The following is a 72,089-nucleotide window of genomic DNA, read 5'->3' as shown; positions in this document are numbered from 1 at the left end:
GTTAATTATAAAAGTTTCCTAACTTAATGTCAATCGTCATACTCGTAATAGGGGCGATAGCTAGTTTTAATCTCTAACCACACACCTTAGGCTGAGTTGCACCGCCTAACTTTATTTATTTATTTTTTATTTGTGGCAACCAAACCTCTCTGGGAGGTTTATTTCTGCCAATGTCGAGTGAAAAATATTGACATAGTTAACCGTGACTATAACGATAACCGGTGTATTTTGTATGGACTTTGACAGATTTTTGATGTTTGTTAATGTCAAAGTAAGATGGTGCAACCCAACCTTAGTGTTGTAAAACCCCAAAACTATCAAATAATTAAAATAAACTTAAAGCTGAAAATCATTCCTCGTATGCTTTCCAAATATAAAAGTTGATCATCGGCAAAGCATTTCATAAACGTTTCTCACTATCGGCATTACAGTCTATCGCCAACGCAATCCGAGTTTTGTTTATAGCAATTACAGAACCGAATCACTGCAGCAGGTACCGCAGAACAATAGCCCCGTTTCTACATAAATACAGCCTTTGGATGTTCCAATTGGAATGTATACGTACATCCTCCCGCTAAAGGTCAGCACAAGGCCAGCTAAGGAGTACAACACAATGGCGGTTAAAATTAAGCAGAAGGTAAAACTATCGAACGTTATTGCCTCCCTTGCGTGAGCCAAAGTGTAATGGGTTTTTAAACGGATCTGCATAGGCACTCGAATCAATTTTTATTAGTCTCGGCCTCGCGGATGACCCAAATTACCCTTCTATCAATTACTCATGGAGAACTCTACAGTGATATAATCAAGTACATGCTAAATGAACTTTTGATGCACCTGCGGACTCATATGACTCATTCTTGTTTGTGTTTACTTCAATTTTATTATTGCGATGAGTGATCTTCTGTAACGTTTGTTGCCCATCTCATCAAGCAAAGCTTTTTATTCTGATCACATCTGTAAACTCACAGTAAGTAACTCACACAAAAATGAAATTGTTTTCTTCACGAACATTTGTTGTTGATTAAGGTAATTTGTGAGTTACGTGGAAATTATACTTGAAATATCACAAAAAAGTGTCTGCACAGACTGCTTAATGTTCCAGGCTTGTAGCGTGCCATAACATGGCTCAGCACGGACATGTTGTAAGAGCCAAATTAGGCGATTACTTATCCGCCGTCGCAGGTCAAACGCGGCTCGTCAGCGCGCCGGCGACCCTGCCCTGAGGTGACTGGGATGGACAAACTTTATGCAGGACGTGGATAAAAGATATTAAAGTAAATAAAGTAGGTACTCTCTGTTATATTATAGGCCGGGAACGTCTCTTGACCCTTTAAAAAATAGAGCGTCCCACAATGTAATTTTTCCACACTATCAACATTAATTGTCATGAGATGAGATGAAAACATCGGAAATCGATTTCTGATGCAATTTATTGACGTAGTTCTTCCGTGCCTGGTTAAAGAAGAAAGTTAGAAAAATCCTCCATTTGCCTCTTAACTTGTGAGCTAGAAAGGGTCGTACGTACTCCCGCAGTGGAGACTAAATATAATTGTCATAATCAGTTTTACTACGCCGTAACCAATATATCATGCAACGAGTTAACGTTAATCGATTTAAAGTCGATAAAACTGTAACATCAAATTACTGCATTAAGATTAAAATGATGGACACTCTAACCTGGTGTGCGATGCTGCAGTGACGCAAGCTCACCCGGCTTTACCTCTACATCGGGGTATCGTGTACGTGGCCCTCTTATTACTGCCAATGAATTCCATCCTTTTCTGGAAAGTTTTAATTTTAATTTGATTTAAATCTATAATTTTAAAAGCTAAACAGCAGTTGACATATCATAACGTATTGAAGGTACTTATGTTTTTAATGCATCTGTGTAAATTTTAAAAAAATAGGTAGTCTAATACGATTGCATAAAATCCAGTTTTGTTCTATCAAAAATTGAGAATAAAATATCGAAAATATCTATGCATAAAAATAGCCTAAATAAAGTTAACATTTTGATATTGTTTTTATAAGCATATCTAATCTCACATACAAAACAGGAGGTCATGGAAGACCGTAAGTGCATTGGACAGTTCATCTCATGCGGATTAATTGCCGAGCCGCATTCTTTGCACTTGCGAAACGAGTCGTAACTCCTGCGCACGCACCGCTTGAGTGAACGCGCCAAAGTTTGTTTATACCAGACAAAGATTCAACAAAACAAAAGACAAAAGTAGTGTAGGACCTAATTTGAACGGTAAACAAAACACAAACGTAATCTTCAATGAATTTCGGATAGCTTAATACCGTACAACTAAAACAAATAACTGCGTCATAAACAAAAAACAATCATTGAAAATTTATCTGAATCTGAATGTAAATAAACAGTAGACATCTTTAAATAGTCTTGCTCAATAATTGTACAGTCACATTTGCGGCTTTGCGAAACTAGTAAAGCTATAAAGTCCTTAAGTGCAAACATAGGGCTCCGGGCGGGCGACCAAAATAGCACTACTTGCTTGTATGTTGGCATACCTTCACGCAACGTAGCAGAAGCCAGCCAGAATCATAAATGAGATGTATCTTATAAATCTCGCATCCAATTTGAGGAGACAACTATGAAATAAACATGTTTAAGTTATTCCCCAAGAGGTCGTATGAATGTAAATAATAACAATTACGACAATAAAAAATAATACTACTTTAAAAAACAAGCAATACTTATGCGTGGATTTTATACACGAGTAACTGAGTAATTATGTAAACATTTTTTATTTCCTTTCAGAATATTTGTCATTATGTATGTGCGACTTCGTTTCTGTTTTTGTCCAACAATCATCCATCTTTATCTTCAAAAACTTTCGCCTTTATAATATTACTTGGAAAGCCGCATGTTGTTATGTGTGAAATTAGTTTAAAAAGCATGATTTCAAAATACGATTCTTTGTTTCGTGTTAGCAATCTTCTTAAATATTTGTACGGTTGTTAAGTAGAAACGTTTGAGTTTACGCAACACGCGGTTTGAAGTTGAATGGTTTTATGGATGAAGATGAAACAACCGTTGAAACAACGTCGAACAAACTAATTTAGTGCTTAAACATAAAACTAGTATTCACCTAATTTAGAAAACTGAAGTGCTAATATTAAGTGGTTATTGTCTCGTTTTACTGGCACTTGATTTGTTAAAGCAGGAAAATCCTACTTATATTTTAATGTATTCAAATAACGTGTCGTTCGCTTTTAGATAGCCGACATTTGTTGATGCAGACATCTTATTATTTAATAACAGATAGAAGTGTCGCACTAATGACGAACTGAAAATAAATGTAACTGTAAAAGTCTTTTCATCAACATCATCAAGTCACCACTGCAGGAATACGATCCTCCTCAATTTGCCAAAGGTAAATGGATGCTTTGACCTGCACGGGGAGTGTAAGCCTATGCTGGCCAGTCGGAAAGAATGATTAAAGTTTTTGTTCTAAAAAGCAATTTTTAAAACAAAAGCGAACCAAATGAACATTAACAACATTAACGTAACAATAAATTGTGAAGTGTCGACACCGAGCCGAGAGCGCGCTTCCTGTGCGATAGCATTGTGTCGCGATCGCGAATTAGCATGCGCCGATACGATCACACGCGCGATTGTTATGTCTAGTCAATGTAAAATGGGGTAGAGGTGAAAGACTTGCCTAATATTTAAATAAATTCGTTCTTATTACGGAGTGCGAACGCCACACTGCAGAGCGAGATTTCATTTCCTATTATGTATTGCTTTGAAGTAATATGAAAACGGGTTCTATTAATAACTTGGACGAATAAANGTCGTTACTTTTGATGACAGCTGTCATTCTAATCAAGCTATGTTGGATAGACTATAGGTATTTCTATCAAAGCATAAAAGGCAGCGATTTGAATTTTTTTTTATAAAGCTAGGTATAGATGACCCACGCTGAACTGTCCCGCCAAACTCAATGACAGGGGGGCGCTACCATCGTTCAACTATATGGTTTCCAACATGGCAAAAATCTGAACCAGCGATCCGGTATTGACGGTGGCGCCCCACTGTCAATGTCATCGACAGGACAGTCCAGTATTTTGGAACTATATTACCTAGTCTTGTCATAAGTTCTGTCACATGATCATAACTTTTGAATTTCGAATGAAGGTCTCAAAAATATTTATTGAATTAGAATTTAGAACATTTAATGAAATTAAAAATGTGCACTGTTTTGAATTTTATTTGTTTTTAAATATGTTGTGGACGGATAAAGAAGACCAAACAGCGGTTGTCACGCTGCATTGGTGTGGCTACGCGCCAAAGCAGATTTTCGATGTGCTGAAAAATTTTGATTCAATATTAATTTTACGTTTATCGTTTCATCAAACGATATAATAAAGTTTTAAGTGTAGAAGACACAAAACAAAAGTAATTGTTCTTGCACGGTTAGGACTCCAGCAGCGTTAAAAGCTGCGAAGGCGCGAACTCAAAAAAATCCCATGCGTTAGCAGACTTTGCCTGCCCTGGAGGTAGGCTAAAGCAGAACCAGGGTGAAATTGATATTTATGAAAACTAAAGGCTTTAAACTTTTTGAATAAAAATCAAAAATTACTTGGATGCGCGTGTAAAAGACCTAAGATTGAAGAAATCCCACGTGTTGCTTAAGCGGTACGCGGGAAAAAAGTACCTTGAATAAAATTTTTCGAATGTTTTTATTTACCATGGAGGAGAGTTACAAAAAAAAACAAAATGGTAAGTTGGATGCGTACATCAATGAAAAAGCACCAGCTTAATTTCGGCTGTCCAGCTAGGCCAGCTATTATCATCTCAACTCAAGGTTTGGTAACATGTCTCAAATTTGGGCTTTATGAGGTATTTTTTGCATGAAAGGCATAAAAACGAAAGCCATTCTGTATCAAAATTCAGTTCTCACAAAGCTTATAGAACCTTTTTCACATATCATGCCCAATAACAGACACTGGGAGTTCCAGCAGGATTCTGAGCCAGGTCATAGAGCGAAAAGCGCGCGCAAATCCCGCTCGTAGGGCGTAAAATTGACCTCAGCCGGCATGAAGTCTGGCCCTCATCCAGTCCAGACTCTAATCCGTTGGATTACAAAGTATGGCAACATTTGGAGAGGAAGGCCTGCTCTATGCCTCATACTGATTTGGAGTCCCTCAAGGCATCCTGTATTAAACCAGCCGCCGATATTGATACGAAATTCGCTCATGTTTCTAGAGACCACTGACCGCGCAGTTTGAACCCTTGTATTCATAATTGCGAGGAAAATTTGAAATAATTTTTATAAGCATAAAATCTTTGTTTTAATACCTTTCTATTGGTAAATAAAGAATTACCGTAAAAACAAATTTAGTATCAATTATTTCGCTATAAACATGTGACAGAACTTATGACCCGACTAAGTATAAACCTAGCTTGAACATATTTTAATTTAGGTTTAGTTTAGGTAGTATATTTAGTTGTATATGTTTAATTTTTCACAATAAAGTTACATTTAAGCATAAATAAATGCAACTAATAAAAATAATGTGCGTTACGGATACGTAAATTTCGTAGCGGTCGTAGCAAGTAGCCAAATATCGAGCCATTGTCATACGACATCAACGCGTCACGGCTGCCTTCTCTGCCGCGTGGGTTGATACCAATGTTATTTACGTTTCTCATTTACGCTGCCTCTGTATTCACTCAAAGTTAGTGAAATAGTTACGTTGTTCTTTAGAACAAAACCTACGTATTTACGTAACACTTAGAACACCGGTCATAAAGATAACTCAAACAGTCCAGACATTACATGTTAATAAGGTGTTAAAAGTAATTTCTTTAAATAATTACCTGTTATATTTGATTATTATTAATAACTTTATACATAACAATTACATATTTTAATTGGCTCTAAAGTACTTATTATATATTGTCCCGAAGCAGTGGTAGGGTTAATATTGGGACGTGTAAAAGCGCTTTTTTAAAGCCTATTTGCAAAAATAAATGAATTTTATGAATTTTTATGAATTTTATAATACTCGTACTTGTAGAACGTTGCTTTATTTAAATTAATTAATTGTAGAAAATGAAAAGAAAAACAGCGTTTCGACCGCTCATTATTTTGATTTGTGGTTGAAGATTGATATGTTACTTATATTTAAAGTAATTACATTTAACGTTACAGTTAATAATTGTATCAATTTACTAAGCGATTTTGCCATTTATCATGTCAGCCATAGCTAACATATCTGTAATAGTTGGCAAAATGTTTGAACTGCATCATTAGGAGCACATCCGCAGGCTAATAGCCGGCGTTGGGCAAGCCCGCTCATACCTCATTACGAGGCTGTAGTTGGGTCAATTTCCCAAACACATTTTTTGAGCGGCGTAGCTGAAAATCATATGTTTTTTATGACATAGAACATTGATTTTTTTTACACGAAAATATACAGAGGTTCCATTTTGAGGACAACATTATTAATGAGTATTTTCTTTTACAAATTCGACAAAAAATAATTGAACTAAGCGTTTCTAATTTTGGTGCAGTGTCCACATTAGAGATGAAACGGATAGTTGTTTGGCCGGATACCGGATACCGGATATCCGGCCAGCTGCTAGGCCGGATAGCCGGATATCCGGCGGCCGGATAGTTGGCCAATTGTCTCGTTGCATATCGTGACGAGTTTAGCGCCGCACAGGTGCTTCGAACGCGATCAGTGGGTCTATTAGTAGACTAGACTAGTAGGCCAGTAGAATAAGATTTTAAATCGGAAATAATTCCTACAAAAGATTTTATTGCTTTAATAGCTTCATTGGCTGCCCATTAAGACTCTCCTAGGTTTTCGATTTCGACGGAGTTGTGCTTAAGTGGTGGGGGCCCCCGAAAGGAGCGCTTTTTATGTTTTCCGGTTATACCGCGTAAAGGACTTACCCTATCGAAAAGTGGTCTTCCTGACAGTTGAAGGGCATTTAATCCTGCATTAAATAAGACCAAATTCATATGTCTTGGACAAACCGTNCTGTATTTTGCTAGGAAGATTATTTACACTTGGATTGTGATTAAGACTATAATTTTCCATTACAAAATGGAAAATTATAGTCTTAATCACATTAAACATAGGTACTGTCCCTCTTCAGTGACAATAACAAGGACTAATCAACTAAAAAGCATGAAAAAAAATAATTTTAACAAAAAAATTAAAACCGACGCCAAAAATCACTTAAAAGTAGAAAATAAGTACGTCGTTATTTATTTATTAGGACAATATACCATGATTAATATTTTTGGAGTCGGTGCTGGTAAATTTAAAACCATTTCTTGAGCTTGGCACTAAGATATGACCGACTGACAGCATATTTTCTAATTTTGGTGCTTTAATATAAATTTTGGTGTTCTCTTAATTTTGGTGTAAGGAAAATCTAAAAAACTACTGGACAAAATTTAATGTCTTAATCATTTTAGAAACAGTATAAGTTTCCAATAAAATTGATCTATAATTAAAGAATAAAAATACACAAATAACAATTTCCACCAAAATTAGGCAAAAATATGCACTTGTTGAAATTCACCCAGTTAATTCACGTACGATGTGCATTAGCAGTGGCATGGGAGGATAAGAATTTACTCTATCAAGGAAGATATTTTATATTCATCATATGTACTTTAATAGGTTCTACAAATGTACTATGGTCAATTTGCGCTTGCTATCAGGACAGAGTCATAATTTAATACTGACTCTCAAGTTGTTACAATACACCTACAAGAAAAACCATTTATTTCTTTTTATTTAGACTTTTCCTCCGCTGCCCTCATCCATGCTCTTCACGCGACCTTCACCAGATCCGCGCAGGACCGTTCCTTGTGGAAAACCTTGGAGGATGCCTTTGTCCAGCAGTGGACGTCATTCGGCTGAAACAAACGAACGAACGAGACTTTTTCACATAAAACTGATATACTGTGCCGGACTTAATGCCGGGTGGCATTCTCTACCAGTCAATTCATTCTTCATCATCCAAGTCATTATTCATCATCATCAGCCTAACCAGTCTATATGGAATTATGTAGACCTCCCTGAAAGAGAACCCTGAATCTGATCTTTAAGCTATTCTTTTCCAACCGATACCCTCAATAACACGCGTGTCATCGCTGGATCTTACTGCACAAAGTGTTATTTCTATTACACAAATGCAACTACCATACTGTAGTAAAGACATAGTCCTTGCTTCACTAACAGAATCACTTAATAAGCCAACGATTTCGAAAATTTCTTCATCTGTTTGAAAGTTAATTTTCTCTGACCCGTCAAGTATAACTACCTTAATGATAAGGTCGAGCTTTGATGATAGGCCCAACCAAGCCGTTAATACATCATTAGGTAAGTGTGATAGTTTAAACATAAGAGTGGTCGCAATGTAAAAAAATAAATGTTTTTCTTTCTTTCTTTCTTTCTTTCTTCTTTCAATGTGCGTGTAACGTTAGGCGACTCAATGAACTGTAAGTGGCTGGGCCTTAANCTTCGAGACAAACATATGGCAAGTGCTGAGAAGAAACGCCGGAACAAACTCAGTCACCACTTATTGCCAGGAATTATCTAACGGTAAGAATAGTCAAATTTAAGTACATCAAATATGTGCAGACTGAACTGACCACGCATCCTTGTCATCAAAGTCAAGTCATCAAGTCAAGTATAACTACCTTAATGATAAGGTCGAGCTTTGATGATAGGCCAAGCCGTTAATACATCATTAGGTAAGTGTGATAGTTAAGACATAAGAGTGGTCGCAATGTGATGTGCGTGTAACGTTAGGCGACTCAATGAACTGTAAGTGGCTGGGCCTTAATAAGTTGAAAACGAAATATTAGGTCAGCGGGTTGATGCTTGAATCGATCGACATTTAACTAACTATTAAAAATTAAATTTTATTTATTTTTTGTACAAGTTATTTTACTTTGCATGTAATTTATGTAGGTAAGTAAGAAATAATCTAAACCTAAACTCTCCATATGAAAATGACTGATTTGTGAAAAAGTTTCAGATTGAAGTTTCGAACAAGTCAATTTAGTAGATAGAAATGAGTCGTAACTATTTAAATGATCAAACGAACTTACCAAGTGAAGTTCGATCTAAATTATCCTGTTTTCGCCGAAGAGATTTAATTTACCATGTAGTACCCCTGTACGACAACCCAATCCGCACACAATATTCAGCGCAGTAGTAGTAAAAAACAAAAGAGCGGGCAACCCCACCCCTACCACGCTGTGGGCTCGGTGTCCGAGCGGTCTCATTATATTTAGAGAAGAGATGACATTGACGTTTACCTCCAGGGAAGAAGATATAGAAATCTTNTGGTCGAATATTTTGTTCTTAAGGAGCCTCTACATCTCATACTTAGTCATAGTCTAAGGCGCATCTAGCCTAATAAACTGGAGGAGCATCTAGCCTCGATATACTAAGTCAGTCACAGTCATAGTCATGGTCATGGTCATAGTCATAGTCATAGTCATAGTCTAAGGCGCATATACTTAGTCGTAATCAAAGGCGCATCTAGCCTTGTTATACTTAGTCATAGTCAAAGGCGCATCTAGCCTTATAAACTGGAGGCGCGTCTAGCCTCGATATACTAAGTCAGTCACAGACATAGTCATGGTCATAGTCATAGTCAAAGGCGCATCTAGCCTTGTTATACTTAGTCATAGTCAAAGGCGCATCTAGCCTTATAAACTGGAGGCGCGTCTAGCCTCGATATACTAAGTCAGTCACAGTCATAGTCATAGTCATGAAAACTGCACCTCACTTATACTCCTTTTCTCTCGAAATAATACGATTTATTCACTCAAATTTTTATCTTCTAAATATATAAAAGGAGAAACTGACTGACTGACTGACAGATCAACGCACAGCCTAAACGGCTAAACGTAGGCACTTGAAATTTGGAAGGGACGTAGTTTAGGTACCGTAGAGGTGCACTAAGAAAGGAATTCCCGAAATTACCACGGGAACGGGAATTAGCGGAAAAATCCTTTTGTATGAAAAATCTAAACCGCTTAAGTTAGATGCTTGAAATTTGGTGTGCACGTACCTACCTTAGTAAATTTAAAGCTTAGGTACAACAGGATATCGTAAAATTCCCACGGGAACGGGAGTTAACCTCTTTCTCAAAGTTGGACCTAACTATCTGGACTCTTGTCCCAGGTATACACAATTGTCAACAACTTCGAGTGTAGTCTCCAACCTTCAGAGGAGTGGGTGCAACACGGACATTTGACATGATTTTTGTCTTGTCCATGTTCATTTTGAGACCCACTTGTTGAAAGGCTCTACGGAGGCCATGACTCCGATATCATCCCTGATATCGCGACTCCTTGGTCATCTGTATAATCTGCCGTAGCGTACCTGTGTGTGTACCATAATACTAAAGCCTTNTGTTGGGTCTAATTCTCGTCACTACACTGCACAACTTAAAATAATTACGTTTTTTGTCGGTAAAAACGTCCTGGTGACGTCACTTAAGCATTTTTCTTATACTGCGTGCGGTCGTTGCGCGTGCGCACAAAGGAATGAGACCGCTCGGACACCGAGCCCACAGCGTGGTAGGGGTGGGGTTGCCCGCTCTTTTGTTTTTTACTACTACTGCGCTGAATATTGTGTGCGGATTGGGTTGTCGTACAGGGGTACTACATGGTAAATTAAATCTCGGAGGCGAAAGCAGGATAATTGGAAGACAGTTTTAATAAATTCTATAACATGGATAAGCCACAGTCTTAAAATGCTAGTAAACCTAAAGAGATATTCGAAGCATGTAAGTTTTCTCTCTAACGATTCATGAATCAGCACCATGCAGCTCGATGCACGAATAGTTTGCGACATAATTATCAAGATTGCATCCTCTAATGTGTCTCAAACTTGTTCCAAAGAGCCAGGCTGCACTCGGGCGCTGCACATGCGACTCTTCCGCGATGTTCATTCTACTGTGAATACAGGTCTGTATCTGATAGAAATTTAAATTTATAATTGTTTTTTTGTTGCCAATAACAATTATCAATTAGGGAAAACTTGTTATTGTAAAATAATTGCAACAAATCGTGACGTGGAATTAATTTGCTTAACCTTTTGTATTTACAAGAACTTCGTCAATCAAGGATATTATTATGATGGAAAATAACTAGATTTCTTACAAGGACGAAATATATTTCACATAAAGCTCGTGTTCAGCAAAAGCGAAAGACCGGTAATGCCTTTAAAGTTTGCTCAACAGTAATAATAATTAATATTTTATAGGCAATATAACCGGTGCGGCGTATTCGATTACATTTCATGTTCGAATCGACTCCGGTCGAGAATCGAGCAGCAATTTGTATCGATTATTCAAGTGTCATAGTTTCACAAGAGTTCATGTGGACTCAGCTTCACGAGCGGATGGCGTTACACGGCGCTCCGTGCGAGCGGTGAGGTACCTACTTGTGAAATATTTGTTGCCATTTCAAATTGTTTCTTAGATAAATAATTGCTCGTGCGGGCGATGGAACCTTCTCCGTGAGATGTTACATTTTAGGGTTTTGATATTGTGTTCTTGAACTTTTATTATCATTTCTTCTTTGATGACCTATGACACACAAATTGAGGACAAGCTAATCCCAAATTAAACTGAGGTGATGATACTTTTATTTAGAAAACAAATGAAAATTTTGCACAAAACAGTTTACATGTCGAATAATAATTAAAAACCACTAAAATAATGTATTTTGCATTTATGTAAAGAGTCAGAGAGGTCACATTTTTATTATGTTCTTGAGAAAAGTGAGGTAATATTTGAAACGCGTGAAACACTAACAAGAAAAACATTGTTTCTCGCACTACACATTTGTATGCCGTACCTATTTTGCGTAACTTCAAAACATGGTTACGTTTGCGACAAATAAATAAAGCATGTGAATTAATGAACTTTCAGTCGAATGAACCGCGTGCAATGTTTTACAAAAGGTATCAGCCTTCTACAAACCTGTCAATAATGTGTTAGCTCTTATTACACGGGCCAAAGTTTATCAGGTCACGGTGATTTATGCGTCGACGTGTCTCGATACTACAAAGGGGAAGATGAATGAATGTTATCGCGACAATACCGATGTTATGCGCTCGAAAGTCGTCCTCTGTCGATCATCGATCTATTAGTGTTGCGCCATTACATCAATCGTTAGGTAACATCTTCAATATCACTACTTACCCAGTAACGAGTACATCATAAGGTACGGGTCATTTGGTTTATGGTGAGGTGCGAATGGTAAAGGTTAAGTAATTAATAACCTCATCTAAGGAGGAAGGTATTAATTTCAATACATTGCATAAGTTTGAAAAGTTCATTGTTGAAAGAACATACCTCAAATTCATATAGTGAAATCTAACAAATAATAAATTAAATTCTTCTCACCAATCTTATACTCGTACTAGCGGCCGCCCGCGACTTCGTACGCGTGAATCCCGTTTTTCCCGCTAATTCCCGTTCCCGTGGGAATTTCGGGAATTCCTTTCTTAGTGCGCCTCTACGGTACCTAAGCTACGTCCCTTCCAAATTTCAAGTGCCTACGTTTAGCCGTTTAGGCTGTGCGTTGATCTGTCAGTCAGTCAGTCAGTTTCTCCTTTTATATATTTAGATGTATAGTTATTTGCAGACGTTTACGTAAAATGTAATTAACACGTTTCCGGAAAACAAGACATTTCCGTTATCATTTTGACATTTATATTGTTGGGCGTGTACAAAACCGACGCCTAGAATCAGTCGTACCGTAGTCGTTGTTAATTATTACAATACCTACTAGAAATTTAATGAGAATTATTGCCGTTCCGAACTTCCGTTCACATGGGTAAAATGTATATGCCTGCATGCCTGCCTCGCGTCTATACTTCCTGTAATAATCAAAATTCTGACAAAGGTATAACAGTATTTCCTATTTGTTTTTCTCACCATCTGCTGATACATGTAGATGAGCTTTAATTCGTATTATGTTGGTTTTTTTAAGTAAGAAAGTAGTATAAAATATCTACTTGTTACCATACAGTTAGTACCTACTTTCAATTTTCCTTTTAAGAAAATAACGTTCCACATGTTTTCCTTTGGCGCAACTTATGTTAGTTTTGCCTGGTTTTGGTGTCAATTTTCCCACTGCACGAATTAAATTGTGAAATTAAACGTAAAAAAACTGTGTGATTAAATAAATTATTCAAAAAGCTAATGAGTTGAAGCGGAATGCGTGCGACAGTTTATCAGTGCATCGTGCTTGGCGTGGCGCGCGTTGCACGTTGGGCAACGAACACTCGGCGAGCACGATTACTGCTCTTCTCTGGGCGACAGTTAAACTGGGTTGTCTTTTTTGCTATGTTTCATTAAATTACTCAAGTTTATGATAAAACTTAGATATTAGGAGAGCAAAAAAGAGTCGATCGATTGCAAGTTTAGTTGCTTCAAGTATAGTAATAATAAAGTGAAGGCATATTTGGAGACATGATTGCTGTAAATATTCTCAAATCTTTACAAAAATTCTGAGAATTTTACAGGCTGTTGTTTAAATTTACACACTGATCCAGTTTTTAAAAGGTAGAGAGAAGATAGTATAATAGAATTTTCTAGAAATTAAAATGATACAAGTCACAATAGAAAGTTAATCACGAACATTAAATTATAGTTATCATTGGTGTTAAGCTGCCAAATCTTAATTATCATATTTCACTGTGTAATGAAACCTAGCGTGCCCATAATTGATCATCACAGATTTACTATGGGGCTTTACGTGTGAGAGCGTGCACGAAGTCAGTACAGTTGACTACATTATATCCTTTTACACATCTTTAAATAACGAAAAGTATCATAGATGTTCCGAAAAATCCCAGTTATGCTGAAATCTGACTATATTCAGATACCTGAACAACTTTCCCCAAGAAAAATAATTGATTTTACAAACCGATTTGTATAACTTTCAGGTTATCGGCTATTGTTGTAACTCATTGTATATTATAGGTACGAGTGATATACGAGTAGGTCTCATACAAGGTCTATTCGGCTGTGAGATGGTTGAGGCTGTATGTCGAGCATGTCGTCTTCACGGTCAGCTAGAGTAATGGATTCCCTGTACCGAAAACCTGTTCTAAAGTAAATAAATATAATTATATTCTAATATTATAACTCGTTCGTTAATAGATGGTGGGTTATTAGGTCAACTAGGTGGACCAACGATCTGGTGAAGGTCGCTGGAAGAACCTGGGTCCTGTCACCGCAGGACCGGTCGTTATGAAAATCCTTGTGAGGCCTTTGTCCAGCAATGGACGTAATCTGGCTGAACGGTTTAATGTTTATATTTATAAAGTCCGTGCCAAGAACAACTGTAACTTCAGGAATAAACTAAATAATACTTTTTATGATTCTGTTTGTGTTAACAATATTGGAGCGCTTACTGACAATAATTAATGATATATTAATCTTTGATAAATAGAAACGACAAGTTTGCCGGGTCGTCTTCGGTCGTGAGAGACTGTTCGGTATTCTGAATATTTTCTCTCGGGTTTATAGGGCCAGCGTGATAGGTGACGAGCCCTACTTGGCATCCCGCGATGTGCTTTCACAACAATTGCACTACGAAACATTTTCTTGCATTGAAAATATGCCGTTGACAGTCATGACTATTGTTACATGACATCACTGACTGACTGTGCTTAGAATTAATCTGATAGTATTTGGGAAATATATTTATTTAAATGTTATTTTATTCTTTTTATATCGTTATACATTTTCTGTTAATAAAACCTAGTACCACTCTAATTTGATATATTTTTTGAATACACAAGTATATTAATAAGGACTCATCGCATGGCACAGACATCTATAAGGTATAAGGGTTTTCTTTTTCAGTCAACAATTGGGCATAAAGACATTCTTCTCCACCTTGTGGTACAGGAAAAATGCAACTAAAACACAAATACATTTATTTAATAACTTTTATCGTGTGATAGCTCCTACGATTCAATACTTGATTCACAGTTTGGAATTTAGGGAAACAATAAATACAATGAAGCGTTCAATCTTGATTATTATGACGCATCGCTAATGTTTCTATTAATGTTTGATCAAGTAGGCGGAGAAGAATCCATCGTAGGCGCAATCGTGAAATCCCACGCATGAAAAGATACAAAATAACATCAATTAATTTACTATTGTTTATTATATAACTTAACGAGGCACTAAAGATAAGTGTGTTATGTGGATACTAAATATGAAAATGTATGACTCACGTTAATAAATATTCATAATGTGAAGAAAGTTACAGCAACTACAAAGTGTGACGCGATTCGACATAATTTCTCGGAAAAATTTAATTTTTTTTAAATTTTAGTCAAATTAACCACGGTAATACTTATGCTAGTGTTACCGTGATTTAAGTGACCAATTATATTGAAATGTTTTTATTATCTGCTTAAAATTATTACAAAATAACCTATTAAAAACAAAGGCAACGTTATTAAAAAGTAAGTAAATTGCAATTGTCCCAATATAATTGTCTTTTTTAGTTGTAAAATAAATGAAAAAAAATATACATATTCTTCATGTATTGCATCATCAGCAATATTTCACCTAAGGGATATGAAAAAATACATTATCTTACAGTTACTATTTATTATATGTATACATCCCTGAAAGTTTTTCACAGATGGTAAACGAAAAAGAATTCATTTTTGTTTCTTTTCTTATTTATACTTTGGAAATCCGTAACAAAAGAATGAATTAAAAAAAACTTCTTTTATGTGTCATTACTTAGTGCAACTTTGGAAATCCTTGATACGAGTAACTACCTATTTTGAAAGAAATCTGTATGAATACTAGAGTTCCGTTAGTTTTGTTTCCTAACGTTTCCTTCCTATTTTCCTTGAAGCACTGAAAACTAAATAATTCCTTAAACTTTGCATAACAATATGAGCTTTGAAACAGTAGTTATCTGATCGTCCGCGTGTCACGAGCGTTGCGCAAGCCGTAGGTGCGTCACGTTAATTGTTCGCGAGATAACCGACAGATGCAGATGTCACAGACTGATACTGAATGCCGGAATTTAATTTAATTCTGCGGAACTAGTCTTGGGTTAGGTCACGACATGGGTGATAAAGTCGTACCAGAGCAGAGACTGAAACTTTCTGATGCTTATAAAAGAAAGTACTGCGATATGGCATTGTGTTTGTGCCTATAGATACTTTTGTGAATTGCGAGTATTTCTATAAATTACTAGCTGACCCGGCGAACTTCGTACCGCCTTAGCGTAGAGATTTTCTTAATATTTTTTTTCGTAAGAACCATCCTTGGACTTCCACAAACATTTAAAAAAAAGAATTATCGAAATCGGTTCAGCCGTTCACACGTGATGCCGTGACAACGCGAAACGGGTTTCATTTTTATATATATAGATTACTTATTTTAGGCATGCTCTTATACCGATTATATCAAAAGTTGATTTGAAATTGAGAACATATATTTTTGCGTTTTTATGCAGGCTTTTTGTTAGGAGGATTATGCCCTGTACATTCTCGCCATCTTCCTTGTAACAGCTGGACTTCTATTACCTACATACATGTGGTACTATGGAGAAATAGTGGAATGACCGAGTAGTAATTAAATCTAATAAAATTGCAACTTTCCATTCAACTTATGTCAAAATTTTAATTTTTTCGAAGCAAAAAAGCACTAAATATAGCTACATTAACATAGTTTCCTATCTTAATCATCAATACTTTCATTTCACGACTTCCTGGAGTTATTTAAAATTACAATCCAACTTTAATCGCCGCTGATGCGTTGATGTCTTTTACTCGAAGTAGCTTTGACGCCATATTTTACCGATAATTTGAAATAATTCACACGATAATTTGGGTTTGTTCATAATAACATGTTCTAGCCGATTCTAACAAGCAGCGTGACGTAACGATGAAGCGTGGTCGCGCGTAATGAGCAGAAGACAATACTGCGGAGATAGGCATCATTTATGGCTAATAAATCACGCGTACATGGAAGATGGTACTGCCCACAGTCTATTTTCACCAGCATAGAATTGTGATGCGGAAATAAATACATGATTTTTTTTTACATGTTGAATTACTGACTTAATTTTCATCAGATCACGAGTATTGTAAGTGAAAATCAATTACACCCCATCCAATGCAAATGATGATTTTTCTATGAGTAAACAAAAACCTATCACATTCAATTTGTTTAATGTAGTGAGGAAAACAAAGAATATTTTTCAGTAAGTCACTAACCGGCGCAATTCCCACTCTAAACTTTTGTCATCTATCTATCTATAGCAGCCTTTAGGGGGCTCGCATTCGAACATAGGCCTCCTCTTCAACCCTCCACCGACTTCTGTCCCTGGCCACACGCATCCAAACCAGCCTGCTGCCGGATGTCATCTGTCCACCGTTTAGGCGGTCTTCTCCTGCCGCGGGTGTTGTTGCGGGGTCTCCACTCCAAGGTCTTTCTGGCCCAGCGACTCTGGTTCATCCGTGCAATATGCCCTGCCCATCTCCATTTACGGCTCTCAATCTCTTCCACCATGTCGCTGACCCCCGTCTTTTCTCTGATCCACTCGTTCCTTTTGTGATCTTGTAGGGAAACGCCAAGCATCTGTCTTTCCATTGCTCTTTGTGCGACTCGGAGTCTCTCAGCAGACTGAATCACTTACGCTCTTCTTTTTTACTACCGTCTCTCCAGTCAATGTTATAGCACAGAATAATAATAAGTACTACGTACAGAAGTTTTACTTCGCGAAGGTATTTAAAAAAATGTATGCTCAATGTCATTAACAATATGGTGTAATTTAGCCTGTCTCAAGAGTCTAGCACCATTTTGTTGACAAACGTCAGTGATCGGTACTGCGCCGAAGCTATAGGGCTGACTTCGGTAAAATGATGTGACGTGAGGTGCCAAACTGCAGAAAATGGCTTAGCATGAATTATCATGAATAATATTAACTACTTACTCGTATTTACCTCTCAGTGTCTTGAGGCAACTTAAAAAAGTACAATCTGTGTTTTTATTATTATTTAGGCAATTAAATACTGCACAGCATTTAGTACACCATTTTCTTTATTTTCTTCCATCATACACAAGAATAAGCGTGCGTGAGTCAATGTTCGCTCGTATGTGAGGCCTGTCGAATAGTAGGTATCCTGTAGGTGGGCCATCGTCCGTGTTTTGTTTTCGATGTTAACTCGCGGAGATGAACAGTGTGCTTACCATGAGTTTACGTTAAGTGTGCTCGCTAGCGACTGCGTAAAAAAATGACATTAATTGTATGAAATATTGTGCAGCGCCCCTAGCGGCTACTTTCTAGAAACAAAATCTCCATAGAGATTTTTTACGTTTTCGCTAGCGAGCACACCTAACGTAAACTCATGGTAGGTACACAGGCCTGGTTATAGTAGCATTGTGAATAAGCATCGTAACAAAGGAATGTCCGCATACCTCAATTAAACATCTCCGCATTTTTACACTGTGGCGTCGCGAGCGGGCGGGCGGCGAGCTTTCAGCGCCCCCCTCTTTCGGCCGGGCGGGCGGCGCGCGCGCGGCACCTGCAGTCCCTTCGCGGCGCACCAAGCGGCAGCATGCTTCCCGTGTGGATCGCTCTAGTGGTGCTCCCCATCCTCGGTAAGTCCACCGAGTGTGAAGTGACCAAGTGATCGTGAACGGTAACAGGACTCCGTGAGAATTCAACAGTTTCAATTTTTTTTTTACGTTCCTGTGAGTCGAATCGTGCAGTGCGGTAACTGATATGCGCGTGCGAATCTGCGCGCACGCACGGATGTGCATACGAATGCGTGGGAAATAATTGGATTTACTAGGAAATATTTTTATGATTTTCACCTTTTGCATGTCATGTTACGTAAGATGTGGGTTGTGCGTATAAAATATGTAACGTTGCCTTATTTCCATAAAAATAATGGGTGAATTAGAAAAAAATAAAATTTATATGAATTTCAAGGTCTAATTTTGTCTAACTTCTTAAATTATAATGGTGAAAAAATATCAATTAAAAATATAATTGGTGAATGACAATAAAGCGAGCGGCTTTTTAACATAATTATTTTTATCGATGCCTTCATTAGCAAATATTTTCTACTTACAATAATTTAATAAATTATGCTATTCAAAGGTTCTTGCAACATCGACCAAATAAACACATTATCGTTGTAATAATAGTGATTGCTGCTGAAATATAATAACAATAAAACAGAAATGAAGTGTTAAAGCGTTGATGTCAGTGAATGGATTTGAGTTAATACACACAGTCGCAACGCTCAGCGCGCAAATTACCATCAGCAATTTATTTAATAAAAGACAAAATGTAATCTCAGAAACTTCAATTTCATGTTTGCTGTAATTAGGTCATCGGTCATGATGGCTGCATAAATCTATTTCGTAGCTTCTTACATAAGATTGCAAATCTTGAATAAAGAAGCCATCTCATCAACTATTGACATTCCAGTAAACTGTCACTGATGATATCTCATTTAAGTATCGTCCCAGAATGTGATGAAGGCATTTGTCAGCTATGAATGTGTCAACACTCGCAGCGTGGTCGTGCATCTTTTGCATAAGAGGTAGTTTATCTAGAAGCATTCCAGTAAACCCAATACTAGCCTTATAGAGCTTTTCTTGAATGTTGTGATTCCATTGATGTTTTTCAGAGAGCGCCGCTGCCCATTCTCTGTTTGATGTGTAGTCCCTAAGTCGCCTCTTACGACACCCGCGGGAAGAGTAGGGGTTGGTGACAAATGTATTCTGCTCGAAAGCGGCGCTCTCTGAAAAACATCAATCTTTTAAACTGCAATCTCCAACCCGCCTGCCTAGCGTGGAGATTATGGCAAAACCCTCCACTATAGTGGAGGAGGCTCATAGTCCAGCAGTGGACTGTAAAGGGCTGTTGATGATGATGTGATTCCATTACTATATTAAATTTTAACTTCATATGAAATTGTGGTTTTGAATGGACACTAAAGAAAGTCACATGTCATTCATTAGCTTACTTTGTTAGCAGGTATAGGCAAGTTTATTATTTCGTGAATTTTAGAGGGAATAGTAGGTACCGAAATTAACTGAAACTAACTTCATCATTTACACTTCAAAGTATGTAGTGAAAAAAAAACAACTTAAAACTTTGTTATCAATCATAAAAAACATAACCATCCGTCTGGCGCAGTCGGGTAAAAAACACCTTAGAGGCAGTCATAGCATACAAATTGCCTCATGTGCTACCGCGAGCGCATGTGCAGACGATGCAGGCCGCGCGAGCGCTTGCGCAACCGATGCACTTTCCATTCGCCCCGCGAGACGCAGGGCTGCCGCAAAAGGTTAACTTGTAATATTACTTCTCTATACTGCACAAGATGCGTGCGAGAATGTTAAAGACAATGAAAGTATTAAAACGTTCCTTGTTCTTGAGTTTTCTGACCTCGAAAATTGTAGTTGTTCATCAGCTCACAATTTGTTTGAAACTTTGAAACAACATATTGTATCGAAATATTTTTTTTTAATTTAAATTATAAATGAGTTTAATAATTCGGTAATAAATTAATGTTTTTACTTTTTCTTATTTATAAAATTTAACTTAAAAAAATGTATAGTCTGGATATGATTTATGGTGTAGTAATTGCATAAAATTTTGCGAAATATTATGTCACATGAGGTCACAGATATTCCGAGATAAATGTTCCAAGAAGCAACCCTATGCAAGTCGCGCATCGCAAACGCGGCAGATCGCGCGCGCCGCGAACATCGATTCCCCGGATTTGCATAAGTGATTTTCTCACGGTCCGCTCTCCGGGCGATCTAGGGCGGCGTGACGGTCGCCAGAGAACGGATGGGTCTCTCAAGGCTGCTCAAACAAACCTTGCTCATGCAGATTTCATAAAACCACGAAATTTTAAATCCACACGACTAATGTTAGCAGAAGCTCACTTTCTCCGACTAACGCGATTGTGATCTATTGTTGATATTTCCGTCTCGATTCTTTCCTCTTTCAAAGTAGCATCATTTAGTCGAGAGCGGTCAAAACGGTCATTTGTGGTGTAACACCGCATAGCAACTGCAATTCATTATAGAGCCAGCGCAAAAAGAGGAGGAATACGTATAGAGTCATTATTAGCTGAAATATTATACGCTTAATTAGCGCCGTGCAAAATCACGTTTTTGTTGGGTTTTAATTGAGCTTGCCTAAGCCGCACACCAAACCATTATTCAAAATTCACAATACCTGCCCAATGACAACTGTTATTTCTTGCAACGTTATTATCTCGCGTGAGAAATACCATACGAAATAGAAAAAACAGATTCCCCGTCGCGCCTTTGTGTCACTCAATGAATAAAATGTACAAGTTATTGAGTCATGCTCAAGTAGGATTGATCGGTTATGAATTACTGATTCATCAAAACAATGTTACGTCACTGCATGAATACTTGCGAGTGCATTAGCATAATTTGAGAACACTGACAATATTGCACGTTTACAAACAAACAAACAGAGTTATTTCCGGTGTTACAAATGTAACCACATATTTGCGACATTGGCAAAACAAATACATCTTTCGCTATGGGCAAAATAAGTAAAAAAAATGTAATATACCACAACAATGTCATTTCATGCTTTGTCAAGATGATATGAGCCGAATCTGTTTATGAAACGAAAACCAGGCTAATAGCCACCCGTATGCGGTAGGTACAAGTACCACTCATTACGAAATAGTTTTATCTTTGCGCATACCATCATCCAGCAAAACTAACTATGTATGATTGTAAACATCATTGCTTAACCTTTCAACACTTGGGGTGAGGGGCAAGTAACAAGAACTATCGATTTCAATAAGGCTGCAGTTAAGTCAATTACGGGATGCTCTTCGCGGCTCTAATTCGCAATCAAGTGGTATATTTATCAAATTATTGAACTACACCTCAAACGTGACATATCGATTACTTTAATTTGATGTTCGCTCACTAATAAATGTAAATGGAGCAATCTGGATCGAGTCGTAAATAACTCAATCACATTTCGAAATATCGGCTTGTCACTGGCTGCTTCAAATTCTGTGCGCAAGATTCGCTCGCGTAGTAGGTGCATATTTACATAAGAGTACAGTACCGGCCGGTACAATAACGAAAGTAACAGTAGGCTCACAAATAAAATAAATAAGCAATATAAACGTAGACAGAACCAGCTATATTTATCTTTAAAATACTTTTTCAAGCTATCTAGCACTGGCAATAGAGTGTACCAGCTAATATGAACACTTTAAAATTTTATTCAGCAAAAAAATAAATAGCAAGCTAGATACATATTAGCTACGTACTACGTTCGAGGTACCTACTACGATTTCGTCAAGGTCATAAAAAAATTGTGGTAGGTGATCTTTTAGAAGAAAACCTATTAATAAATTGCGATTTAAGTTTCTTTCCAAACGCTATTATTCTGTTTACTAGAAATTTTTCAATTCACTGGAAAATTGTAACATCAGCCTCGGCAAAATTCGTCAAGTAAGAGAAAATTATCAATAACTTATAATAAGTCATAAATATTTGAATTGTGTTTATTAAAACACCATTCCCAGTTCGATGATAGCAGTTAATTTAGTGCTATAGATTTTGACTTTACGACTGTCGAGATTATTTGAGTGAGCCTACTAGTATAGATCCACCTGTGGCGTGCGTGCGCTGACCTTTCGCCGAGGATGCGGCACCTTGCGGCTGGCTGCGCTTGCGCAAGCGACGTTATCTCACCCCCGCGCATGGGAACCTCATTAGCCTCGGCTGGGGAACAAACGGACATCAAGCCGAATAACCTTTTTGTTTCAGTTCAGTGTCTATCTTTAATGAACATTTAGAGTTAACAACATTATAACTAAGAGAACGCACTTGCTTAATTGTGGTGCATGGAGCTTTGTTTGGTGGATTTGTATGTTAAAGAAAAATATTATAATACAGTAAAAATTGCATTGAAACGTGACATGATTTTCGTGTTCCGTCCGTATAGATCTAATATCTACTCATAGTTTGTGGCCATTCATAATCTCTTTACGTTGAAGAGTTTATTCACAGAAGTCTACTATGCAAATGTTTATCTGTCGAAAAATGTATTTCAGTTAGGTACTCGTACATGTCTTGTTCGCAAAAGATAAGTTTCACATAATTTCCCTTAACAAAGTATTATAAAAATGCTCGTAACTTAGAAACTTAGTTTCTGAAGAAAAACATGATTAATGTTATAACCATAATATAAAATTTTCGTATCTAAACATACAAGGTAAACAAGCTCGAATCCATTGGACTTAACTTAGCCACAAATCATCCACTCAGGAGACTCAGACATTTAATTATTACTTTTGGTAAAACCTTAATTTATCAGAATTATTATAACTATATAACGTTGTAATATACTTTATAAAAACCAACATATAAACAATAAACATAGCTCACGACTTACCTTCCTAGAAACATGCAAATCTTTTTGCCATTCAATCTGAATACATAAGTATTCTCATAACGTCTTGAGACATATACCAGTTTATGCAGAAACTATAGCATTCAGGATTACACGTGTTACGTATATTATTACGAAGGCGTAAATGATTTCTTACGTGTCATCATAATTATATCAGGCTGATCTTCATTAAATTACGCTTGCGTGGGAAACATTAAATTAGTTTAAAGTGTTATCTGCAACTAAACATGTATGCAAAGTGGGCTTTGAAACAGGTACTTGGATAAGATCAGCTGTTACATTAATTTACTTGTGAACTCTACGTTTCGCTTGTCTGCCTTAATTTTAGGTTATCGTAATAAATTGCTGTACTGCTATAGTTTATGAGTAAAATACGGCAGTGGGCGGTTCGGTATTTTACATCAGTGTCAGTTAAACTGTCTAAAATTATCTAAATAATGTTCTTAATGTAACAATACTGATTGTAAAAATACTTATGTAGATACATTGTATTTTTGCTTTGCAAGTAACTTGGCATACTCAATATAGGTAAGTACTTCTTAATGCTAGCAAATGCAAGTTACATTGACCATGCATACAATATCTACATATTACATGGAAAATAACATCCAGACACCTATCTGGAGTTACTTATAATAATCTTCTAAAAATTTAGATACTATACAATAGTAAATAAGCATTAACCATTAGGTACTACATCATCAGCGTGACTCCAGCACCCAATGCTAACCATAATCTTTAGATAACGATAACGACAGCGCATGACCTACACGCTCTACAATCGATGCACTCGGTTCACACGGGCCGGTCACGAATTACAGTTAGAACACGTTTACCCCTTACAAGGCAATCGCAGATTTCATCTGATTCATCTGTTACAATTTGTTTACGATGTGATTGCAAAAATATTACTTTCGTAATAATTTATTGGAGCCAGAAATGTAAAACTAGCTCTTGAGTTAATATACTGCCTATCAATACACGTACGAGTAAGTATTGACAATTGGCAATTGAATGATTGTGATTAATAGATGTTGTAACAATAGCTATATAACTGAAGGAATCAAATCAAGTTCAAGCCTCGCCATTAATCTAACCAATAAAGATTTATAGTACATTTCATTTTAACACTACAAGACTCATATTTACAGATTTGAATTTAAATAAATTGATACAGAGAGGATAGAATACATAAATAATACCTACTAATTTATCTAAAATTTCGAGGCGTTTGCCTTGTAATTGTAAGACACATTCGTTTTATGATTATTCATAAAACGTTATCATTAGCACACGATTTTTGGCTAATTTGTGTAAGTAGTCGACTCTACATTCAATTCTGTACAACCTTAATTTAAGTTTTGAGAAGAGTAGGTAAAGTTACTTAGCTTACCTATTACCTATGCCCGTACCATACCGAACCATAGCTTACCTATGCCCGTTTTCACCATCAATCCCTAATTTTTAAGTGACCCCTATGGAAACAAAATTCCTGTTATGTGTTACCATAGGAGTCACCTAAAAATTAGGAGTTGATGGTGAAAACTGGCACTAGAATTTTAAATCGAACCTTTGGTCCTTCCAATTCAATAAGGCAAGTGTAATAAAACCAATTTTATTTAATTTACACAGGGGGAGCCGAAAGATTCAACTGTCGTGGCCGCATACTTGGCGCGTACTACGCAGACGCGAAAGCAGCATGCAAGGCGTTCCACGTATGCGTACGAGTGGCAGGCGGCGGCGTGAGAGACTTCAGGTTCTATTGTCCCCCGGGGACTCTGTTCCACCAGGAGGCCCAGACTTGCACCGACTGGGGTCTTTACGAAGACCCCCTCGCCTGCCCAGCTGAAATCTACGACGGTCAGTTCGATCTCTACAAGATAGGATCCGGTGAGCCGCTTTGCAACTAACACGCACCCACAAGTATGCATTACGCACGTCTGTTTTGTCACTAAGCATTTTGAGCCAGTTCTATACTTGTGAGTGCAGCTAATTAGCACTAAATTATTGTAAGTATCTTATTTATGTGTTTAGTTATGTAAGCTGCGAACGTACACGCAATATATAAAATTCAGTAACTGTTTAAATTTTAAGCAACAGACTATAGCGACAATAAGAATTAAATTGACAGTAGACTTTCAAAGTCAATTATGTATCAATTTATAAATTTACCAATTATTCTGTCACTGAATATGGGCACTAAAATATTTTATTATCGTTCTTCAAATTTCATTCTGAAGATGTACGAGTGAAATTTTGATTTATTCATAATGTTGTAAAATATATTTAAGTTTAGTACCTATTTAATATCTTGAACGTGTAATAATTTTAAAAAACTTTCTATTATGTAGCAAAGATTTTTCTGGTGACTGCTACTGCTAAATTGTGTCGCCTATTAACTACCTAAGTAATACTGTTTTACCAACAAGTAAGGTTACAGTGATTGAATGCAGCAGGATATTAGTATAATAAATGATTAGCAATTGGATAAAAAGACTCATTAGTGGTTAATAACAATACTTCTACCATAGTTCAGCGTGTGATCTCAGATAATCGTATAAGCTATGTTTCAACATGTCGTTTGAAAGGTTAACGGTGGCATTTGGTAACGGATTGCAGAATAACGCGGCATTAACTGAATATATGCTTGCATTGTGCTGCTTGAAGTACAATGAAACCGCATATTTTACGCTACAATCGTTTGGAAAAACATACCTATTTGTGCTAACTATAACCTTAACGCCATGACGCTGCTAGATCAAATAGCTAGTATGATAATTTGTGTTTTAATGTTGACCTTTTTCGCACAGGTTATGATACGAAGAAGGTGTCGTCTCCTGGCAATCGTGACGAAGAATCTGACTTCGGTCTCCAACGTGCCGAGACTGGAGACCGTCGCTTGTCTCAAAACAATGGAGCATCTGACTTGAGGGCCGCGCACTCCTCGGACTTCTTCAGCGGGCAGCGCGACCGCGGCCGCGACGACCCGGCGCCCGCTCCTCAGCAGCGTCAACAGCAGCAGCAGCAGCAGCAGCAGCAGCACCAGCAGCAGCAGCAACAGCAGCAGCAGCAGCAGCAGCAACAGCAGCAGCAGCAGCCTCAACAGCAGTCTCCGCAGCATGCACCCTCTCGACAATCCTTCAGGAGACCGACGACTCCCAGAGCTGTCCCAACTACGACACAGTACACTAACCCGCCAACTCCTCCACCGGAACAGTCTAACCCACCTTTCTATGATAACTCCAAGCGAAAACTTGTACGAAAACGTCCATTCTACCCCACTTACACGACTACAACAGAGCTAACCACCACAGTAAACACCCAGCCACCTTTTGTGCACCCTGAACAACAGGCATTCCAAAACTTTAACCGACGTGTTCCACTAAATAGGCAAGCTGACCCTGTTAACGTTCCTCAGCAAAATCGACAAACTATACAACCCGTTAATGTACCGGCACAGAATAATAGACAAACAATACCACCAGTCAATGTACCGCCTCAGTTCAAAGAGTACAAAGAGGAGTACGTTGAAGTACCTCGAGTTACTCCAAAACCTAGTAAATTAATCCAAACTAATCCAACCCCATCTCCATTTTCGCAATCCACGCCAGCAGCCAATTTCAAAAAGAGTCTGGTGGAGCTATACAATTATGACGCACAATCGACTCCCGGTCTCAACACACCAAATGATCGTCCTTTCAAGGTGCATAACAGTTTTAATGTTGCAGACATCCCGAGGGAAAATTACTTCCGGGCGAAAAACCCTAAAGCAAATAGCCCAGCGCCCACAACCCTAGACTATAATTCTCCCGCACGTGTAACAACAAGCACCCCGGTTTTCAAGAACTACAATAGCGTATCATACGAGCCCGAGAAAAATAATTTTATAAGTTCAAAACAAAACTACTTCACTAATCCATCAACTCCACCATCTACCACTACATATACAACTACCAATCGGCCAGATCCCTCGTTAAACCTAAACACAGTGGCATACAACACTAATATCGGTTTCGACGCTCAGCAGACAAATTATGCAGATAGCGATGAAGACGACGGCCAGTACCGCCCACCACAAGGAGAAGACGATGGTCAATATCGCCCTGAGCTATATGAACGTGAACGTGAGCTTTTGTCGGGAGCACACTCATTGAACATAGCTGCCAGTGGAAATCGACTTCCAGAAGACCAGAAACCAAAGGGCAAAACTCAGCCACCATTCAAACCCGTTTCACAAACAGCGGCACCCCGGCCGTTCAGGCCAGCCCCGACCCCATCGTCTTCTCCAAGGGTTCCTGAAAAAACTTATCCTACGACGATCAGACCACAAACGCAAACACCGCCACAATCACAGCGTACATTTGATTATTACCAGACCTACACGACGACATCGCGGCCTAGTGAAGCGTCAGCCGCTACGTTTAATTTAGATGGTGAAAATTTCCCTGTAAGGCCAACGACGACCTATGCCCCGAGGAATCCTGAGCCTCGACAGCAAACGCGAGCCTCCACAGCGCCGCCCGCGCCGCCCACGCAGCCACCTGCGCCGCTGCGCCCCACTAGCAGTACACGACCTCCGTTCTTTGCGAATCCCGCCAGTAACAAGGAGAATGCGAGCTACGATTACGCATATTACGACTCAGACCCAGGTTTCACGGAATACGATCATATAGGGGAATTCGGCAAAACTAACAAGAAGACAATATAAAATGCAAGTCTTTAACTTAATTCACTGCCATTAAATTAGTCGCCTCTTTGGATACGTTAGTTTAATTTTTGTACAGTTTCATCTTCTGATCCGATTGTGTTAAATTATTTAATAAGATAAATTAAAAAATTAAATTGTTTTAGAGTTTCAGAATGTTTCCACCATTGTAAATATTATCTCATCACCATCGCGTTAGACTGATTACAAATGCCAGTTCTATAGTTATCTAAAGAGGCTCTCCGTAGTTACCCTAAATTATTTGTGATATTATTATTGATGTTTATTGGATTAAGTGGTTACCTTATTGTAAAACCTTTATACGTTGCTTAAAAGTTTTGGTTGACCACCGATTAAATTGTAAAAGTTATTTGTTTCAAATTGATCAACCAGAACTTTGTCCATGTAAGGTTATGAAAAGAATGTACGAGAATTTGTACCTAAATTCAGCTTAACTGCCAAGAGTGGTTTTACGAACATTTTAGTTATATTGCCTATCTATGTACAATAGAATAAGTTATGACCATAGATTGTAAAATAAATTCATTGTAAATAAAGTTTTTAAAACAGTAAGTAATTGAGTTTTATCATAATTTTTCCCATAGTACCTACTTACTCAGATATAGATGACCCACGCTGAACTGTCCCGCCAAACTCAATGACAGGGGGGCGCTACCATCGTTCAACTATATGGTTTCCAACATGGCAAAAATTTGAACCAGCGATCCGGTATTGACGGTGGCGCCCCACTGTCAATGTCATCGACAGGACAGTCCAGTATTTTGGAACTATATACTCGTATTCGACAAAAATCCAACGAAAGTAAATAATCATTCAGTAAAGAGGCTAATAATCTTACCAATATCTTTGTGCTGCGCCCATGAAGTATGGAATAGTATACAATAGAATAGAATACAAACACATTTCGCATACCCAGAAAAAATATATCGGTCCGAACTGTAAATGAAAATCAGCTTCACTAAACATTCAGGAAAGCCTTACTACAAACAGTACAGTTCCTACTAAGTCAAATTAAATGAAAATACTTCAGAATAGTCCAGTAATAAAAAAATAAAATACAGCAAGCATACTTCATTAAAATTCCAGACGAAATAATATGTATCTTAGTCGGGAGTCTAAATGATAAAATTGCATTGATGAACTCGCATTGCGCAGGAGTTTTCACGTCAAAAGATTTACTCTTTGAACAGTAACGCCATCTATGGTTTACTCTCTACACCACTTAACTGCCATTAATGTTAGCTCTACTAGTTAGGTATATCGAATGAAGTAGTTACACATCATTTACCAAGATGTCACTATTACTTATTGTTCACTTCAACAAAACTTTCCATGTTCCTCCTATCCTGAAAATGTGTTCCAGGCACCTCAATACAACTAAACAGAGATGTTACAGCAATCATTAACAATTTGCAGATGTCTTAACAATTAGGTACTTTACCAATTTATTATAGTACAATAAGAAGGCAAAATAAATAAACGTCTGAAAGATTTAATAAGGTTTTCTTTTATAAAGGTAAAGAAAGGGAAAGTCTCTTTGAACCCTAAGTTTGAACCTATTTATTCATCATGTTTAGTGGAGCCATGAGAAAATGATAGTACCTATCTATGTTTGTGAACATCGTCATCATTCAGTATTCAATTTATCGGCTGATGATTGATATTCGATGAAGTCACGAACCTATATAATTTGTATTGACGTGGGTAGGTGATGAAGCAATAATTCCTGTCTTACCAGATACTACTACGTGGCACTACTAGTACGAGTATTACTCGTAAATGATCACGACCATCCTTCGTGGCATAGATACTTAATATTATTTTTTATCAGCTTTCTGTCAACTTTAAGTTTACATAATTTATTCTATTCACTAGATGTGCCCGCGACTTCGTACGCGTGAAAATAGATTAAAATAACTAATATTTCCCATTTTTGCAACATTTTTCTTTACCCTTATTGGCTGTAGGATGATGTATACAGTGTGTCCGGGCTTGTAGTGATCAAACTTTAAGGGCGAAATCTAGGAACAATTTTATCGATAAAAGTACTTCAAATTTGGGGCTTGACCAATTTATCGCAAAATTACAAGGATTTAAGTTTTTAATTTTTAGTTTTCACCTCTTCCTTCAAAAACAAGCGAAAGCGTGGGTAGCTTAACATTAATAAGCAAATATTTTATATCAGGCGATAGCCAATAGAAATATGTATTAGTAGAAGTAGAAAACAGACACAAGTTTCATACATTTTATGGAAGTAAGAATGGATTTAATTAGAAAAATACATGACTTTTTTCACTTCTTTTTCAGTTATTTTGCAATACAAGAAAAACAAGGTCGTTAAAGTATGTTTTTTTGCATTGTATTTTTAGTATTTGAGCTATTCTACAAAACGAGTGTAAATTTATTAGTCTACGTCTATTAGTTTCGACGTAATTGTTGAACAAAGATACCCCTTCCCAGCCGCTTCCATAGTGCGTCGGGATAGGTTGTGTGATTCTTTCAGGCAGTGCATTTTCGCATGTTAGCAGCGCTATGGAGCCGGCTGGGAAGGGGTATCTTTGTTCAACAATTGCGTCGAAACTAATAGACGTAGACTAATAAATTTACATTCGTTTTGTAGAATAGCTCAAACACTAAGAATACAATGCAAATAAAACATACTTTAACGACCTCGTTTTTCTTGTGTTGGAAAATAACTGAAAAAGAAGTGAAAAAAGTCATGCTTCTAATTAAATCCATTCTTACTCCCATAAAATGTATGAAATTTGTGTCTGTTTTCTACTTCTACTAATAGGGTAATTCCAGGATACATGCCCCAGTGGGATAGGTGCCGCGATTTTAAGTACACTATGTTACAAGCAACTTAGCCTAAATTTATAGTACGTATAATAGAAAGGGACATCCCCGTACCACTTTTCGCCTCGCAAACCATCAAAGAGTGCATTCGTTTAGCCAGTGAGAGCAAATTTATATCTTCCGCGGTCAGACCTTAGCGAGCGTCGAAATAATATTGGTAAGTATCTTTAAATGGATAATTTTTTTGTCAGCTGTAAAATGAAGCAGATTTTTATATAATTTGATAGACTATCTTATAAGTTATACGGGATAGCTATGTTTAATTTGATTTTTAGTGTTATTATATTTTTTATTAAAAAGGCACCTATCCTATACTAAAAGGATAGTTGCCTAATTTTTTTTGGGTATAGGTTAGGTTAGGTTAGGCCATGTCCCATGCACCTAGGGGCATCTATCCTAACCTGCTCTTTTTGTCACAGGTAGCAAGTAAGAAGAAAAAAAGAATGTAGTACGGCTAACCTTAGAAAAGTAATAAATAGGGTGCCCTTCTGATCGAATTACCTTTTTACCCGACTGCGCTAGAAGGTAGAATAGTATTATTTTTAATAAAAAATATTAAATTTCATTTTGAATTCATTTAATAACAAACAATCTTAAATAATAATACTTGGCTTGTTTGATTTCAAAATGCATTTNTGGGTAGCTAAACATTAATAAGCAAATATTTTATATCAGGCGATAGCCGATAGAAATATGTATTAGTAGAATTAGAAAACAGACACAAGTTTCATACATTTTATGAAAGTAAGAATGGATTTAATTAGAAAAATACATTACTTTTTCACTTCTTTTTCAGTTATTTTCCAATACAAGAAAAACAAGGTCGTTAAAGTATGTTTTTTGCATTGTATTTTTAGTATTTGAGCTATTCTACAAAACGAGTGTAAATTTATTAGTCTACGTCTATTAGTTTCGACGTAATTGTTGAACAAAGATACCCCTTCCCAGCCGCTTCCATAGTGCGTCGGGATAGGTTGTGTGATTCTTTCAGGCAGTGCATTTTCTTTGTTCAACAATTGCGTCGAAACTAATAGACGTAGACTAATAAATTTACATTCGTTTTGTAGAATAGCTCAAACACTAAGAATACAATGCAAATAAAACATACTTTAACGACCTGGTTTTTCTTGTGTTGGAAAATAACTGAAAAAGAAGTGAAAAAAGTCATGCTTCTAATTAAATCCATTCTTACTCCCATAAAATGTATGAAACTTGTGTCTGTTTTCTACTTCTACTAATACATAATTTTATTGGCTTTCGCATGATATAAAATATTTGCTTTTTCATGTTAAGCTACCCACGCTTTCACTTGTTTTTGAAGGAAGAGGTGAAAACTAAAAATGAAAAACTTAAATCCTTGTAATTTTGCGATAAATGGGTCAAGCCCCAAATTTGAAGTATTTTCGTCGACAAAATTGTCTTTAGATTACGCCCTTAAAGTTTGATCACTACATGCCCGGACACACTGTATAGCCTAAAGCCTTCTAGACTATCCAACACAACAATATTTTTAGTAGGTATTTCCTGAGATTAGGCGGTCTTCGAGCAGTGTGTGTTGCCAGTGTTGACATATGGATCCGAAACGTGGTCGCTTACTGTGGGCCTCATAAGAAGGCTCAAGGTCACCCAAAGGGCGATGGAGCGGGCTATGCTCGGAGTTTCCCTGCGTGATCGAATCAGAAATGAGGAGATCCGTAGGAGAACCAAAGTAACCGACATAGCTCGCAGAATTGCTAAAATCAAGTGGCAGTGGGCGGGGCACATAGCTCGTAGAGACGATGGCCGTTGGGGCAGGAAAGTTCTCGAGTGGCGACCACGGGCTGGAAAACGTAGCGTGGGCAGGCCTCCTACTAGGTGGACCGACGATCTGGTAAAGGTCGCGGGAAGAGCCTGGATGCGGGCAGCGCAGGACCGTTCATTGTGGAAAACCTTGGGGGAGGCCTTTGTCCAGCAGTGGACGTCATTTGGCTGAAACGAAGGGGAGGCCTTTGTCCAGCAGTGGACGTCATTTGGCTGAAACGACGAGGGCGTTCAAGCAAACAAACTATTCAGCTTAATATTTTACTATATAGCTGCGGTATGAACAAAAAAACTTGACCCATTGGGTATTTCCCGTGAACTTAATCTGATACAAAAACCTAATGTGGCTTGATAGCTTGTAATCTTCGTGATACTTTTTACGATAGATAAAATTAAGCAAGGGGTTTCCCATTCTCTTTAGGTTATTTAATAAACTAGCTTTCCGCCCGCGGCTTCGCCCGCGTGGAATTTTGTCTGTCACAGAAAAACTTTATCGCGCGCGTCCCTGTTTCAAAAACCGGGATAAAAACTATCCTATGTTCTTTCCCGGGACTCAAACTATCTCTATGCCAAATTTCATCAAAATCGGTTGCGAGGTTTAAGCGGGAAAGCGTAACAGACAGACAGACAGACAGAGTTACTTTCGCATTTATAATATTAGTTGGGATAGTTGGGATAAATAAATGTGGTTGTCGTTGTGTGGGTGCATGGTGGCGTAAAATGGCAAAAGTGGTCAGTATCTTGTTTAGAAATATTTTGCCCATTTGTTTTTAACATACCTAATACGAGGGCTGCACTAAAAGTATCGGGAATGGAATATTTCCACTGTTCCAGTCATATTAAAATCTATTTAATTGCAAACTCCAGGGTTTTAAAAATCGTATACCATTTATTTATTTAAAAAAAGATTCTCGGTCGTATCACAAGGTCTAGTCAAACTTGTTTAGTCGTTGAGAAAATGGAATTGACTCGAGAAAATTCAAGAGCGATGATTTATTATGACTTTCGGAGTGGTTTAACACAAAAACAGTGTGTTGACCGGATGATTTCTGCATTTGGTAATGAAGCCCCATCCAAAACCACAATTTATCGCTGGTTTCCTGAATTTCAACGTGGACGTGTCAAGCTCAGTGATGATCCCCGTCAAGGTCGTCCAAAAACTGCAGTCACCTAAGAAAACGTTGATGCTGTGCGTAAGCTGATTGAAGAAGATCGACATGTGATATACCGCGAAATTCAGGCAACTTTAGACATTGGCATGAGCCAAATACAAATAATCTTGCATGAACAACTAGGTGTAAAAAAGTTGTTTTCCCGATGGATACCGCATTCGCTCTGCGAAGAGCAAAAAGCGGCTCGCGTTACTTGGTGCGTCAGAACTCTCGGGAGATTACATGCAGGATCCTCAAATGCTGTATACAACATCGTATCAGGTGACGAATCATGGATATACGCGTACGAACCCGAAACAAAAAACCAGTCACGAGTTTGGGTGTTCGAAAATGAATTAAAGCCAACAAAAATTGTTCGTTCACGGAGTGTTGCAAAAAAAATGGTGGCCACGTTTGTCTCCAAAACCGGCCATGTTGCGACTATTCCTCTTGGGGGACAAAGAACGGTTAATGCAGATTAGTATGCTAGCATTTGTTTGCCACAGGTCGTTTCTGAACTCCGTAAAGAGAACTGCAACCGCCGCATCATCCTCCATCACGACAATGCGAGTTCTCACACCGCGCACTGAACAAAAGAGTTTTTAGAGCAAGAAAACATAGAATTATTAGTCCATCCGCCGTACAGCCCTGACCTAAGCCCTAATGATTTCTATACTTTCCCTAAAATAAAGAATAAATTGCGTGGTCAGAGATTTTCATCACCTGAAGAAGCTGTGGAAGCCTACAAAACGGCCATTTTGGAGACCCAAACTTCCGAATGCAATGGTTGCTTCAATGATTGGTTTCGTGTATGGAAAAATGTGTCAAATTTCGCGGAGAATACTTTAAAAAGCAATAAATACATTTTTAAATAGTAATGTTGTTTCACTTCCTTGATTCCCGAAATTTTCAGTGCCGCCCTCGTATGACCATCTAACAAACATTAAGGTGAAAAATCAACAATTGAGCATGGTCTGAACTAATTTTCCAATAAAATGCTTGTGTTTTGTATAAAAAGGGGACACAAGGGGAATAATTGAGTTTTTAACAACTAGGATAGCGAAATTAGAATAATGAAAACACACATCTAAATGGTATTTTTTATTAGACAAATATCACAATTTTTTACGGACATTTTACCAATGAATGTGCCATAAATTTTATGCATATATTTACAATTATACAGAAGTAGGTCCATAATTCCTACTGTAGATTTTAGATTAATTTTACTGGCCCGTCTATAACCTTATCAATAGGTAAACTAAGTAAATATAGAGAGTTCGTCAATACTAGAGATATGTAGGTATTGTTTTCAGATAAAACTTTAGATAAACACGCAAATTTTATTAGGTCACCATAGCCATAGCTGGATCAAAACGTTATTGAATTCGACTTAAAAATCTGCCTATAGAATGTTAATACAAACACAAGAATCTAACGGATTTTGACTCTCTAATCAAACGGACTGTCATTTGGCGTAATAATATACTTATTTTGTAGAAATACAATATTTAGTAGTTTACAAAATGGTTATATGATTTTAAACTTCTATTTAATAGAAACATAAGCAAATTTTTACTAAAAATCATGTAATATCAGTAATTCATATTAAAAATCAAATCACAATTTAGTATCTTCTACTTAATATTTTATGACGGGCATAATATCGCCAAAATGAAAACAAACCTAAATGTTCATTGTCATAAATTTCTAATACAAAAACTTTATACTAATTTAATATCTACTTAAGTAGCAAAAATATAAAAATACGACAACATGGAAGCTCTGATCGTCCATAGCCGTCGAAATAAATAATACCATACAAGTCGTATTCGATAACTTACTGGATTATCAATTTTAATAAATTACCAATACTAACCTATCCAAGTAACTACCTACTATAGCAATAACTTAAATTAATTGAGCGTTATTTCGTCGAAAACAAACTGTGGTAACCCGCTTAATCAAAAGGTTCTATCGCATTAGATATCGTAAAATATCATTGAGATGGATTATAATAACGTTTAGTAAAAGTCCAGTTTGTTTTCTTACAAGGGAGGGACAAACATTTGAGGTTTCTTTGTACTCTTGATTTGTAGTAAAATAGAATTTATAATCAAATAAAACTATTCTCCTCCACAGCTTATACCGCGAATGTCGACGTATGCACGTATGAAGTGTAGGTACTATCACCAAGACTCGAAAGCTCACACTTACATAGTTTTCGGAGAAATAGGGACTTACTCACGGATCACTTTTAGTGTTTTATTCTGACTATAATAGAACTCCTAAGAATTATTTTCCAACTTCATCAGTCACCATCTTTAGAGCCACGTTCATCGGATTCGAATATTGTTCCCAGCACTCAGGGTCACCAGTCAAGTCTATGATATGCTAAGTTCACTAATCCAGAGGTCGGGTCACTGCGACGCGACCGCTCCGGCCATCCTTTGCCGGACGTCACTGAGCGCTGAACCATTGGCAAAACCATTCAATAATGGCAGCTTCATCTCTTTTGGTTCTGATTTCGATGATTCGATCTCCACCTTGACCTTAGCTTTGGCATTCTGCAAAAAAGAAAGAAAAGGTTAATTATTTTATGTTACAGAATCACACTTGTTTTGATGACTCCGCAAAAACAAGCGTACCTAAACTCAATCTATTTGGATAATCACGATGATCTAGCCTGCGATTTTCCGACTGCGACCTCCAAATTGAGATATTTGAATATAAAAAAATTACTTTTGAAATAACAATGATGATCAAAATTTAAATATCAAAAAGTCAAGGTTAACTATCTCATCTACTGTATGTATGATCTGGCATTTGTTCTGAAAACAACTTACGTTGGACTTCTTCTTGTAGGCCTGCTTGTAGAAGTCAGAGAAGAGATAGTAGAATAGAACTGCGTGCATTCCGATCCACCAGACGAAGGCGCGCGGGTAGTCGCAGTCGATGAACAATAGCTGGAAGGCGTGGATGAACACCATCACGAATTGGACCTGTAACGATAGCTCACATTAATATAAGTTCTAGATAACCCATAGAGGCTTTGAGGAGGCTTTTAGTCCACAGTGGACATCTTAATTGAAACGAAGAAGAAGCTGCAGAAGTCGCGTCCTACATTAAAAGTATTTCCATCCATAAGTATCTACTTATGGATGGAAATACTTTTTATATGAGTTTTAATGTAGGACGCGCTTAAACTATATTCTAAACGTTGTAGTGGAATTGCCCAAAGTGGATAGAAATAGAAATAATTTATTAACTTATTGATTGCCGTAGATTAACAAAACATTTTCCCGAAAACATCTTAAGTTTGGGAAAAATCGAAAGTCCATCTTTTTATGAGATCATTCCACTACGACGCGTTTAGATCCGGCTTAAAAATGAAATATCCAAATATTGGCGCATAGTTTTGCACTTCTATATAAGCAAACTATGGGTGTTACGAATTCCTTTTAGCTTTATGTTCCTAATGTAACATTTCTTTACATAATATGACTGTAAAAACCGGCAGACAATAAATATTATTTCAACTACAATTTTGGTTGTTGGTGATAATATTTTGGAGTTTCAATACTTGCTAGACAGAATTACCTACGGTTAGATAAATTCCCCAATCAATAGGTACCTAAAGTTAAGCACTATCAGCCAAGGATTAATATTAATCCATGGTAATGTACTGTTTTAGTAACAATACATTAAACATTTTCATCACTAACTAATGGCGCATGTTTCACACATTAGATGTAAGTGCGCATTTATTTACATGTCACCGTAAACAAACTTGTTAATTATGTATGTATGGAGAGTCAACAGGCCGAGAAAGGGAAACATACGTAAAGAATGCGACCACTGCCAATGAAAATGAACGCAAGGACGAAAATAATACAGTTTATGTTCATTTACGTACTGACAAAGTGACATGAATTGATAATAATGAACAATATAGAGACCACTGTAATGAGCTGTAGAGTTTCCGATCGACTTCCACTTATTTTGCTTACAATATAATAGACAATTTAGTATAAGGATAAACATATTGTATTTCTTGAAATAGATATAAAAAAAGTGTTTTTCTATTATTTAATACATTTACAAGTGAGTCAGGTGCGTTCGCAATGCTATTTAATTATTAAATAACGTGAAAAACGCCGTAATGAAAATTATTATAGGCTTTTCAGGGTTGTGGTTGACGAGAGCCTACACACGTTTGCTGCCTGACCTCTGATTAACAAAGGTCTATTCGTCGCTGTCAAAACTCAATAATAATAATTCACCATCAAAAGTTCAAGTGCAAAAAATGCGTACCTACCTACATAGCGAATACGCAAGAGATGTTTTTATTCGAGATAATCTAATCTCAAGATGCTTCTAATGTAGTAACAAAAAGCTTACCTACGCAAGTGAACATTTTGTACACATTTTTTGCAATCTTTCACAAACTGTGATGTTAATGTACCCCATAATACAAGCTTTGCTTAATTTGGGACTAGAGGCACAGTGTAAAATGTCCAAGGATATTTATTATTACTAATGACCTCAGAATTTTAGATACAACAAGACGTAGGCAGTTGTATGTTCTGTATATCTTTATATTGGGCATGTCCACTACTCGGAAAAACTTGAAAGCTTGCCAAACATCCCAACTATCCCATCCCAACTAATATTATAAATGCGAAAGTAACTCTGTCTGTCTGTCTGTCTGTCTGTCTGTCTGTCTGTCTGTCTGTTACGCTTTCCCGCTTAAACCTCGCAACCGATTTTGATGAAATTTGGCATAGAGATAGTTTGAGTCCCGGGAAAGAACATAGGATAGTTTTTATCCCGGNTGCTGCGCTACTTAGTAGCGACTCTACACAAGATAAGACTAGGCGCAGACCATCGATTTTTAGTTGGCCGATAATTGTGCCCGATTTTAAATCGTATGAAGAATCGGCCAAATCAAATCGGTGTAATGTGCGCACTTCCATACATGCCAATACTGATCAACTGCCCGACTAAACTATCGGCCGACGAAAAATCGATGGTCTGCGCCTAGTCTAAGGTATTCCTTGAAGCGTGACTATATTAATTTTAAAATCTTTATATTAGTAAACATAAGACTTGTGTACTTCGAGGAATACCTCAGGAAAAGAAAAATGAAAAACATGAAAGGTCCTTACCATCTGCAGGGCGGTGAGGTATTTCTTCCACCACAGGTACTTCTGCACCTGAGGACCGAGGGCCGCCAAGAGGTAGTACGAGTACATGACGATGTGCACGAATGTGTTCAGCATCCCGAAGAAAGTCGAGTGACCACCTGAAAAGATAATATTACTTTAGTAGGTTCATATTTCTGCAATCTTGTAGGAGAATTTTCTCATACGTTTTTATCTTTATATCTTTAGAAACATCTTCAAATAGTTGTTACCTCCAACCTACTTAAATGAAATGAACAGTGTTATAATTCTACGGTAGGCAGGTACTTTTACAATAAGTTATGCTAATGATAAAACAAAATTTATTGTGTTATAATATTGCACACACGAGCAATCTTTATGCATTGTATTATTATGGAAACTAATGATTACAGACATAATAGTATTGGAATCTTATTAACTTTTAACCTTTTGATGCCTTTGCCTATCGTTTTTGTTCGGTATTTTAGTTTTATTTCATTCGATAACAATGGTATTTTTTATCTCTGACTTATGAAGATATTTAAAAGGCATTAAGATACAATTTGCATTGAAAGTAATTCATCAGGATGTTTTGCCCAATAACTCGTAGCTTTCATTCCGCTAATCTCAGGTCAGGTCTCTTGTCTGATTTGAAAAGTTCATCACCAGCCAATAAGGGAGTATAATTAATAGTAAGAAAAATGTTGCGAAAACGGGAATATTATTCAAACTATTTGCACGCGTACGAAGTCACGGGCACAGCTAGTTATAGATAAAATGACGTAAGTTCTTACTTTTTAAGTAAGTAGGATTAGAAATGTAAACATTTTGAGGAGTAGGTGTGGTGTTTCGTACTTATTCGCTAGTCGGCGCTTATTTGTTTTCACGGCGAAGTAAGTGTTTGCAGTAGTTATTATGTAAAGCAAGTATTCTTAGTAATACTCAATTGGATACTGTAGAAGAATTTTAATAGTTATCTAGTTATCTAATATCATAAAAGCAAAACATAAGAAAAATATGAATATTTTGAAGTCTGTATGTAGGTAAATCCTTGATGATTACAAATAACTACAATTCCCTTGATACTGTTCTTGATACTTAATATTTTTTATGTAAAGCTGCACCCAATGAACATTTTGTTCGTTTAATAATCATTAAGTATAAAATCTTCCTTTATAGTAATTGCTGCTGAAAACCCTGGTACCATTGGTGCAGTCTTTCAACCTCAAGAACAGTTTAAAACCCCTGGTACATTAGTTTAGAACAATTAGGTACCTACATGCTTAGATTTATTTTTAGTAGGTACCTTCACATACTGAATCGCTTTTCTTCATTCAGACTTATAAAAAGCCCTAATGAACAGTGTTTTGCGTCTCAACTCCAAGAGTTCTAACAAATATTATTAAATATATTTATTTACTGATTTGTCGCAATTCATTAAAAATCTAACACGCAATATAAAATGTTTTTATGCTATGCATTAGAATGTACTCTGGTTTACCTTGGCATTAAAGAATAGTTACAATAATATAGTTATTATTTTTATTTTGATAATATTCTTCAAATCATTTCGCCTGACTCATACATTACCGAACTTATAGGTAACTAAAACAGAACTTTATAGCATGTAGAGCTTTCTCGTTACATTTGCGAATGTGAAATTTAAGATGCATTGCATTTGGAATGTATACTGAAAAAATATCAGGAAACCTACAACTAACTAATCCATGCACAAACTTCATTATTATAAACTTAGCAACAAAAATGCAACTAAGTAATTTGTTGAGGATAAAAATACCTACATAATAACAAAAAACGTGTTTATTTACCATATCTTAGTAAGTTAATACGCGGTGAGGTCATTGAGTAATATCAAAAGGGAAGCGAGTCTAGTTTTTAGTTCCGCAAACTATAAGGAATCCTGTTAATCGACGCATCTTGAAGTTCCATTGTAATCTGTTTGTATCTTTAGGAAAAATCAAGTTTTTAATAATACTGAAAGTGATACCACTATCTGTTACAAATCGTTTATTCAGATTAATTCTTCTATTAATTAACGAACAGTCAAAAGTCTGCCTAGATGACTATTTTAAATGCAAGGCTATGTTTATGTTGGAAACAACTTAAAAAAGGGAGCTTGCCAAAATTGGCAAAACTAAAAATTAATGCTTACCTGGAGTGAACTTGACTCCGAACCAGACCGACATGGGCATGATGCCGTGGTGGATCACATGCAGCTTCGACACGTGGTCGAACTTCTTACGCATCACGAAGAAGATCTGCAAACAAAAGACACGATTAATTAGAAACATAGAAACTGCACCATTTATAGCGTCGCTTGCGTTTAATTTGAAAGCCGCGTATTGATAAAAACATAGATTCATTCAATTTTTACTTGGAACGCGTTGCAATTTCTTGGTTAGTTAGCCTAACTAAAAAGAGAAAGATGATTTTACTTGAGAACTTAACGACAACATTTTTATACTCTCCAATGTAGAGTCAGAGTTTATTGACCTTTTTATTGTTTTTCTTGGCTATGTTATGTGCACTCCAAATTAGGAGGATTATCTTGGCAAATGAAGGGTGACCTTTGAACCTGTCATAGGCCTCTTAGCGGACCCCCCACGGGTTAAACCATACAAAGTATGTTTGCCGAGACAAAGACAACAAACGCCATTAAGATAACATCCTAGCTGTCATTTGTTTATACCAGCCAGACTATGTTCATATAGATGACCCACGCTGAACTGTCCCGCCAAACTCAATGACAGGGGGGCGCTACCATCGTTCAACTTTATGGTTTCCAACATGGCAAAAATCGGAACCAGCGATTCGGTATTGACGGTGGCGCCCCGCTGTCAATGTCATCGATAGGACAGTTCAGTATTTTGGAACTATACTAGATTCCAAACGAACATCGTGCAAAAAAGTTTTACCGCCATAAATTACAAAGGACCCTTCTAGAAAATAGCCAGTTTGATCGCTTCGGTTCAAAATAGGCTCGTTCAAACCAAATCAAGGCTGACTTTAACTAAATATAGCGTTAGAAACTTCGAGTAGGCTCATTAACAAGCTCAAGATATTCTAAAATTATCAAATATTTTTTTTCGGCGTGTTATTAATAATAACACCTTACTTGTATGTTAATGATTTGTAATTAAGCGATCTAGTATTTGTACATGATAAACACAGATGATGTGCGAATGAAGGACTAAACAAAGATAAACTAAAGCTCAGTATCATTAGGACTATGCTAATGTAATTCATGTGACCATGGAAGGCACGGAAATGAACATAGTCCAGCGACGCCTTGACAGTGAGAATGACCGACTGTTATGAGCGAAATAAACTCATTAATTATGGATTATTAATAAATAGGAAGTGCCGTAAACGCTAAATCTATTTTTGGTGCGCACTTCTTTCCTGGTCAAAAGTAGAGCTTCTATTTTTTTATGAATTGTGTTTAGATGACTCTATGATATTCGAAAGATAAATATTGTAACAAGCTATACAGTTCGTTTGCTAATTCATTTTTATTTGCGATGGGTAAACTAACCCGCCGTTGTAATGGTTCATATTAAACATCAACTCACTGTGTCGAAGAACTCTGTGAACTTCGAGATGTAATACCACCAACATCCGCTGGCCATCTGTAACAAAAAATTACAAAACAAAATTAAGCAAAGGATAAACTCACAAAAAATTATACATTATAGCATGACTTGTCAATTATGACCGCATGAAAAGTTGTAACAAAAATGTTTTTTATGTCGGCAAAAAAGCTTTAGACTGGAATAACTTTACTTCTAGAGCCGTATGTACCTTTTAATTTCATTTATTTATACCGAATCCTTACCACGTACGACCTCAAGTAGAGCAAAAGTTGATGAAACCTTTTTTGGCAACTAATTAATTTTCTTGCGATAAAGAATCTTTGTCGTTTTTAAAGTAGATGCACTTCAGATTAGTGCAATAAACAAGATTTTTTGCCACAAGGAATCTGGTAATTTACCTTTAAATATCCGGCACGATGACAACTATAAAATATAGTGTTATGACTGCAAATCGATGCTTAAATTATAGTTTAAAATTGTATTATGACCAATTTGTTTACAAAAACCGCATGTCCTTTGTTTTTGCCCTGCATAATTTCCGTAAAAGTGTAACAAGGCAAAAAATAACTTGTTATGAAGTACCTATATCTCCGAAGGCAAACAACCCAGTTTAAGGCTTCTTAGTCTAAAGTTATGCGCATTAGACTCTAGAAAGATCCATCCGGACTCTTTGCTCGAATAAAAAGAATATTACTTCGAGATGCTTGTTGACTTTACTTAGGAACACTGTAAATTACAAGAACAAAATATAAAGGTAGCCATTTTTCGTCTACCATCTTTATTCGTGATGTCACTTTAATTTAATTAATTGACAAATATATTTTTGCAAAGTCACGGTTTTTAAGCTTCGATATCCTATTGACAAGGAAACTTTCGATAAAGAATTTATTTTTGCAAAGTCACGGTTTTAAAGCCATGTATTCCATTAGGCAACATTTGTTGATAAACTGCTTATGACTAGTGTGAAACAAGTTTACTATAAAAACAGGTTTCTGAAACTTGGTCGTCCACACGTGCTCTCCACTCATAGCGGGGAGCACTGCAACATGTATCATAAACAATGTTTCATCCCCTATGTTTATGGACTGTTTACAAACTGTTTACAGAGATGATGAAACATTATGAAACATTGTTTATGAACAGTTTATAAACAGTGTTTCTATCAGTGGCTTTAAGCTTCGATATCCTATTGACAAGGACACTTTCGATAAAGAATTTATTGAGTACGTTACAAGCCGCAAACCGCAATGACATCGTTATTTAATCACCCGATTACTTTAAGGCTATGTTAGGGATTTATAGATTCAGCCATTACTGGAAAATCGTAACTACGAAATTCAAAATCTACGCTTTGAAACGCGTATTAAGAAAAGAGAGTTTGCAAGTAACAAAACGGAGGACGCTAGCCTGTTTAGAAATACATTGATCTCAAATTTCGAAATATTGTTTACTTAGTAGGATTTTTGTTGTAAGTACGCGTCATTAAAAAAATCGACTTGAGCTCTACATCAGGCAGTCAATTTTTTCAAGTGGAATATCATTTATATTTCTTGATTTTAAAATGTGTTTCATATCTTTATATGCCTTTTAAATTAATAATGTATGCGCAAATAACATAGTAAGTGCTTACCCTCATTGCGGTGGGAGACCTTGAGTAGTCCACAGGTTGACACCGAAAACTGTATGATGTGAACCAGCCATTTGCTACGCTCTATGAAAAAAAAAATTATTAATAAATAAAATACTTTAAGTAAATTAATATAGCTATCGTCAAAATCAGTAGGTGCACTTACCTCGTAGAAAAGCCAGCAGCTAAATATCACTTGAAACAAATTGTACCATATGAGTGTATTCTTCAGCTCAAAAGGTTTCCTATTTTCCATTAGCTTTGGCCCCAGTACCTAAAAATAAATGCATTATGTAAACAACTGCGAATTAACTACAAAGTAGCAGTAGGCTCGCCTAAAAGTTACTTTATGACGCAGTAAGAATAAATATTACCCACGCATTTAAATAATAGCGATAGATGAGTGATCATTCATAGATATTTTCCGCTATCAACTGGTATCAAAATATTTTTTAATTATATGGATATTTTAAAAGCAATCTCATTTTCCTACGTAAACAATGTAATTATAGGAAGTTTACTGATGGAAAATATTATAACAGATAGAGCACTGAACTGGGCTATTATTGAAATGAGTTCTCGTTGACGTAAGTACAATTAAATGATTATGAGACTGATCGTCACTCACTTTGACCGTGAACACGTATGTGAGGCAGATCGCCAGGGTGGGGAACGGGGAGGACATCAGCAGCCAATCCTTCACCCTGGGGTCACTCTTGTTGTCCATCAGGTCGTGGTAGCCTGCCACTAGCCTATTTAGCACCTCCATTTTCACTGCAACAAAGATACACAAAGTTATTGTTTAATTCTGATTATTTAATATAATTTTATATTCAATACCTATGTTGATATCAATGGCTATAATAATACGAGTACATTAGGTGAGACAGATTTATGTTGCACGCATAAGTGTGGTGCCAGTGTACCACTTATAGAATGAGAAGTAGTTTGGTGCATAACCGCTGCATATTGTTCAGCAACATACCGATGAATGTCAGGGTAGACCGGCCATACTGCGTCATTTAGTATTCCGGTATTTCAAACTCTGTTCTCTCTAGGTAGTTTTAATTTATAAATATTGTTATCTGAGATGATCTTAACGAAAATAAACATGTCTTGAAAGTTTCGTTCTCCCTTGTCATCACCCTTGTACATTTCTCACCTTTACGCTACCTTGGTTTGTTTAACAACATTCGCTCCATATACACGTATATTTCACATTACGACTGGGCTGTGATTAATTGATTACGTATAATTAATTTTCATCACTTCAAAAAAGCTTTATATGCGCTTTTGGTGTCGCGATAATATCACTGTGAGTTATTTATTTTAAGCCGTATGACTATAATCAGATTATTTAACAAACGGGTCTCTCGGTTATCGTAATAAGCCTATGAGGTTTCTAACAAAGACTGGATGAATGATAAAATGTTTGGATTGTAATAGATTATCATAGATTTCCCATCTGAGTTGCTGTTCACACACCTTCCATCAAGGCTAATTGTTTATACGTGGTATATTTTAAATAATTGTGTATTGTACTGAGAAAAAATCAAAACAATCCATTTATATTAATTTATGCTTTGGTTACAATTCTTCCGATCTGATTCAAAGCAGATTCGAGAAGCAGCAAAGGTAATCGCAATTTTTTGTTTGAGAAAAAATTAGCCAAGTTGTCCTTTATGATGGTCAAGGCCCCGTTTTACATCACAGAACTGGATCGCTAAGCAGGTATTATTTCTAAAAGAAAAAAAATACAAGCTGGGCAGAGTTGCGACTCGTTCCCTCCGCCCTGAGACTACACTGCGCTGGCTGGTATGTAAGGGATCAATGAACCCAAAGCTACATAAATCAATCTTCTTTGACTTCAGCATTGAGCCATGAAATCTAAAGAGTTTAACTACTAAAAGTTGATATTGTTTAAAATATTCAAATACAATAAAATTATCGAAGAGCCGTAAAATTGAAAGCCCACCCACAAAATTCCGGCTCTAAAATTTCCGTTTAAAATAAATAGTAAACACACCTATTAATCTTATTCAAATGTAAGTTAAAAATAGCACCATAACTATTAGCTTTTAAAACTCCAGGCTTATTTTGAGAACATTTATTTATAAATGGAAAAAACCGTTTCTATGACGCATACAGCATTCATTATTCCAGACCGGTTCGTTCCTCGGGTTATTTTAATCGGTATGTGGATTAATCGAGAAAAGATTTGAATAAAAAAAAAGGTCGCAAAAAGCCTCCATCCGAGAGATGTTTAGACGTTATTTTATAATGAACTTATTGTAAATAAAAAACGGGGAATTTACAACCGGATATTTGTGGTGTTGTGATGACTTGATAAAAAAACTATCAATCATAAATTTTTATTTACATACATCTACACTTACATAAGCGCTTAGATTTGCGAGAAAGTTATGGAAGGTGGTGGATGTATTTTGATGAAACGTATGCGGATGAAATCTTTAAGAAAACTAATTACAGTGTGAGCAATTACTAAATTGAACCAAAGTTCACCAACAGCGATTCTGATTTCACAGGGCACGTTTTATCAAATGTGCATAGCTCTTGTTTCTTTTTCAATGTTCTATTCAAAACATTAGTAGATATCGTGTCATTCATGTGGGCGCTAACATTTTAAAATATTTCAAAAACGATAGATACATTTTGGAGAATGTTCTCTCTCTCTCAAATAGGACTTGGTATTTCAAACGAGTTTAAGTTATTATGCGAGAGCATAGTTCAATGAAATAATAAAAGGCATCTTTCGTCTTTTTAACACAATAAGTCTTCGGCAAACTTGTAAACCCATAAGGCTGACTAACATTGACACCAACATACGGTGTGGCCCTAACATTGACTTAGAGCTTTCATTGCAAAGTGAAATAATGAAATCACTAAGATAGTACATCCACTGTTTCAGTCGATTTTTATGCGAAATCAACGATGATTTTACCATCTACGAACTACAAAAATAATAATAATATGTCTATTAACACAGTAGAAACCCCGTTCTCTATATTTGAAAATTTAAATTGCAAATGTTGATAACGGATCGAGCTTAGAGCGAAAATGCAATGTCATTGTCTCCATTGCTCATGTTTCGATTAGATGTATGTGTATTACGTGATAATAATTTCATTTCGATTACATTCATTTATATCTAGCGCTTAATTGAGTCAGTGCCTAAGGTATGGGGGGGGGGCAAGGGAGGGTTTTTGTGACATTCAAACGTCAGCGAAACTTCAGATCTCCTTCAGATTTGTAATGCTGTCACGTCACAATGTCAATGTTACCCTTCTGTGCCGCTCCCATACCACAGACACTGATACATTTATGTGCTACATCTATATACGAGTACATTCATCTAAAATCTTTCATAAACTTGCTTTTCACATGGCCGTTCATTCATTCGATTAAAATTGAGTCACTTGTTATTTAATTACATGAAGGCAATGCATTGCTCCAATTATTAACATTCACCTTGTGAAATGCTTCCGGTGCAAAAATACTATTTTTATGCATATTGTTAACGACCGTGAAGTAGTGTAATTAAAATTATCCAAAATATAAAAAAAACAAAACATTACTGTAAAGCAGCAAGTAGGTATTGTATTAAAAATGGATTTTCTTACATAATAGAGCTTCAGCAATCAGATGAAGGCATAAAATATGTAAGACAAAAACCACTTGAATAACTCGTGTAAGTTTGTTTTAATTAATTTTCAGGCTAGGCAAGCACGTCATTTTAATTACATCAAGTGCGTCGAAAAAGTAGCTCGACTTGTTTTGTTCTTTATTGTCTTCCAGTGCCATCATAAACTAGTATGAAATCATTACTGGATAATGATGGAAATTGATCGTATTCATTGACTGATACTGCGCATGCCAGCGCGCAGGTTATTGCGCACTGACAACAAAAGCGGCGCAAGAGTGGCATACACACGACGTCGTTGACATATTAGGTTCGTTTACACGAGCCGACGCAATGACAATACAAACCAAAGTCTTGTTTGATCAGGATGACCAAGTTGCCTTGTCACTAAACAATTTTTTTTTTTATGAGAACATCGATGGATTTGCCAAGAAATTGGACTTTGCTCTTAAAAATCCAAAAGCATGATCAAAAGCTAATGTCATCGAATTATTATATTTATTGGTTTAAATGTCAAGTCCAATGTCCAATGTTACCTGTTACATATGTTTGTCCTGTCAGTCCTGTGTTGCCATATGTTTGTCTCGAAGCGCTGGTAGGGCCCAAAAGATAAGGAGACATGTAAAGTGCCCCATAAGGGCTACCTTTTTCTTTTTTTATTATTTTCTATTGACGTTCATAAGTGCCACTTGTGGTCTAAACTGAATAAATATTTTTTGATTTTGATTTTGATTTGATTGATTTACATAATAATGTGTGTACGTTATAATTTATGACGACGCCGTGTGTAGGCAGATTTTTTGTACCGGTAGTAAAAATAAACAATATTAACATGACAGGTCATGGTGTGTAGGCAGATTTTTTGTACCGGTAGTAAAAATAAACAATATTAACATGACAGGTCATGCAAATTTTAAACGTTTTTTTATGATGGGAGCATATTGTATAAAAAAAACTTTTAATAATTATTTTAAAACCAAGATTTTGATCACATCCGCATGATCTTACTTATGCCATAAAGATTCTGGTCATGGCCTGAACATTTGGACACATTTAACTCTAACTATCTCTATCAAAACCACATCCCAGCTGTATTGACTCGTACTTTTTACAATATCTTGTGTAACAAAGTGAATGAGACACAGAGCATATTTTGTAATCGTTTCCTTACTAAAGTCGTAGTCGAGTCGCAGTCGCGTCGTAGCATGTAGGAAGTCATAGCGTTGGGCGGCCGTTCGTGAACGTTCGTCCCTGCTACCCTACCCTTAATCGTATCTCCGACCTTGACATCATCATCAACTATCACTGCAAGAATTTGCGTAATTTCCACGACTGACAAAGAACTTGAATTTCCGCTACTCGCTGACTAAGATTAGTGACGATATTTTTAATTGCTGTGTATTACAAAAGAACAACAATCATCGAGGATGGAAATGAATACTAAATCACAATTAGTTTCATAACCTACATAAGAATTTTCAGTAGATGAATGATGATAAAATAACGTCGAAAAAGTCGATATTGTGATTCTAAGGTATATATTGTACTTACCTATTCGTATATGCCCTTGGAAAATACTGAAAAGCTCCGCGGAAACGAAAAACATGTTGATATCAAGATTATAAACTTGCTCCATTCTTGTTTTTACATCCTTATTCTATTTCGGCGTAAGTACATAATTTTGTACCTATAGTAAAGAGGTTCTTAACCCCACTCCGGGAAATGTATGCGCTTAATGTTAACAATATGATGTAGGTATGATGCAGTGACGCTACATAACGTAAAAGAAGCTGTATTTTGTATGATGCAAGAATATTATGTAGGTAATGGGCAGATGATGTTTATTGGAAATGCAGTATAGGACAAGATGCTACCGCTTTAAGATCCGTGAATGCTCCTATTTTTATTATGTAAAAGTAAATGTATACAAATATTTGACATTAATTTAATACTTGAGAAGGAAATTTCGCTTTGCTAGTCCTTTTCAAGACATAATATATAGAGCTCATCTAACGAAACGAAATTAGAACTACTTACACAGTATATTATGTAGGCGTGAAAAACAAGCGGTAGATCACAAAGAGGGGAAAATGCGCTGTTAATATGACATGTCGTTAAACACATACTAAGGTCGATTACGTGTTTGTATATAACCGTAAACGCCTAGTTCAAGGGATGCGCTCGGAATACAAATTGCCTGATTTCAGCCATCCTCATTCTCTGAATTAATAAAAATGTTACGCATCGTTACGGCTTGTGTGTTGTTCAGTACTGAGAAATAATAAAACATTTAACGTTTAAACTAGCCAGGATATACAAACCATTCCAGAAGTTTGGACCTAATGATACTATTGCGATAAATTTTACCTTGGCCATAGTAGTGTGCTATTTTTAAAGTATAGCTATATTAATTCTCGGTAAAATGTGTAACTAAATAACACACCGGTCAGTCTTTCCGTCCAAAATATCTAGTTATTTATGCTCTACAAATGAAGCAAATACCTGACACTCGTAACTCACAGCAAATGGCGATAAAATAATTATTATGACATTTATTATTATATGATAATTATGTTGCTAAGTTTGTTGTATTAGTTGAAGTAGCAAATGTATACAATCAAGACCGCGAAGGACTACGTCGGGCTGTTCAGCTTATAGAAACTAAAGTAACAAATCATCACTCGATTCAAGAGCACTCGTTTCTCATAGAAATATTGTAGGTGTATAAATGTTTATTACTCATATTTTATATGCGATATAACTAGGTTATGTTAGGTATATCTTTTTCACGTTTTTTGAGCTTTGGGTAACATGCTGTTTTGTGGGGACGACCAGAATCTAGTTTCTTTATAATATTAACAAAGTCATAGTACTTACAACAATTATTTTTCCCTCTAAGAGGTTAAGGCAGAGAAGTTGAGACTAAGTAAGGCTAAGTGATGTTTATGGTTTATGCTTGAGACACGCAATGGTCAATATTAATTGTTATGTTAGCCGGAGCTCAATTGAATAAGTATTTAATAAATAACATTTTTCCTCACAACCAATTATTTGCATCTCGCATAAAACGTTATATAGCATAACTAAAAACATCGTAATAATAAAAATAACAATAAAATAATTATTTTTCCTTGAAAACTGATACGTGTAACAAAAGTACCTACAAAACCCATGGCAATTAAGTACGTGATCGCTTAAGTTCAATGTCAATAAATAAGATTCCTATACGAAACTTAAATCGTGCAACAACATATGTAATAATTACTTAAACTTAACCCACTTGTTACTAGCGTTCTTTTAAAAGAACGCTAGTTTTTACATAAATATTTTTACTAATGTGGGTAGTGTAAACAATTTATATATGCAACATTTGAAAGATGAGGTGTGTCGCAGTACTGTCCAAGTCTTATAAGTACACTGTCGTAAATAACTATAAAGTTTTGGAGCGATTGTTTTGAGATAAATTTATCATGACTGATTTAAAGTAAGTGATAGAAAAAGTGAATTCCGTAACAAGTGGGTTAATACAAATCATTAATAATTATCACAGTCACGATCAAAAAGGCAGTCAATCTATTTTCCTAATTTTGCAAAATATTCTTCTAAGAAAATTTAGAATAAGACACGGACACATAGGAAGAGAAGAAAAAAAGGTACACAAATTCCCAAAAACAATATCAAATTAAAAACATGGGAACATACAACTAAGGTGGTCTCATTGCTACATTACAGCAAGAACTAGAAGTTTTTTAGATTCTAATTGTGTAGCGTTTCCCAATCACTGCCTTTCATAGATAGAACTATTAAGCAAGAGGACATCCGCATACAAATCCAAAGTCCTTTTTCCAGTTTACACACCACGCCGTGCATGTACATAACACTATAAGCATGTTATTGCGCTCCAATCGCAATAAACTGAAGGACATGCTGTGTTTCTTTACAAATTTTACCTTTTGTACTACTCTTGAAGTTATAATATTGTTAGTTTATTTTATAAAATAAAACATTGGCAAATCAAATAGGAGTTAACAGCTGAACATTTAATTGCTTATTGCATCCTGGTATACAAAAAACTGCATTTAAAAATAAGGTATATTCATTTCTTAATGTGATGTTTTAATATCGTAAAAACAATTTATTATGCACCTTAATTTATAAGCAAAGAATTCACTAAATAATTTCCTTGTAAAATTGCATAAATTAATCTGACTGTCGTCATAGTTTTCACCAAAATAAGATATCATCAATTCAAGTTGTACCGGCTTCCTTGTGTAGACAATCGAACGACATCAACATTTTGGATGTTCGATCCACTTTGTGAGGTATTTAAATGGGTAATACCCACCAGACAAAGGTCAAACATATCCGAGGATCAGCTACCTGCATTAATCGCGATTAATCTACATCTGGTAAAAAGTTCCTTTCCAACCAAAATAAGATCTCCGGAATTTTCGTTCCGCCATGCCGAGCGGAGGCAGATTATTGCAACACTGCGAACCGCGGCGAGCTTGCAACACCGGCTCCCGACTCGGGCGCATTCCGGCAACAGAGCAAGGTCGAAACCTGACAATGGTATCGGAATACACGCATCCGGAAAACATCCGTAATCTTACGAAACACCCCACGAGGTGCGACTTAATTGGAAGCATCAACATAGGTTTTTTATTCTACGTTGGATCAGGTCGGACTCCCAAGGCTAACCAAAATCCGGAAACTTAATTGTTTGAGCGACTCATCACTAACAAAAATAGCCGCAAAATATCATATGCACTATCAAAACTACTGCAGTCTCAGACATGATAGAGTAGGTATAGGAATGGAAACTGTCGGTAAAGATACTACTTTATTTTTGAATTCATAATTTAATAAGTAATCACAATCACTAAAGCAATTAAAATCGAGTTAATAAAAACTGAAAAACTCACACAGACTGAGGTGGTCGACATAATTTGTGCGGCATAGAGAAAACTATAAATAATTGTAAATGTCATCGAAATTGTAAACGCCGTTTTCAAGAATGAAATAGGAAACTAAAGTAGCCTACAGTGGTCGCGTCGCGACACTGCATGCGCAGATGATAGTTTTGTGATTAGGTACAAACTAATGCATTTCTGCTTTAATATTCTAAGATAACAAAAAGAGCTTTTTTTGCGAAACTATAATCAGTACCTACTGATTACGCCGTAGAATCAATTTTATCTGTTGCCAGTTATCAAATGCATAGAAAATGTTTGAATTTATCCTTCGTTCGTAATCACTGAGTGAAAAGCCTTGAAAAATAAACTAATTAATAAAATAAGGACTGTCCAGTGTACATAACAATACATTCATTAGAATTGCTACGAGGTGTGTCAACTGGCTTATTTATGAAACATTTATTCATTTAGAAAAAAATATCTTCAGATGGGTTATATGGACATTTCATTGCACAATACATGACTGGTTTAAAGCACAGCTAATGTCAATGTCAGGGTCTCAACCGATCAGCGTATGCGCATAATAACGGCCCTGCCAAAACCGACCGCGCCTATACCATGTCGAACTTACGAGTTTGATATGGCGTATTTGGCTCTTTGATGCTAATAAACATCTATTGTAGTTACATTTTAGTGTTGGTGTAGTTGTTTATGAAGGTTATTGAGATGTCAGCTAATGTAAATAGAAATAGGTACTGATTAAGGCTTACTTAACTCGAGTCCACGACTTTTCAACTGAAAAAGTTTTGAATCGGCAGTTTAGTTTCGACAAACAATTAATTTTGAGTATCATACGTCTGTCAAAGTATGAAATTGTTATTTGTAAAATATAATTGCCACCATATAAATGCAATATTACGTGCTCGTTTTAATTGTTATTGATGGCTGTTTCACACAAACGCGTTCCGGTCAAGTTGTGATCGAGTTCAATGTCGGGGAGACCGCCTTATGACCTATGAAGAGCTTAGTAAATAACTCGTTACAACTTGTATGACTTTGAAAGCCAAGTCTAATTTTCAATTGTAAATTGTTATGAAACTTAATTATTGCCTTTTATCAATCGTAAGAATGAAAAATTACGTATTTTTTTCAAAAGGATCTAATCAAAAACATTCAACGAATCGCAACAAAGCAGTAATACTTATCAGTACACCATATTTCGAAAAGATGTAAGGTCAAGCATTTTTGTAGCACTAAACCAGTTAGGCGTAGGCAAAGCCTTCCTAATATTAGGAAGCGGAAGCGAAACATACCCACTTGCGGATATTTAAAACGCAAAATAAAACCAAAATGGCACCTATCCATTGAAATCCGACCATGCCCACGATCAAATTAATTGACGAAGCAACAAAACAGACTATATTCGATGCGTCACTTCTCCTGTAATTACATTAACTTGATCAACCTTCACGAAAAACCATTTTCTCAAGTTTTCCTATTATAAGTAACCACTAACGCAATTTTCCATCACTACTTATTCATTAAATCGATGACAAATCATAGATCATAATTACGACGAGGTACGAAAATATTTTTACATTGTATTTTGATAGTGACTGAGACTGAAAGCCTTGATTATTAAAATGTTTACCGTTTGAAATTATTTTAGACGGATCTTCTAATAAAATAAAGCTATTATCAAATCATCTCATTTCTATAATCTGCAGCAAGTGAATTAGTCTTAATTGATTCAGATTATTCACACACAAAATTAAATAGACCCCTCTTGCTTTTGTTGATGAAAACAATTTACCATTTATCCTTATAAATATAAAAAACAAGTTTATCTTTTCCAGAATCTTCACATTTCGTTTGTCATCCTCATATGCAGTAGGTATGTAGGTATCTTTGGAATGTTTTGAAAAATGTACCTATATTCAATTTAACTGAACTTTATGTAAGTACAGTAAATGAAAGGAAAAATATATGAATGTTGAGTGACATTATCACAATCAGTTTCCGCTGTGAATGGTGTAATTTTTATCCTTTGCGTGCATTAATAAATGCTGCCAATGCCAGCGTGTTATGCGAGCAAAATAAACGAAACCTGTTACAGAGTCAACGATCTAACTAAGGGACAACCCCGGATATTTTTACTGCATCTTACTGACAGAAAATTACAGTGTATGCTTGCGCTTATTGCGAGAAAAACCCAAAGTTAAGCATTGTTATATTGCTGGCAAAACCCGCTGATATTCAAAACAAGTTTAATAACGGATCAAATCTGGGCTGCTCACCTTTTATTTAAAAGAGTTAGACAAAAAAATAATTTCTAAGTTCAAAATTATCTCACTAACACTCAACGAACTCAACATCTCGCACCATCTATATTTAAAACCAACTGAGATCTGATTCTAAACAATGAAGCTCTTAATCTTGATAAGGGGTTCTATAGCGTGATTCACTTCATAGGCAAGCTATTTATAAATGAGAGTACTTATTATTTACGACATCGCCATTTAGGATTGTATCGTAAGGAAGATGTGCAGGCTTGCTTGATAATATAATCGAGTTAGAAGTGATAGTAACGTCGAAACAATGAGGGACACGCAGAGACAGATGGTAATGTGGTGCAGGGACAATTGACCGTTGCAGAAGGGACTTTCACATACAATTCGACAAGGTGATTTCTAGGCATGGGACATAACGACATGATAAATTACGGTCACTGTAGATATTTTTCCCTTTCAGTCGCGTCTTAGCCTTTCCTCTTGTACTAGGTACTCCATTGTTTACGGTGTTTTTGCACTTCGCAACTCGCATTTACAACTTAGTACATTGAAGTGGAGTCCTTCATTATAATTCTAGACTTCTTTAGGTCATTATCAAATTGTGATTGTAAGGTAAGGCTAAGATTAAACTTAATAATTACGAAATAGATTGCTTTCAGCCGTGCAGTGAGTGTCGAAAGTTACATTACGTCTGTTAATAATAATTTTGTTTACCTTTGTCTGTTATACATAAGTAGTAAAAATCTGAGTAATGAATAAAATAATGAGTTTTGTAATGCTAATAGGTTCATAAGCATTTTACATAGTATTTAGTAGAAATTGAATGATTATGCATTTTTAAATTAAAACATGTGAAGTGATTGTAAAATAATAACTTACTGATAAATAAATATTACGTATTGTACTCTATTTTCAGTGTCAATGTTGTTTTAATTAATTAGCATTTTCCTTTTGTTTTAAAATAAAAATCCTGAAATACAATTTAAACTCACCTTCCTAATCAATTCCGGCACTTGTAATCACTTAGGCACTGGAGCAATATTTTTGTAGTAATGTCCGCAAGTCTAGAAATAAGTTGTGGAACTGAGAGGCGCGTGGGCAATGCGCAGGTCACTCGTAATGTGCGCGCGCGCCTCCGCCCGCCGTATATATCGCAGCGCGCTTTGACGTCACGCACGGCAAGATAAGGGCTGCGAACCTTTGAAAAATACATAACCAATCTTCAATCTGACCATCTCAAATATCTCTCGATATACAAAACTGCGTCATGCCTTCATTACACAAAAAGAACACAAAATGCGCGCTCTCAGTTGGAGTCTTCGTTCAAAGTTAATATTTTTATCTCTCTGTCGACTGAAAAGTGTTGGTTTCAGGATTTTCAGGTCACTTCACAAATTTTTCAATGTAGCAGTACTATAGTTTTACTTTTGTGACTTTGCTGAATGTTTTTCAATTAATTGTTTATGAATAAAACATCGCGTGCAAAAATTGGCAAAAATGCTAGTGTGACTTTTTGATGTCAAACAGCGGAAGAAGGAGAGAGGAGTTTTGTTCCGCAACTTTGTACCAAAAAGTTTGATAATTTAAAGAACATCTTCATAGCCTTAATTATGGTTCTTGCTTAGACTTCTGCTGAAGAACTTTAGAATCATATCATCGAGTTAAAGTTTAAAAAATACCTAAAACATTATACTATCGAGAACACATCAGGCTAGATCAGACTAGGTATAATGTACCTACATTTTATTGCAAAAAAACTCACTTAACACATCTTTTTCAGATGCTCCAGTGTTTAGCTTTATTGACTAGGTACCTACCAACGTATCGTCTCTACCTACATAATGGTTTTTTTATTTATTAACAGTCGGTGATAATATTGACGACTTTCTTCATCTTAGATGAAGTAATTCTCCTGATTTCCCGTGTCCTAGTTGGTGGCCCTAGTATCTGTACAGAGATACAGCCAAAACGTGATAATCGGTGATCCTACCATCCCATATCGCGAGCGCTTATACTCGCCTTTTGATACGTGTTCTTTCGCTGAACTGTAATCAGCGGCTATCAGATCAACATGCCAGTAACCGCCAGGAGCTATAACGATATTATGATAGCTTCTTTAATCTCCATAATATTCGATTACCTATCAATCAATATTGTGCTATAAGTACCGGAGTTCTCTTGTGGTTAGAGTTCGATATAATTAACTTTTCGCACAAGGTTCCAATGAATTTATATTTTTAGGGCTTCACCTTCGAGATTGACATTGCGACTCCATTTTATATTTTCCATTTATAAAAAACTAGTCGTATTTGGTGAAGTGACGGAGTAGCACGTTTTCAGTACATATAGGTACAGGGTGTCCCGAGGAAGCTAGCTTTCGCTATGTTGTTTTTTTTTTTCAAAATTTTAATGACTGCATTTTAGTTATCAAGTTCAGAGTAAAAAAAATGTAACAATCAATTGGAATTCATTTGATAATTTTAGTATTCATTTGAATTTGGTTTGGTATCAACGGTGAACATTAACACATTCGTTTTCAACTTTACAAATGTCATCTTACACAGGATATTTTTGATAAGGTGTTTGATATTATTATAATCATCGTCAGCATTAACTTCAAACCTCTGCTAGACAATAAATTAAACTAAAATTAAAAATAATTTATTTCAGACAATAACCTCCACTTAACTCGATACGGATACCCAGCATGACAAGATTTTTCTCCACTCTGATGCAATATTTGTGCAGCCTATTTCCAACTTGCTAAAACTGCGGAACATTAATTTCTTTATTTGTTCACATAATATTTAAGCTTCCAATGTACTAACCTCTTCATAGCCTGCTTATTAACTTTAAATTGAATATGATCCTATTTTTAGAATACACATCCAGTCCGAAATTAACATTGTAGCTCTCAAGGCGGTTTGGAAATATTACAATGTCGTCCGCAGATCCCAGGTGAGAGGTGTACCTACTCGTGTCCAGGGTGGTTAAGATATCGTCCAAAGCGTTTACACTCCTTAATAATTTTATTAATATTTAATTTAACACCACCTTGCCTCATCCATGGTAATACAAAAAGTAATTAATTAACTGTATTGTTTTCACATCCGTAAACGAACCAAACTGAAGTGGCAATGGGCAGGGCACATAGTACGCAGAACTGACGGCCGATGGGGCAGAAAGGTTCTGGAATGAAGGCAGCGTACCGGAAAACGCAGCGTGGGACGTCCACCTACAAGGTGGACCGACGACGTCGTAAAGGTAGCAGGGAAGCGCTGGACGCAGGCCGCTACCAATAGATCAACATGGAAAGCATTGGGGAAGGCCTATGTTCAGCAGTGGACGTCCTATGGCTGAAATGATGATGATGATGATGATTGTTTTCACAACGTCTCTCGAAAATACTGAAGATTAATGTTGCAGCAAAAATGTAGATATTAATAAAGTACCTACACACAAACACACGCATTTCTCTATTTCAAAAATTATGGGTCAATCAATACTCAATACTTGTCTCTTTTGATATGCCATGATATAATGTATTCTATTATCTATTTTTGTAAAAAGAAAACTTAAACATAATATGGACTTATTAATAATAAAAGACTAGTTTTTTTATTGTTTACACCTACGTAAACTACTATAAATAAGTTTGTCCTCTGTGTGTGTAGGTAAGGCTCGTCCATACAGGGTGACTTTGCAATCAGTATCAAAATTTTTAGGAGCGACTCAGAATCTGACTTAATCGAACATAATGCTTAAAAACATAATGGTACGCGAAAAATAAGCTTAAGCCCTAACTTTTAAATCTATACTTCTATACTAATTTATTATAAATGCGAAAGTAACTCTGTCTGTCTGTCTTGCTTTCACGCCTAAACCACTAAACCGATTTTGATGAAACTCGGCATAGAGATAGTTTGAGTCCCGGGATGGGACATAGAATAGTTCTTATCTCGGTTTTTGAAACAGGGACGCGCGCGATAAAGTTTTTCTGTGACAGACAAGATTCCACGCGGGTGAAGCCTCGGGTGGAAAGCTAGTATTAAGATATATGGACACCCGCGTATCTGATTTTCGATACTTTTTAACGCGAAAAATACTAACATTAAAAATAATTAAGACAAAGTGTATTCTTAAATTGTTCTATAGAGCTTATTAAAAAAATTTGGATACTGATTACAAAATCATCCTGTATATGTATAAGTTTTTGATTAATTATTATTATTTTAACGAAAAATCATAGAACGTTCCAGCTTGTCGGCATCAAACATATACTTAATTAAATCCATAAGGCGATCCCAAAACAAAATTTACATAGTGTGTTTACGGACCACATAACCGAATACCACAAACGGGTATAAGTACCGTTCGTATGGGTTTGATCGATATCGTTCTAGAACCTCCTTTGCAAAAACTGGTTAAGACCTTGAGGTTAAATTTAAAAATTACAATGTAATGAATTAGATTTTTGAATTATATTTACATAATATTAATGAACCACTGATATAAATAGTAAACCAATTAAGAAATATGCGTCTATTTATATTTTCTTGTGGAAGGATTTTTTTCCAGACTAGTTATTGAGGATAATTTATTCTATGTATCGAAATGATTCTATAGATACATATTAAGTACGGTAATAAGTAATACTTAGTCCATGTATGAAAGTTTAATTTTACCGCGTGCTTCAGCGGGGTATGTTTTTGCGAAGTGATGCGTAGTAAAAGCTCCTCTTTTCTAGTACAAATCCATTTAGGAGTTTTTAAAAGTTTTTGGTTGGAAAAAGAAGAGTACGTAGGCAATACAATACTAAAATAAACGAGTACACAATACTAAAATAGGTGAGATCAAAAATAACAATGAGACGCTAGTTTTAACAGCAGTGTGATACAATAAAACAAATCAGTGCATAGTGCTACGCAGCGGCTGAAACTTTCAGCCTGAAAGAAATCGTACTAATTCCTACTAATATTATAAATGCGAAAGTTTGGATATCAGGATGTCTGGATGTTTGTTACTCTTTCACGCAACTAACGGATTTTTATGAAACTTTACTGTATTATTGTTTATAACCCAGGATAACATANTAACCTTGCGAATCTTGCAGCTTTGAAATCAAAAAGCTTTTCAGCCTACCAGTATAGCGCTCTCAAAAATTAATCATCCTTTCAATGCAACAAACCAATTAAGTAGTGGTGAAATCTCACTGCCTCTAAGAAGCGCTAATCTCATTCCAGCAGACTTTTTTTTGTGGGGTTCCCTTATGAGTAGAGTAAACTCTAATAATCCAAAAACTCTGCAGCATTCATCCATCCTGAATCCATTTTGAGGTAACTCTAAGGGCTCCTGTACACGACGCCGCCACCGCGCCGCTGCCGCGCCGCTACACTGTTCATAAGCACCGAGTAAAACCGCCGCCGCGCCGCCACCGCGCCATCAAAGCATAATTTCGCGCGCGGCGCGGCGGCTGCGCGGCAGCGGTGTTCACGCGGCGCGTATAAACAGTGCAAAGGCGCGGCGGCGGCGCGGCGGCGGCGCGGTAGCGGCGTCGTGTGCAGGAGCGCTTACGAAAGTTTTCCAAAATGTTGATGTATGTTGACCGAATGTTGTAAACGTCAAGGGAATCATATATGTAATGTACGATAAAATTTATAAAAGAAAGTAAATCTTAAAATAAATTGCACTAAATTTCCTTTAAATTGAACTAGCTGAAGTTCTACAAAAATATACAGCTTTCGTTTCCTTGAATTTTCAAAAGTGAATTTTCTTCTGGGCTACCCTGTAAAACAATATACACGAAGTTGTCGAGTTTTTTATTTTATTTTTATTGAAACGCTATTGGAATATTTTAAAATTCATGATCACATAAGTACCTAAGTATAGTTTACAGTGCGTTTATTAATCGTTTATTTCTATATGGATTGTGTAGGTAAACGTATAATTATATATTTTTTTCCCGTAAAAAAAAATTTGCTAAATTTGCCGCCCCTCTAAATCTGCCGCCCTAGGCACTGGCCTACTTGGCCTATTGGTAAATCCGCCACTGTATTTAAGTGCCCTTAATGGTAACACATAACAGGATTTTATTTTCATATTGGCCACTTAAATATTAGGGATTTATGGAAAAAACGGGCATGTCCCTCATGTATTTTCATTCACAAGTCGCTAAACAATGTTGCATTTAAGTTGTACTTAATGGGTGCGATTTTGCAACAAACTACGATATAAATAAGTAAGTATTAGTCAGGTACTGCTGTACATCCTTGTGATTTTAACCGACTCCAAAAAGGAGGCTCAATTCGCCGGCCAAAATTTTGAAATCAATATTGCGTCATCTCGTTATTGATGAAAATTTTTTCAACGAGGCTTTATTTTTTATAGCGTTTATGCTTATTTTGAATATTCAAAATTACTTTAAATATGAGTTGATTGTAAGTATAACTTTAATTACCAAAATCACGTGCAAAATATGCATACAAATTCTCCTCCAGCATGTCCAGCAGTGGACGTATTTCGGCTGAAACGAACGAAATGCTCCCTATTACCTATTTGTATTTAAAGTCTAAAGTTCCAATTTACCTTGTGACCTAAGAATGTTATAGTTATTTTTGAATTTAATTCAATGCCTAGTTCTAACAATTGATAAGGTACAACTGCGGTACATTATTAAAGCCCTAAGTATAAAGAGCTTGGAATAGAAAGTAGGGACAGCAGAAAAATATTTTTAGGCTTTTAAAATTGTATTTTATTATATTTTAAATAATTTAACGATCATCATTTCCATCAATCTAAAGTCGCTTCAGCCAAATAGCCTAGGTAGACCGACGATCTGGTAAATGTCGCGGGAAGGGCCTGGATGCGGGCAGCGCAGGACCGTTCATTGTGGAAAACCTTGGGGGAGGCCTTTGTCCAGCAGCGGACGTCATTTGGCTGAAGCGACAATCTTCGTATCTACGTGATAAGGGAACTTTGATTTCCACCATAAATAAATTTTAACTCGCTCCTAATTGCTTTTGTATTTATGAAATTAAAATAATTACATTCTGAAGTAATTACGTCTGGAGTTTAAAGCCAAAAATATAATTGTGTATCAGGTAATACGTCTTATAAGATTATATTCTAATGTCTGTACCTTCAAAATAATCGGATTAGGCCACTTCTTAGTATATTTATTGCGTAGGCTAACAGTTAGGTGCCTCGTGTGACGGCCCAAACTCACTAAACCATTTTCACATTTAGTTTACTTATATTAATCGTCTTAGTTTTCTTCTGATCTCGTTTTCCTTATTTTGTAGGAAAGTTATTTTCAGTAATATGTTTTATTCGCCTCTAACTAGTTTTTTCACGGCTGTATAAAATGATAAGTCAAACCTTTTTCGTGAATCTGTCTAACTAGGGCTAAGCTAGGGCTCTTTCAAATTACACTTTTTGAGTAGGAACGTCAGTCGTGCGTTTACTAAGGCTGAGTTGCAACATCTTACTTTAACCGTAACTATAACAATAACCGATGTTTTTTTATAGAGTTTGACAGACTTTTGACGTTTGTTAAAATCAAAGTAAGATGGTGTAACCCAACCCAAATGACTATGGTAAGTGACATTTTTATTCAAACGCAGTTGTCATAAAATTGTTTGGTTACTGCTTAAACGTTCAATTTGAAAGAGCCCCCCTTAGGGCTCTTAGGTAGTTCAGAGATAATCTTTGTCTTATGTCCATCGGGAAATAAATTCTAAATCAAAATAAACGACTACTTTTCCAATTTATTTGCTACCACTCCACTTACAAATAAACCTGCTTAGCCTCATTCATAGCGATCAAGACTACTCGGGAATTGATTGAGAGCGATCAAACGGCCCTTTTCATTTAAAACTTCATCGTGTTTCCAAGAAAGTTCCCAACTAAAACCTTTGAACATGGAGAATGGATAGTTTCATTGAAACAGCATAATTTTAGTCACATTTATATGGAGTAGGTACCTACTTCGAAAAGCAAAAACTATGTTAGTAGAATTTCTATTTGCAAATGTTTTCAACTAGGCTATTTGAATTATTTGAAATTAAATTTCTGAAGCTTTTAAGCTTCGACATTTCATTTACATATTTATCTGGCTACCAATTTAAATAAGTAGTAGTAATAAAATAACTTCAAAAAGTCATCCAGTATAGTGAAAGTCAAAATCAAATAGGTTTTAATGTCTCCATATTTTAACAATAAAATGTTGTCAAGTGACATATTATTTAAACAATTGTTTATTTATGGGTGTTGGATTGTAAACACAAACTAAACGCAAAAGTGTTTGACAGTGACATTTAATTTTGTCAGTGACAATTCAACTTCCTATAAGTCTCTTCCGCTCTCGATAGTTGTTGCGCTGTATAACCTATGTTTTAATTACCGAAAAAATGATAATACTAAATAAATCTAGTTTATTTTGGCCAAACCCATCAGGTGAGCTTTTATCCAGCCGTGAACGTCATTTGGTTGAAACGAACAATTCCAAGGGTTAAATTCCATCCGATTACAGCCTTCGACAGAAAGTTCTTGCTATAGTGTGATTAATATTATACGAGCAAGTATTATGTGATGCACTTCCATAAATATATCACATGATCAAGTTCACTTTCACTGCTTATAGCTTGTGAAATTTTGGTTTTATGGTTATGTAGAGCGCTTGTACTAAACAGGTAATAAAGTTTTCACAGGTCGTCACTGTTTATTTTATTTTATTTTTATTTATTTATTATGCCAAATAACGCTTTCTTAATTAGGAAAGTAAGCTTTTTACTGGCATGGCATTTTTACAGAAAAAAAATGTGATGTCCAAAATGATGTATGCTCTTTCTTTCATTTTATTTATTATAATTTTTCATGAATCCAATTTTGTATTCTCTCTTTCACATTACAGTTAACGAACAGTTGAAATCCAATTATGTTTCGTAGCGTAATTTGTTATTCACTAATACTTACACTTTAAAAATTAACATACATTTCAAACAGTATCTACAAAGCTCTGTTGAAAGTCAAAACTATCATTCATAAATAATTTACACGTTTCAGTTAACAAATCAAAGATAACCTTTCGCCTATCTAGATCTCTTGTACAGTCGACCTAAAAACTTTTACTAACCTCTATTTCAAGGTGCATAAGATCGAAAACACTTCTAGATTTGCGGTGGACTGTGCAGTGGTTGCAGTCAAACGGGTTTTGGAGAAAGTCAGAGCTTTCTTCGTAAGCCTTTTACCGTGCTAGTCTGGGCTGTTACTGTGCTAGTGGCATTGCAATATGCAACTTGTGTTGCACGTACAACTTTTGTTTTGTCTTGAAAAGAGATTTGGAGGGTTGCGACGGTATGATAAGTATATGAGGAAATTGGCTTAACTATGGTATCGACATCTTTTAACATAAATTAAGGCTGAGTTGCATCACCTAACTTTAACGGCAATTAAGACGATAACCGGTGTTTTTTGTATAGAATTTGACAGATTTTTGACGTTTGTCAAAGTTAAAGTAAGATGGTGCAACCCACCCTTAGGCTGGGTTAAAGTAAGGTGGTGCAACTCAGCCTTAGTGTTTAATAAGGGTTCCTTGTCAGGACTACGGAACCCTAAAAAGTAGTGGTGATTAGGATACACAGTTTTTTTTTCAGTAGGAAAACTGTTTCTAGCACAATAGATACATACAAAATGGTTATAATTAGGTAATACTCAGTTCGTAGGTAAATTTCGTGCCTGACAAAAGATACTTGTGCTTATTAACGCGTATTTTCCACGTAATAAGCACCAATAATTTCTAACAAAGAATGCTAACAAAGAATAAATACAGTGCTAAGTTTATCAGTCCAGTGAAAACTTAGGTACACTTTTAGAATGAATCGAACTTTTTACTGCATTTTTATTGAACAAACATTAAATATTAAAGTGTAGCCAGAGGTACTATTTCTTTTTTAAACATTGTGAATCGCACATTGTTGTGTCCATTGAATTTTGCCAATAACGCTTTTAAACTGCAGGCTTCTGTATTGTTTAAAAAGCTTTTCTGCTTTCGAAATAAAATTGTATCTAGCAATGAACTTTTCATCGAATCTTTTTATTGCTTTGTATTCGTTGAACAAAACAATAAACACATAGGACTTCTGTTTTTGTATTAATGCGGCTATATAGCTAAATAAATTCATTTTATTATAAGTACCTACGTCTATTAATTAAAAAGCGATTCATTCAATCAATTTATCATGTTTTATAATAAAACTTAGGTGTTTTTATCAACTTGATATCTTTTGCTAGAGAGCTTTTACCGTGTTATCGCAAGATGATAAGTTTTTGTGTTTCGAATTCACAGTCATCATCATCATCAAGTCATCATGATTGATGATTAAGTCTCCACTGCAGTTGCACGACCCTCTTTAATTAAACCGTTACGAGTTACCTATAATCTAGTGCACACACACTTGTTTCCAGCCTACGGTACTTAATCTACACTCTCAAGCAAAATTGGCAACTTTGAAAGTGTTCTACGACCCGTTTAGGTGAATAATGCCCCAATTGGGACAATATCCGATACCACTTAAGTTAACAGCCAGTTAAATTGCTAGGCAGTGTCTGCGGCTACTCGGAGTCACTTTGAGGTTGGACGACGCATTAAGGATTGGAGGCTTGACCACACTGGGGTTGTGTTGTTTAAAGCGAGGCGAGAAAACCATAAACGTGCTTGCGCGTATATAGCCGCGTGCCTACCCCAAAATGGTCTAGTCCCCAGGATTTTAGGGGCTACTGATTCGAAGATGACAGTTCGTAGTACATACTCATAAGCTATGATAACGGTCGCAACCCCCCACCCCTCGTATAGTTTCATGTCAGGGGCTAGGCTCCCACTGAAAAATTACCCTAGCTAATGCATTTTCTGGATACAAATCAAAAGCTGTTAAATGTTAGAAGCGTTCACTAAGCAATGGAATCTATGATGTCATTTTGCCACCTCAATTCGGTTAGTTAATCATATTTGATTGGTTTCAAAATGCATTAAATGGATACATAAAAGTTGTGCCCTTGAAGTATCGTTTAATGGTGTCACCAACCCAATTAGCAATTATGGTTTTCCTCGTTTCAACAAATGAATATTATAGCCATTATTTATCAACTTACACAGAAATACTAACTGAATTAACTCTGACACCTTACAATAGTCACAGCATGACGAATGGCCGTGGGTGTACGTACACCGCAAACGTATCGAACATGGATAATAGGTACCTAGCCTAAAAAACTTGAGGAAAAAACTATTTCCTAACATCCTCGACAGAATGTTTAAACCGTCTATTATTAAAATGTGAATGTTTGTTTTTATGTACGACTCCAATTAAATATGAGACCATGCAGATTTTTATACAACGTCTGGGCTGTTAAAGATTCTGATATTAGTGAGTTATGATAAACCGTCATCGATGATTATACACTGTACAGTATACAGGTCGTTCCAGAGAACAAGGACCATACTTGAGTAAATCAGAGAAATCATTATTCATGTCTGACATTCAAACTTGCATTGTCACTACGAAACAACAATAGCATTCATAGCATAGAGTACTGTGACACGTGCTAAATGTTCCACAGGTGTCACAGAATTTCTTCTAGTCCAAGAACTAAATAATGAAGAGAGTCAATGATAGCATGAAGGTTGAGAGGAGATTATGGACCAATCATGGACCCTGGTAATAGAAATCAGAAAACACCACTCAAAGATTTTTGAACTTTCTATCTTAAAATCTAACCTAGCGACTGCTTATCGGGACAGAAATAACAAGGTATTGAAATGTAAATTCATTTAAATACTTACAAAGGGTCCATAGTTGAACAGATCCGGACAAAGCCATGATCTTAAGCATGTTTATAACTTGTGTAGGATTTCAGACTTTGACAAGATAATTTGTACCTGTAGGCGGATTTAAATACGGCACAAGATATGATGAGCATGATGTCATTCGTATACATGCAAATAAATCTAATTTTGACTGGTGGCCTTGGCCTTGGTCACCAACTTTCGTCACCGATAAGTTTTTGTTTTAAAATTAAAATAGTCATAATATGGCTTCGATACAAAGATATTTAAACATTGCAGCAGTACGGAGTGACAATGTACGCTAAGTTACAATAATATTGGTAATCGATCGCTTGGGAAATTTTGAGTTGTTTAAGCTATAAGAAAATGCCTACTTTTCCGCCGGAGTTAAGAAAACCTAATTTAAAGAAAATCCTACTGCCTCAACACACTACAAATCATCTCTGCCACAGCATGCATTGGAGCACACAAAAGTGTGTGGCGGTTAGACGATGATAATGGCGAAAAGCATAGCTAGCTTCATTTGATAAGGATGCTTTAAGCTGCATTAAGAGGCATACCCGATATGGGTTTTTTCGTTTAATAATACTGCTGATTCTAATGTAATACCTACCGAATCATTTCACGGACTCTTTATTAGTATTACAAGCAGGGATATTAACTTATACAGTTTATTGTCCGATCATTCGACACAAGTATTAAACGTGTTGTGAACTTTTTTGAAAATTCCGCGAGTCGTGCGCACCGTTACCCGGCCTCTCGGGCTCATTAGAATATGGAACTGGTTTAATTGCGCGCGCGCGCGTAGTTTCGCGCGATCGGACGCCAGCGCTCGCCGGTACAAGAGCATTATTAGATTCCACGGACTTAGAAATTATTTCTGTTTGGTATAAATAACTGAAAGTCGATGTGTACAATCCTGACACAGCAATTTAAAACAATGATACAGTTAGTTCAATAAGAGAGTTAGATCTGTAAATAGGAATACTCCTCTAGCTAGAAGAACCTCGCCGGTTAAAGGTTTTAAGCCTTTGTTTCACCTGACATCCGCTTTGCAATGGAGGGAAGTCGAACCTTAATTTTCAACTCCCCCTATGTTCTTCTGATTAATTTCGTTGCGGGTCCAAAGACAGTTTAACTTTCCCCCGGGACAAACTTGACCTTCATTGGTTGGGTTTTTGTAGCGGTCAAGCTGTAGATCCTGGCTACACAGGAGTTGCAGTGGTGGAACTAGAGGTGGGAATAGTCCCGTAGCTAGAAGTTTGTAATGAATGTGTCTTCTCTGTTCATTTGAGTTTATCAAAAAATACCAATCGAGAGAACCTCCTCCATTTTGTTGAAGTCAGTTAAAAAAAACATGTTCTAAAATTCGTTATACAACTTTTTTATGAAGAAGAAAAACTTATATTACTCTAGTAGACAGTAGCTAATAATAACAAGCATCCATTTGAATTGGCGAAGTTGATCTATTGTTACAGAATTCCTAGCCGTTCGATCAAAATCGAAATGACCAAAGCTCTCCAATGCCCGTGTAGTCGTTAAGTGCTAGTGTAGACTAGCCTAGATCGTCCATCTGCTGTTAAAGAGAACATTCAGCGTTATCATTGGATTAGGAATTTTATCTGTTTATGCCAGTTTATGCGTTATCTATAAAGTTCAAATTATTTATCTAACGTCATCTCTAGAATAGAAAATCCAATTCGAGATTTGAAAGATAGAGTATAGACAACGGAATCAAAAGTTGTCTATCTTGTAAATAAGATATGACAAAAAAACTGAACTAGATTTTACCTGTCTGTTCGTTCGTTCGTTTCAGCCGAAAGACTTCCACTGCTTGACAAAGGCCTCCCCAAACCTGTTTGTTCTTTTGTCATAAATACTTTCGAAATAAAGATAATATAATCAACAAAATTGTCTTAATATTTTAAAAATTAATATCGTTAGTTAATAACGTCACAGTAAATTCAGTGTACCTAAGTTTGTGTAGTATGTTTACAATATGATATCTAATTTTCATCTGTGGTGAAGTACAGACGGGCAGAGTTAAGATTAAATTTTCTAATTCAGCTAACCACCAACAGTATTATTATCCTAATAAAAGAAGTTGCCAAAAGTGCGCCCAATTTAACAGTCAACTTTGATATTAGTTTTTGTTTGTAAACCTCGGTAGTCGTAAGTTTTGCCAATTTATCGCTCAAGTTAGATCAAAGACGTATGCACAGTAATGAACAAAATATGAAAAGATTGTTAGACTTACATGGTAGAATTAATATTTTTGATTGTCCACAACGCAATCTCAGTTACAAATCGATCTACTTAATGCCATTGTTATTTTAATAACTTCTTAAATATCTTAAGTTCAAAGCTTTTTATAGAGCTGATAGTATCACACCTGTAGCGTTAAAATCCCTGTATCATAGAAGGCGTAGATCATCACGATCATGAATAGAAAGTTATGGAAAATTATAATAAGGCCTACTTCATTTTAGCGTTGATTTTGGAATTGCTTTGTTTGCATAAAATAATCGCTTCTTTTTGACTACCTATTTTTGTTTTCAAAAACATACTTCTATCATCTGACCGTTTAACGAGTGAACAGATGTATAACAATATAAACACCGTGTTGCCATGCGCTGTCCGACCGTCATGCGTAATGAGGCTGCTTCAAATGCGTGCGCTAGCGCATCCATGACAATGTGACGAGGATGCGTTCGCTTTGACGTATTTAAATACACTACTATTATGTTTGACCTGTGACTTTGACCTTTTGGGAATTGGATACGTTTTGGAGCAAATGCATTGAGACATATCATCAAATCCTATTTGATATACATGGTCGGATTACGATAGTTCTACGCCTGATAGTTGAAAGGGCGCATCTAACTCCAAATGAAAATGGAGATAAAAAGTATCAAAAAATTGGTAATTCTTAACTGACCTTGAGTTTACTCTGAAATCCGAAAAAAGTATTAGATGCGCCTTTTCAACTATCGGAGGCAGAGTTTGGGTCTGGTAGAATCGGAAATGTGTTGTATCCCGTTGCATCTATTGTGCTATGGAAAAATAAAGGTATTAAACTTGACCTGCTCACTTGGCCTGCTTTACAAAGTTGTTCTACTATTTAGGAGGTTGAATATTTTCCTTATCAAGACTTAACTCTAAGAAAAATAGTTTATGTTAAAGTATAAAATTATTCCCAAATATTTCAAAATAGCATCCTGGCATAACAACTACGATGCCGCATTGCCTTAATAAAGTAGATATTATATCGAATATACTTACTTTGATTGTAATTAGTAACTATAATTTGTGATTGTAATAGTAACTGTTAGTTCTAGTTAATTAGTAAAACAAGGACAGTCCTTGAGTGCTTCGGTTTACATTAATGTCTACAATTCTTATGCATTTTCCATTCTAATTCTAACCTTTATTTTTAACTATAAACGAGGCAAATAACAGCATAATCGTTTTAAATACCTATGCTATGCGCACTATTAACATAATATTCCGCTTCTAAATATAGAGCGTTCAATTACCTCACGATAAGAATTGTACAATTATTATCTTTGCTAGTATACATTGCCCGTAATACTAGTAGACATGTGATAAAAACGAGATTCGTAATGTAATTGCAACGCTTTATCAGGCGGTAAGATGTCGTGGTGACGTCACGGCGCGGGCGCAACCCGTGCTAGGAACGCGAACCGGTTGGTTCGTTACTACGCGGGTTTTTTTCTTTTCGGCCAGACGACCTTTTAGCAGTATAAGGTGAGTAGATAAACAGTTCTGTAACAGGGCTCGGGAGGTACGAGACGGATGACTTGCTTGTTTATTATTGTTAATTCTGAATAAGGTAAGAAAGTTAGACCGAACTTAATCTAGTTGGAAATTTAAGACAAAGACGTGATATTGCGTAATAATATCCTTAAAACTGAGAGCTTTAGTCTTTATTTTAAGGATTTAGTTTCACTGAGATTTCCTGAGATTTAAAGAGGTTTTCATTCAATTCTGAAAATAAACATAATTAGTTATTTTTTAAAACACAATATATTTTCTTCATAGAGTCATTTTATTATTATGTATACTTACGTGTAGTAACTTTATCTTCGACTATTTGGAACCGAATATCTGTAAAAACTCTATGATGTAACTCTACTACTACTAAATATAGTAAGCAAATAACTTAAGTGAATCATGGTTTCGTTTCAGCTGTAATGAGTATGAGCGCCTAGTTTCAGCTGTAATGAGTAAACAATGATTGGCATTGAACGCTTTGGTTATCTTCTTAAACTTTATCTTTTTATATTTGCTGAGATACCTAGACGATGAAAAAACCTTGGCAATACCGCGTAGAATGGAGGTTTTTCTACGTGCTGTGTGTTCCTAATTTGTTATTTTCAACATCCAGTTTTTTAAGTCTTTATTCGTACAACAAATATACTACATTCGTATGAAAAAGAGCTAGATGGTTTTTTAGGACACTAAAGCCCGTTTTCACCATGAATCCCAAATTTTTAAATGACTCCTATGGTAATACTTAACAGGCATTTTGTTTTCATAGGGGTCACTTAAAGATTAGGAATTGATGGTGAAAACGGGCATTAGGCTGAGTTGCACCACCTAACTTTGAGCGTAACCGGTGTATTTTGTATGCAGTTTGACAGATTTTTGACGTTTGTTAAAGTCAAAGTAAGATGATGCAACCCAGCCTTAAATGTATCTATTGCTCTACCACCACCTCGATAAAATAGTACAGAAAGCTTTTCATCTTGTCAATCTGTAATTTTTACTGTCATTTCTGGCATTATAATGATGTGCGTCACTTTTTAATTAGATGTATGTATTCAAATTGCTATATTGAGATATGAATTGTAAAAAGTAATACAGCCGGTAATATATTAATATATTTAAATCAATCTTATTA

At 36.1% G+C, this 72,089-nt stretch overlaps 2 protein-coding genes across 3 annotated transcripts; one reads left to right on the top strand and one right to left on the bottom strand.

Annotated features, from left to right (window-relative positions):
- Positions 1-18,588: 18,588 nt before the first annotated feature.
- Positions 18,589-28,745, top strand: LOC114360568 (mediator of RNA polymerase II transcription subunit 13). 2 transcript variants are annotated; one of them, XM_028315305.1, is made up of 3 exons: positions 18,589-18,673; positions 25,149-25,406; positions 26,327-28,745. In XM_028315305.1, exons 1-3 carry the CDS (start codon positions 18,631-18,633, stop codon positions 28,222-28,224), a joined length of 2,199 nt encoding a protein of 732 aa, XP_028171106.1. In that variant the 5' UTR covers positions 18,589-18,630; the 3' UTR covers positions 28,225-28,745. The 2 variants fall into 2 exon arrangements, with proteins under 2 accessions (XP_028171106.1, XP_028171105.1); XM_028315304.1 differs by having other exon boundaries at positions 18,613-18,673; positions 25,149-25,376.
- A 6,392-nt stretch (positions 28,746-35,137) lies between these two features.
- Elovl7 (ELOVL fatty acid elongase 7) lies at positions 35,138-56,458 on the bottom strand. Its single transcript, XM_028315300.1, has 9 exons — positions 56,316-56,458; positions 45,084-45,229; positions 44,622-44,729; positions 44,459-44,539; positions 42,808-42,864; positions 41,388-41,493; positions 39,218-39,354; positions 36,896-37,051; positions 35,138-36,616 (listed from the first exon to the last, which is right to left on the bottom strand). The coding sequence occupies exons 2-9, from the start codon at positions 45,222-45,224 to the stop codon at positions 36,470-36,472; spliced, it is 933 nt and encodes a 310-aa protein (XP_028171101.1). The 5' UTR covers positions 45,225-45,229; positions 56,316-56,458; the 3' UTR covers positions 35,138-36,469.
- Between the last annotated feature and the right edge of the window lie 15,631 nt (positions 56,459-72,089).

Source organism: Ostrinia furnacalis, unplaced genomic scaffold (genome assembly GCF_004193835.3).
Source record: "Ostrinia furnacalis isolate ACB-3 unplaced genomic scaffold, ASM419383v2 OfSCF5082, whole genome shotgun sequence".
Classification (NCBI taxonomy): domain Eukaryota; kingdom Metazoa; phylum Arthropoda; class Insecta; order Lepidoptera; family Crambidae; genus Ostrinia; species Ostrinia furnacalis.
Note: the sequence above shows the minus strand (reverse complement) of the source record. Positions and strands in the feature narration are given on the sequence as shown.

Excerpts from the sequence above, each read along its gene's own strand:
- LOC114360568 (XM_028315305.1), top strand. The coding sequence starts at position 18,631 with ATGCTTCCCGTGTGGATCGCTCTAGTGGTGCTCCCCATCCTCG. Across the intron at positions 18,674-25,148 it reads AGTGGTGCTCCCCATCCTCG|GGGGAGCCGAAAGATTCAAC; the intron begins GTAAGTCCACCG and ends TAATTTACACAG. Across the intron at positions 25,407-26,326 it reads TCTCTACAAGATAGGATCCG|GTTATGATACGAAGAAGGTG; the intron begins GTGAGCCGCTTT and ends TTTTTCGCACAG.
- Elovl7 (XM_028315300.1), bottom strand. The coding sequence starts at position 45,224 with ATGGAGGTGCTAAATAGGCTAGTGGCAGGCTACCACGACCTGATGGAC. Across the intron at positions 44,730-45,083 it reads CATACGTGTTCACGGTCAAA|GTACTGGGGCCAAAGCTAAT; the intron begins GTGAGTGACGAT and ends ATTTATTTTTAG. Across the intron at positions 41,494-42,807 it reads TCACAGAGTTCTTCGACACA|ATCTTCTTCGTGATGCGTAA; the intron begins GTGAGTTGATGT and ends TTTTGTTTGCAG.